A 52212-nucleotide genomic window follows, 5' to 3' on the forward strand; every position below is an offset into this window, starting at 1 on the left:
GAAGTCAAGTTATTTATGTGGGCCCTTTCTTCCTTCCTGAGATATGCTTGTAGAGCTATAAATTTTCCCCTTAAAACAGCTTTAGCTTCGTCCCACAGGTTCTGGTAGCTCGTGTCTTCATTCTCATTTGTTTCCAGGTACCTTTTGATTTCTTCCTTGATTTCCTTCCTTACCCACTCATTGTTCAATATCGAGCTATTTAATTTCCAGGTGTTTGATTTGGTTTTCTGCATCTGTCCACGATTAAGTTTTATCTTCAGTGCATCATGGTCTGAAAAGATAGCTGGTACAATGTCTATCTTGTTGATTCTGTTGAGGTATGCTGTGTGGCCCAGCGCATGGTCTATTCTGGAAAATGTTCCATGTGCACTGGAAAAGAATGTGTATTCCTTTTTTTGGGGATATAAAGCCCTGTATAGATCTATTAGCCCTCTCTCTTCTATTTCTTCCTTCAAAGCCAGTATTTCCTTGGTGAGTTTTAATCTTCTTGATCTGTCCAGAGGAAACAGTGCGGTGTTGATGTCTCCAACTACTATTGTGTTGCTCGAGATGTCCTTCTTAAGGTCTCTTAGCAGCCGTTGTAGGTATTTAGCTGGTCCCTCATTGGGTGCGTAGACATTTAGTAGTGTGATTTCTCCCTGATGTACACATCCCGTGATTAATAAAAAGTGGCCTTCACTATCCCTTCTAATCTTTTTCAACCTGAAGTCTATGTTGTCCGATACTAGTAAAGCCACCCCAGCTTTCTTGAGGGAGTTGTTTGCTTGCAGGATTGTTTTCCATCCTTTGACTTTGAGTCTGTGTTTGTTCTGGCTATTGAGATGTGTTTCTTGCAGGCAGCAGAATGTTGGGTTCAGTCTTTGAATCCATTTTGCCAGTCTGTGTCTCTTAATTGGTGAATTCAGACCATTGACATTAAGGGAGATTATTGTTATGGGATTTTGTGCCATCTTTGTGCAAGGGTTTGTTGTGCTTGTAGGGGTTGTTCTTGTCTTACAATAGCCCCTTTAGTGCTTCTTTTAGGTTTGGTTTTGAGTCTATGAAGTTCCTGAGCTGTTGTTTATCCCCAAAGTAGTGTATGATTCCTTCTAGTTTGAATGAGAGTTTAGCCGGATAAAGTATTCTTGGTGAAGCGTTGATTTCATTGAGTTTTTTCACTATATCCCACCATTGCCTTCGGGCTTGGAGGGTTTCCTCTGATAGATCTGCTGTGAGTCTAAGCGGTGCTCCTTTGTATGCGATTTCCTTCTTGGACCTTGCTCCTTGCAGTATAGTATCTCTCTGGATGATGTCCATCATTGTAACTATGATATGTCTTGGGGTTTTTCTGTTAGGATCTCTTTTAGCTGGCACTCTTCGGGCGCCTTGAATCTGGATGCCCACATTGTCCAGCTGTGGGAAGTTTTCTGCAATGATTTGTTTGACTGTGTCTTTTTAATTGGGGTTGGTTCCCTGTCCTTCTGGTACTCCAATGATTCTAATGTTGTTCCTCTTGAAATCATCCCGTAGGACTCTGATTCTGGCTAGAGCTATTTTGAGGTCTCTTGCCATGGTTTGTTGTTGCCTGTAGGCCTCTTGCAGCTCATCTTCAAGCATACTGATTCTGTCTTCGGCTGCAGTCATCCTATTGTTGAGGGCAGCCAGAGAGTTTTTGATTTCATGTACCGAATCCTTCATTTCTTTTTGAAGGTTTTTTATTTCTGCTCTCATTTCTTCCCGTATTTTGTTGGCTATCTGTTGTATTGTTTCTGCCAGGTCTTCCTTGAAGTTGTCCATCTTTGCATTGAGTTCATTGAACTTGTTGAGGATTTCAACTCTGAATTCTTTATCAGAGAGGTCAAGTTTGTAGGAAACTCCCATTGAGGTTTCCGGACTCCTTTGATCGTCCTCTGCTTGCAATGGGGATTTTCGCTGTTTCTTCATGTTGTTGTGGTGGTATGAAAAAGGGCCCTTGAAGATGAGTATCCCTGTTTCCTTTTGTTGCGGAAAAGGATTGTGGATAGTGGTTGCCCTTTTACTTGCCGCTTGTAGAACCTCGTCTCCCACTGAGATGTTTCCTTCAATCCTTATGTGAAGTCTTGTGTTTTATTGTCCTACTGCTTGTGAATAGCTAGGATGTTAGTCTTGGATAGGATGTTGAGGAAACTATCTGCCACCGCGTTAGCGGTGCCGGCTGGTAATGAGGCCACGCCCAGTTTTCTTAGGCCACGCCCCTGACGATTAGGCCACTCCTCTTTCCCACAACCGGACAGCGGTCAACGGGCTGGGGTGGCGTGCTGGCCACTCGGCCGGCAGTCCGGAGAGGAGGGAAGCCCGGGGTGCTCAGGGCCGCGGAGCAGGCTGGGTCCGCCTGGTAACTTCTTTAAATCCCATTAATACTGTAGGAGCGCAAGGCGAATGAGCTAATCTAATTGGTTATTTTCAATATAGCTCACCTGAAAAAGCAATCCAGGCAAATAAAAATATCCAGACAATGGGACGACTCAGGGTGGCAGATAAAAGGAAGCCCCTAGGTGGAGCGATAGCACGCGGGTAGGGAGTTTGCCTTGCATGCGGCTGACCCGGGTTTGATTCCCAGAATCCCATATGGTGCCCCGAGCACCTCCAGGAGTAATTCCTCAGTGCAGAGCCAGGAGTAACCCTTGAGCATCGCCAGGTGTGACCCAAAAAGGAAACAAAAAAATGAAGCCCCTGGGAAGCTCCTTGCCCCCTCACTTAAACCCAGAGGCGGCAGGACTGCAGGGATCTCACCCAGGTGCATGTAGCCATGGCTGGAGATGAGAAAGGCCAAAATGGCAGGGAATCACTGGGATGCTGTCCTGGAGGTCCAGAGACGGGACACAGAGCCGGTGTGTGGGTGACAAGGCTGGCTGCAGATCGGGGACATATGCACGGGGGACAGAGAGGCACAGGGGAAAGAGCAGATCATCGTACACTGAGGGCGAGCGGATGGACAAGCGACAGCAAGTGATGCTGTAATGGAGATCCAGACCCACCTACTTGTACTGAACAATAAGTCTTAACTTCCTACGCATCTGCGTTTTACATGCAAATCTTTGATATCATCCTCAAGAACCCATGAGCTCAGGAATAAATTCATATTTGCGCTAACATCATCTTGGTATTATTCATGAAAAATCTCATTGTAGGGGCCCTTTCCTCTATCTGCCTGCAACAAAAACAACCATTATTTTTAAGTGAATAATCCGTTCAGTTCTTTTTTTTTTAATTTCTTTTTTTTCTTTTTGGGTCACACCCAGCGATGCACAGGGGTCACTCCTGGCTCTGAACTCAAGAATTACCCCTGGGGGTGCTCAGGGGACCATATGGGATGCTGGGTATCGAACCCGGGTCTGCCACGTGCAAGGCAAACACCCTACCCGCTGTGCTATTGCTCCAGCCCCCGTTTGGTTCTTGATATTTATTATATACTTTTCCCGTTGTATTGTTAGCACAAAAATGAATTTATTTCTGAGCTCTGAGTTCTTGAGAATTGCAACCAAAATTTGCATACAGAGCCAAAGAGATCATATAGTGAATAGGGTGTTTGTTTTGCATGCAGCAGACCCAGGTTCGATCCCTCACACCCTAATAGTCCCCGGCACCATCAGGAGTGATGCCTGAGCACAGAGCCAGGAGCACTGCCAGGTATGCCTCCAAAAACAGAAAAAAAGATTTTCGTACAAAAATAGATATCCAGAGAGGTAGCAGGACAGCAGCATCCTGTATGATCCCCGAGCACTGGCAGGAGTGATTCTTGAGTGCAGAGCCGGAGTAACCCCTGAGCACTGCCTGGTGTGGCCCCAAACAGACAAAAAAAATCAATGCAGATGCTTCAGAAACTCTAGCCTGTTATACAGTTCAGGAGATGGGTCAGGTCCCTCCCCAGTGTCCAGGCCTGGCCTCTCGCCCATGTGCAGAGTCAGGCCTCCTGGTCCAGATGCCCACAGCCCGGTCCTGTCCTCCCCAGTCCGGGAGCAGAAGAGGGTCTGGGCTTGGCGCTCCACTTTTCTCTGTCCAGTGACTGAGTTCCTGGAGGGGCCTTGCTGATGTACAAAAACTGCTGCTGGGTTTCTCTAGGACTCTCTCCCTGTCTCTCCACCTTGCCTCAGTCGCCAGCCCCAGGACCACATGCACGTGGTAAGCACCTTCGCTGTTCTGCCGTCTGTCAGGATGCAGGTGAATGGGAAAGAAGTTGCCTGGCTGGGGCTTCCTTTTATCTCCTGCTATTTCCTACCCCCAGCGGTCCCATCACCTATTTTGACTGGGAAGGCAATTTTTGGAGGGGGAGGTGGTGTTTGTACATTTTTGGGGCCACACCCCAAAACCCGGTGATGCTCAGGAGTTACTCTTGGCTCTGTACACAAGAACTACTACTGATGGTGCTTGGGTACCATACAGGATACCAGGGATAGAACCTAGGCTGGCCATGTACAAGGCAAATGCACTATCCATTGTATTATCACTCTGGCTTCAAGGAAGGCAAAATTTTGAATGCCCAACTAAATCAGCTAGTTTGTCTGGTGCCCCTCCCTTCCACTCTCCCGGTAACAGTGCCAGAGTTAATGAACACACCAGCAATGCATCAGAGCTGTAGATGTTATTTCCCTTGGAGATTCCTTCTAGAAATATTGGTGGGTTGACTTTAGGTGGCCCCATCAGTGTGTTTTTTAGATTCTACCTAACCATCAGTCATTATCCCAAGTCACAAGAGCATTTTATTAATTTTTTTTCTGATTCTGGAAAAAACATCCTTTTTTTTTGTTTTTTGGGTCACACCTGATAGTGCACAGGGGTTACTCCTGGCTCTGCACTCAGGAACCACCCCTGGCGGTGCTCAGGGGACCATATGGGATGTTGGGAATCAAACTTGGGTTGGCCGTGTGCAAGGCAAACGCCCTACCCGCTGTGCTATTGCTCCAGTCCTGAAAAAAACAATCTTGAAACTGGGGAAAATAAAGGCCCAGAACATGTTTCAATGGCTTGACCACATGTTTAGCATGTAAGAGGCCCAGGTTTGACCCCCAGTCCCACATGGTTCCCTGAGCAGCCTCAGTTGAATGTGTCCTCTGAGCTACTGTGACCTGAAAAACAAAATAAGAAAACTTTGGGGATGATCTGCCCCAGTCCTACGTGGTTATTCGTCATAGTCATCAATATCAGTCACAGTAATGACTTGACTCTTGGTCAAAGATGACTGACACAAGCTTGCTGCCTAGCCATGGAAAACAACCCCAGAGACACCTGGAGAATTCCTCACTGAATGTTCCGGAGCCAAACAGAGTGTGGTCAGCCCGCCTCTGGACGTCTGATAGGACTGTGGCACTACCATCATTCTTGGTCTTGGAATCTGACCCTACCCTTTCTTCTCTGTTCTTTTGTTGTGGAAACCCCTTCCTGTGAGCATGCAGATGAGATGGTTGTTCTGAGGACATGAATCCATCAGGAGTAATGAGCAACATCAGGTGTGATCCAATAACAACAACAACAACAACAACAACACTAAAAATAAACCACTTAAGCTAGTTTGTCCACCAGCATGGGCTGGAGAGCAAACTTCAAAGAGAGGCAATTGGGGGCCAGGGGTGTGACTCTGGTTTTATGCCCAGCGGAGAGACAGTGGCCATCACAGCTCATTTATAGTCTATTAGTTTTCCAGGAAACACATACATAGTCATGAGAGAGAACATGAGCATGTGCAATGGAGGAACAGACAAGCACATCTCATGTCAACAGAAAATGACAGAGAAGCATCACTGTGTTCTTGGTGTGTTTCTCAGCAGAGGCACAGGGGCGAGGAGGCTGAAGGTCAAAGAGGATTCCTCTTCACAGCGTTTCACGGCACTACTGACTAGTTGTTGACGGAGGCCAGACTGCAAAGCCCAGTCTAGGGTCTCATCAGGCAAAAGACCCTGCAACTGCCAATAAATGCAGCGGGCAGCTTCTCCCAGTGAGAGGCTGTTACTTCCAAACGGCAAGCCTCAGCCCGGCCAGTCCCAGCTTTTCCTAGCTGCAGAGAGTCCTTCTAAACTTGAGTTGGAGATGATGGGGGAAGACAAAGGGGTGAGTTGCAAACTGCCACCCCTGGCCCCTGAATTCGGTGTGTGTGGGGGAAATATTGAAGAGACTAGAGAAGGGGAAAGCGTAGGAAATCTCCCAGAGTGGACAGGGGCCTCTTAAGCAGGATTCCCTGGGCACCCTCATGTTAGCAAGACCTGGCCCCTGAGACTCTGGGTAACTAAAACTTTTCAGTTACGGCTCAGTTCATGGCGGCCGAGGAGGCTTCAGGGAGAGAGCTCCTTTGAGGGTCACCATGGAGGCTGCTCCCCATGGGAGAGGCTGGGAGCCAGCTAGCGGCACAGCGACAGTGGGAGTCACCATCCCCAAAAGGAGCATCTGCATGGCCAAAAGAAGGGTTGTGTGTTTGGGGGCCACATCTGGCTCTGCTCTGTCCAGGGCTCACTTTTGCCAGTGTGGAGAACTATACTGGTGCCAGGAATTGAACCTGAGTTGGCAGCGTGCGGGGCAAATACCCTGTATGCTGTACAATGGCACGTGAAGCGGCTATTTTTTTTTTTGTAATTAACCTCTTTGCATTATCCTTTGTGTTACTTGAAATTTTAGTCACAGCTTTTTATTTATAAAATTAAACAAAATTAAAGTTAATGATCTCGGGCCAGAGAGATAGGACATCGGGTATGGTGCTTGTCATGCATGAGGCCGGCCCTGTTTTGCTCTCCAGTACCTCATATGGACCCTTGAGGAGCACTAGGAGTGACTCCTGAGCACATAGCCAGGAGCAAGCCCTAAGCACTGCCAGGTGTATCCTCAGGCCCCCTAAAAGGTTAATGAATTTTAGTAAACTTTTATTGCTTGCTTGCTTGCTTGCTTGCTTGCTTGCTTCCTTCCTTCCTTCCTTCCTTCCTTCCTTCCTTCCTTCCTTCCTTCCTCTTTCTCTTGTTCTTTTCTTTCCTTTTTTTGTGGGAAAGGCTGGACCGTATTTTAAAATATTAATATATGTAACATTTGGGGGCGTGGTAAGGTAGATGTGGCCCCCCAAATGTGTGTACACACATATACACATATAAGAGCTTTCTCATTTTGTGTAGTACATACACATATAACAATATTCTGATGCTAAAATTTGAGCTGTCTGAACCCCATGCTAGATAAACTAGAAATAACTCATTTATTGACTCAAACATATTGAGAATTTGCACCAGAGAGTGCTAAGGTCTGAGTCGACAATGTTGTCTAGGAAAGACTCAAGCTTCCCAATTTTCCCTGAGAAAGCCCTGCAGGAGACTAAGCCCTGCAGAGGACAAGATGCCAGCCAAAGAGGCGCTGAAGTTTATTCGTAAAAAATAATACAAAACAAATTATTTCGGTTCTGCTTTGGGGCAGGGTTTGGGGCTTGGGACGGAAACATCCAAAATATTTTGGTGGGAAGATGTAATGGTGGTGGGATTGCTGTTTGAGTATTAAACGTAACCAACTATTACTAACTGTAGCACTGGCTCTCCGAGGGGGGCGGAGGAATCGAACCTCAGTCGGCCGCGTGCAAGGCAAACGTCCTACCCGCTGTGCTATCTCTCCAGCCCTATCATTAACTACTTCCAAAAATAAAATTAACTTAAAAATTCAAAAAACTTCAAATGGTAGCAGTTTGGAGTGAATAAAGTAAATGCATCATTCGAATTTAAAAACAAACGAACAAGCCCAACACAAAGAGGGCGCTGAAGGGAGCCCCTGGGAGGGGCTGGCAGGGAGTGGGGGAGAGGGGGAGTGGGCAGCGGGAAGAGCGGGCGTTCCTCCTCCGAGCCTCGCGGAGGCGCTGCGGCGCCCAGCACGGCGGCGGCCCCGAGCGGCGCGCTCGCCTCCTCCCGGCGGAAGTGCCCGGGCGCGGGCGGAAGCGCGGAGGGCGGGCCGGGCTGCGTGGGCCGCGCCTGGGGCACCGCGCCGCGTCGGGCAGCTCCCGCGGGGCGGGGGGCGCGCGGCGGGCGGGGGCGCCGCCATGGACGACAAGGCCTTCGCCAAGGAGCTGGACCAGTGGGTGGAGCAGCTGCACGAGTGCAAGCAGCTGGGCGAGGGCCAGGTGCGGACGCTGTGCGAGAAGGTGAGGCCCGCCCCGCGCCCCCGCCCCCCGCCGCCCCCTGCCCCGCCCCGCCCCGCCGCGGCCCGGCGCCAACCGACGCGGACCGGGTCTGGGGCGCCCGGGACGGGAGTTGGGGGGAGACTTGGTCCGCCTCAGAGTCGGGGTCGCGGCCGGGCGGGCGTCCCCGGGAAGCGGAGGGAACTCGGGGGGCGAGTGCAGTGCGGCCTGCGGGGGCCCGGCCGGCTTCCCTACCCTCGGCGGGTCCCCCTGGGCGGACACGGGCCCGCGGGCGCCGGCCCCCGCCCGTCTCAGCCCCGCCCCCCGGCCCCGCTTCACCCCGCGCCCCCGGGCCCGGCGCCCGGGCCCCTTGCCCTCATCATCCTGTGTCCCCGGCCCCGCCCCCCCGCACCCCCTGTCCCCGCGCCCGCTTCGCCCCGCTCCCTCGTCCCCCCATCCCCGCCCCCCGCGCCCCCTCCCCCATCGCCGCCCCCCCCCCCCCCCCGCGCCGGGCGCCCCGCTCCCGCCCTCTCTCTGGCAGTAGGAGAAGCTCCTCCTAGGGCGCGCGTCCCAGAGCTGAGCCGAGGCAGGCCCTCCGCGGGAGCACGGGACTGGCCTCGGTTGAAGCCTTGGGCCAAGTTGACGGCCGACCTCGTTCGCCGCCGTTTGGGGCCGCATCTGGTGGTACCCAGCGCTCCTCCCTGGCCTGCCGGGCAGGGATCACTTCCGGCAGGGCCCAGGACACCGTTGGGGATGCCCGGTGAACTGCAAGGAGCCTGTGCCCTGCCCCACGGTACTGGGGTCCGGCCTCACAAAGTCAGTGGAATTGAGTTTTCCCTTTCACTAGTGGTTTTCAAGTGGACCCTCCCAAGAACACCGTACTCGTTACTTAATCTCAGTTGGGTCTTAGTATGAGGGAATTTTTGGTATTTGTGAAGAGATTGTTTTTCTTTCAGCTGCTAAATGAATCGGGCTACTAATCCTTGGGACCTCCTAGACAGAGTAAAGCTGGCTCTTTGTTTTTAAGTTCCATTATCTCTCCCCCCCCCCCCAGAAAAAAAAAGCTGTATTCTTATCCACCTTTTTCTTTGAGTACTTGAATTTTTTTTTCTTTTAGGGTCACACCCAGCGATGCTCAGGGGTCACTCCTGGCCGTGCTCAGGGATGCTGGGAATCGAACCCGGGTCGGCCACGTGCAAGGCAAACGCCGTACCCGCTGTGCTGTCACTCCAGCCCCTGAGTACTTGAATTTATCCAGTGACCGTGAATTTTTAGGTTGTCACTTGGGGCCGCTCCTAGCCCTGCTCAGGGGGCCGTAGGTGGTACAGGGCTGGAACGGGGTCGACTTCAGGCAAGGCGGCTGCCTTACCTGATGTACTATCTCTGTGGCCCTAAACATGGATTTTTAGGTGAACATTTATTTCACTGACTTAACCCCTTGGTGGACAAAGCAGTGGAGTGTCTGCGAGTGTCCCCCTTCCCACTCTTGAGAGCAGGGCCAAGTGTTGCTGCCTCCTGGTGATGAGGCCCTGTCTTCGGCCCTTCCTCCGTTAGCCGCCTTTTCTTCATACTCCACTGTTTGCACTGAACCCTGGCGCTCAGCCTGTCTGCCAACCCTGGCTCCATTTTTGCTCCTCTGATTCCTTACCTACGTACAGGACAGAGGAAATTTGCCATCTCCTGGTGTGATTCCAAACAAGAAATAAGCACTTAGTTTAAATTAGGAAAATCTAAACTCAAAAGTAGCTGCTGGATCTTATTTGAAGTCTACCATGGCGTGTTTTTTTTGAAAGAAGATGCAGAACGAATATGTGGCTCTAATTTCTCTCTTGTCAGCGTACATCGGTGATAGTATGGTGACTTTAACCCTGACAACTGCAGTTTTCATTATTTTTGTGGTCTCTGCTCTATGAAGAACTGAGTACTGGGATCATTTGCGATTTGGTAAAGAAACTCTTTCCTCATTGGGTCAACCTAATACCAACTGCTGCCCCCATAGAAGCTGGACTAGTCAGCCCCTGAGCACCCATTCTGGGCATCCCCAAGTTCAGCCCCTGCTGGGGTTAGCTGGGGTGGCATCCAAGCAGTGACGTTTCAAACTTTGGGGCTGCCAGCACATCTGCACTGTGAGCGACCTTAAGGTTCTCTAGAGGTGACCCCTATTCCAACTGGAGAGGCCAGTGGCAGACCAGAGGAACATGGGGAAAACAAAGCTCATTATGTAAACCTGATTATATAAAGAGTGTGTGTGTGTGTGTGTGTGTGTGTGTGTGTGTGTGTGAGAGAGACTAGATTCTAAGTGGCCGTTTTGGTTTGGTTTGGTTTTTTTGAGCCACACTTGGCTGTGCTCAGGGATTTCTGCTGATGATGTCAGGAAGACCATATGGGGTGCCAGGATTGAACCTGGGTCAGCCTCATTTGAAGCAAATAAAAACCCTGTCCACTATACTGTCTCTCCCTCCCCAGCCCTCTAGGTTTTGGTTTTTCAGTTTTGTTTTGTTTTTAAACATGACTTATTGGATTCCAGGAAACAAAGGTAAATTATGTGGCTAGATTTTCCCCAGAATTAAACTCCTTTTCTCAGATGGCCTAAAAACTGAGCAAGTCAGCTAAAATTGAAACCGAAGTTATAATGGTTTGTAAAGGCACTGAGGTAGTTTGAGGCAGTGGCAGAAAAATATAGAATGCATATGATGCTGATAAGAGAATAACCACTAAAAAGATGGGTGTGAGGTCTGGGGGGATAGTACCACCCTGCCGTGTCTACCCCCCAGATCCCAAAACAAGTTCAGAGTATGTAGATCAGTTGGACTGGGGTCGGGTTAATTTCTGTCTAGAAAAAAAGTCATTTTCATAAAATAACAAGGCATATCTGCTGAGAAGTCTGTCTCTTGACATTTACTTAAATTTGCAGCCCAGCCTCTGCAACTGGTTGTGTGGAAAGAGATCTGCCCTCAAGTCATTCTGGCCTCGCAGTCAGCCGCTCTGCGACTCTGAAAGATTGTGTGCCTCGAGAGCCGGTCTGTCACTGTTCAGGACATTCTGTAACTGGAACGATATTTAACTCTTGGTAGAGTCTCAACAAGAGTAAAAAATTTGTTTTTTGGCCTGAAAAGTTTTATTTTATACTAAAGCACTTCAGTGAGGACTCCTTGTAGTATCACTGTATCACTGTCATCCCGCTGATCATCGATTTGCTTGAGCGGGCACCAGTAACGTCTCCATCCGTCCTAGCCCTGAGATTTTAGCAGCCTCTCTTTACTTGTTCTTCCCAGCGGTGCAACATTGGAGGCTCTTTCAGGATCAGGGGAATGAGACCCATAATTGTTACTATATTTGGCATATCAAATATGCCACCAAGAGCTTGCCAGGCTCTGCTGTGCGGACAGGATGCTCTTTGCTCTCAGTACCTTACCAGGTTCTCTGAGAGGGAGAACTAGGTTATAAGAGGTCGAGCACTTCCGGGAGAGTTGTTTTAGTCTCTGGATGTTGGCTGTTGAAGGGATTACACAGCGCCAGGGGCAGTTTGTGGGTGTGGCTGCCAAGCTACTGGAAAATGGGGGGGTCTGGGTGGAGGAGGCCCTGTCCCGATCCGAGCAGGCTTGACGATGTCAGCCCCTGGTCCCGCATACCTGGCTTCCTCTGCCGGTTCCTTCATGCATGAGGCTTGTCTGAGAACGTGGAGAGGGGCCTTGAGCATGGCTCTGGCTGGGTTCCGGAGGTCTTTGTCTGCTAGGGTTCTGCTCCAGGGGTAGAAACTCAACCCACCCCGCTCTGAGGGGTCCCCGGTGAAGACAGCCAGGCGCGGGGGCAAGAGACTCTCTGTCCCTCTCCTCCAGGAGCTTGGTTTTATAGTCTCTGGATCTTGATGTGATTGCACGGCTGGGGGAGGGTGCAGGCAGTTTGTGGGTGTGGCTACCAAGCTCCTGGAAAATGGGTCTGGGTGGAGAGGCCCAGTCCCAGTCTGACTCTTTGTAGTACAAAGGTAAATCTAGCCCGTTTGTATGTGAGCAGATCTTTATTCTAATGAAGAAAATTGAGACTTTTTTTAGAATACATACATACATGGATATATTTCTTCAATTTTGTTTTCTTTTTGGGTCACACCCTGAGATGCACAAGGGTTACTCTTGGCTTTGCTTTCAGGAATTACTCTTCGAGCATATGGGATGCTGGGAATTGGACCTGGGTCAGCCGTGTGCAAGGCAAACACCCTACCCTCTGTACTGTTGCCCCAGCCCTTTCTTCATCTTAACCTCAGCCTTGAAGTAGTAGAAATAGCTTTACAATATTATTTCTTTCTTTAAAAAAATTTTTTTTAGGTACTATGATTTATAATATTGTTAATGCCGTGGTTTCATGCACACAGTGTGCAAACACCACACCATCCATCAGTTCACCCCACTCCCACCCAGGCCCCTGCCATGGTCAGTTCAGCTCTGTGGGCAGTTACATCATTAGTAGGAAACAGCATGTTAAATTCTTGAATGCCTAAAACCATCTTAATGAAAATGAGAACCTGGTTAAAATGAATAATTGATTCGTGTGAATTATGAAAGATCTTTTGGATTTTCCTTTTTGTGGTTTTGAGCCACACTCTGCAGTGCTCTGGACTTACTCCTGGCTCTGTCCTTAGCCCTGGGCAGTCATGTGTGAGCACACACCTTACAGTAGAGTAGCTGTGCCATCTCTCCAACCCCTCTTGTGGATTTTCTTTGGTGGAATATCACAAAAAGCTAAGCCTGGGGCTGGAGCGATAGCACAGTGGGTAGGGCGTTTGCCTTGCACGCGGCCGACCCGGGTTCGATTCCCAGCATCCCATATGATTCCCCCAGCACCACCAGGAGTAATTCCTGAGTGTTGAGCCAGGAGTAACCCCTGTGCATCGCTGAGTGTGACCCGAAAAGCAAGAAAAATAAAAAAAAATAAGCCTGGAGCCACAGTGATAGCTGGACGGCCTGAGCGCATATTTCACATTCAGGAGGCCCAGGTGCAGCTCCTATGCAACTGGGTGTGGCCCAGAACCTCTGATTACCATAAAGTATGAAGATAGAACCCTATTCTGATAACCAGAGTACTATTAGTAGTCCTGAAGTCGCTCTGTCCTTAGTTAACAAACAAAACCTAAACCAGACCAGCATAGGCTAGCTAATAATAGAAAAACTTTTAAGACCAGGTCATCATTTATCAACTGAGTATATGTATATTGTTTTAAATAATACTTGTCACTGGTCCCGAGAGATAGTACAGGGATGAAGGCACTTGCCTTGCACATGGTAGGCCCTGGCTTGATCCTCAGCACTGATTTGGGCTCCCTGAGCATGGAAAGAATTGATCTCTGAACACAGAGTAGGCCCTGAGCACTGCTGGGTGTACCCTCCCCCCCACACACACCCAAAAATTTTATCAATAGGAAAAAAATGAAGATATTTACATTATAAATTTTTCTTCATGTGAACTAGTTTTACTTACAGCATATGCCTTTTGTTCTGGCTTGAAGATCTTGCAGAATGTTTTCTTTCAGTCTTTCTTCAGGACAAATGCTATGAAAAGCTGGGTAAATAAAATTCTTCTTTGGTAAAATAAAGTAAAAATAGCAAAAATTAAAGTTAAAGTTGATGCTGAGGGCTTGGGAGGAGCCTCACACGGTGGAGTGTTTACTGAGCACGTTCAAGGCCCCGAGTTCAGTCCTGGCCCCATAGCAACTAAATGGCCAAATAATCACTATTGTAGACACTGTCACTGTCATCCTGTTGCTCATCAATTTGCTCGAGGGGACACATCTCCATTGTGAGACTTGTTTGTTACTGTTTTTGGCATGTTGAATACACCACAGGTAGCTTGCCAGGCTCTGCCGTGCGGGCGAGATACTCTCGGTAGCTTTCTGGGCTCTCCGAGAGGAGCGGAGGAATTGAACCCGTGTCGGCCGCATGCAAGGCACACGCCCAACCGCTGTGCTATCACTCCAGCTCATTGTAGACACATAAACCACATCTATTTTCTGAATTTTGTGGGTTGTTTATTTTGTTTTCAGGCCATTCCTGGCAGTGCTCAGGTCGGCTTCATGTAAGGCAAATGCCGTAGCCACTGTGCTGTTGCCCCTTGAGTTTTGTTTTTCTAAGGAAAATGGAATTATAATCACAAATATAGTCTAACATGTATGATATCGGAGTCATCTGCTCTAGCACTGAACTGTACTCCTGGCTCTAAAGGGTTTTGTTTGTGTGGGGCCCCACCTGCCTCTGCTCAGAGCTTACTCCTGGCTCCGCACTTAGGAATCACTCCTGATGGGGCTCGGGGAACCGTAGGTGCTGCTGGGAAAGAAGCTGTGCGCAAGACAAGCGCCATGGCCATCGTGTATCACTCCAACCTCTACTTTAGAATGTTGAACCTTTCTGTTTACATGTAGGGGATAAAGCCAAGGACTTCATATACATAAAAATGGGTTCTACCGCTGAGCTATATCCCCAGCCTTGGTTAGTTTTTCTTTTCTTATAATTCTCTTTCATGTGAATCTAGTGAAATATAAACCTAATCTTGGTCCTTTAAAATCACTTGCTTAGGTCCAGAGATGTGACCTTAAAGGTGTAAGTCCCTGAGTTTGTTCCTGGTGCCACTACTTGGTCCCCTAAGTACTGCCAAGTGTGGTCCTAAAACCAGGAAAATATTGGTAACTTTCACAGACCTTTGGTTCTCTGAATAGTAGCATCTGATGGTCAGGGAAAAAAAGGCACCGTACCAAAGGTGACAAAAGAGAGCCAAGAAGAAAGTGTTCTCTAAGAAAGATTGGTGTGGTGTGAAAGCACCAGCTATGTCTTCCTTGAGAAACGCGGGGGGGGGAGGGGCAGGAATAATAGCACCCCAGGTAGGACCACCCACCTTGCACGCAGCTGACCCAGGCTCAATCCCTGGGTTCCCGTATGGCCGCCCAAAACCCTGCCAAGCAGTGATCCCTGGGTGTAACCCAGAACCCAGAAAGAAAGAAAAGGAGGGGGTGGGGGGGGGCAGAGAGAGAGAGTACAGAGGTAAGATTCTTGCCTCGTGTACCTGAGCCTTGGTGGTTGTGACCTGGTTCAGATCCCCAGCACCGTTGCCCGATGTGACCCCAGACTCCCTGACAAGGCGCTAGAGAGATTGATGCGAAGCAGCTTAGGCACTTGCTTTGTCTACGGCTGGCCCTTGTTTTGTCCCTGGTACCACGTATGATTTTCTGGTATTGCATGTGATCCCTGAGCACAGCTGAATGTGGTCCTAGAACCCAACAGACAACTCCCTGCCCTACCCCACTTCCCATCAAGAAATATTAGAGGGAAAACGGGCAAAAGATGGTTCAGTGTTCTGGTGCAGACTGGCCTGTGGGAACCTCGGGGCCAGCCCCTGGCAGCACATGTTCCTTAAGTGTGTTCACACACACTGCCAGGTGTGACCCAAAGCCCTACGGAGAGACAGATGTCCTAGTCACATGCACTAAACTCTAGGAGTGGCCAGGAAGATGGTTCAGGAGGCCAAGTGCACGCTTCACATGGAGGGGACCCATGTTCAGCCCTGTACTGCATGGTTCCTTGCCAGATTTGGCCCTCAAAAAACGATGTGTTTTTTAAATGAACTTGCAGAATGGTGAAGATGCATTTAGAAAATTCATGCTGATTACTTGCTGTGTTCAGGGCAGAAGCTGCCGACAAGTTACTGACTTCAGTCTCCCAGGATGTGCTCCACGGTCAGAAAAACAAGAGTAGGGCCGGCGCCATAGCACAGTGGGGAGGGCATTGCCTTGCATGGTGCCAACCCAGGTTCGATCCCCAGCATCCCATATGGTCCCTTGAGCCTTGCCAGGAGAGATCACTGCGCACAGAGCCAGGAGTAAGCCCTGAGCACTGAGGGGTATGCCCCCAAAACTAATAATAACAACAGACCATGAGTAAAGCACTTGTTGAAGTCAAGGCTGCCGTTATTATTTGCTTCAGTTTTTCTGTGTTGGTTTTCCTAATAACTGCGGCAGTCCGATTGGGAAGAGGCCTTCCATTCAGCACTCCTAAGCCCACTGCATTTGTGGGACATAGAAATCATGACCCTGTGTCACTGTAGCACTGTCATCCCGTTGCTCATCGATTTGCTCGAGTGGGCACCAGTAACGTCTCCATCGTGAGACTTGTATTGTTTTTGGCATATCGAATACGCCACAGGGAGCTTGCCAGGCTCTGTCGTCAGGCTAGATGCTCTCGGTAGCTTGCCGGGCTCTCCGAGAGGGATGAAGGACTCGAATCCAGGTTGGCCATGTGCAAGGCAAATGCCCTACCTGATGTGCTATCACTCCAGTCCCATGACCCAGTAGGCACAGAAAATTGATTCAAGGAGAGTGGTTGTGATTGCTTTTATGAGATTTGTGGCAAAGACTTGCCCACCTCTTCACCCGCACCAGGGAGCCTCTTAGCAAGCCCTTAGCTTGCACATGACCAAGGCCAACTCGGGTTTGATCCCTGGCATTCTGTACAGGATTCTCTGAGAACAGCGCCAGGAGCATTGCTGGGTGTGAGCACTCTTCTCCCCCCCCCCAAAAAAAAAAAACAATAGAAAAGGGAGCTCCTGAAGAAGCCCACGTTTGAAGCAGAGAAGCTGGGGAGCTTCTTTGGAAGACAGTCCTGGAAAGGCCCCAGGCCAAGAGAGAGCCTGATGGTGACCCCACTGGTGCCTGACTCTGAAAGGTGACTTGCTGGCTCCATCCCTTGTATGTTTGGCCTTCCCTTCGCTGTCCACTTGGCTGGCTGCTGCCCAGCGCTGGGCGACTGGAGCCACACACGTTCACCCTCTGGCCCTGGCTCTCTGGGGTGTCCTGACTTGAGTGTCAGTGCTTGTACACATCTGGCTGTGTGCTAGAGCTGCCAGAACCACCGTCAGCACGTTTGGGTGGCCTCATGCTTGCACCACCGTCACTTTTGTCACAGAGCCTCCCCTGAGTCCATGGGGTCCTCTGCTTGCCCTGGGTTGGTGACCAGAGGTCACTGGCAGTTCCTGTTAGAGCTTTTCAGCTCTTGAATTTCTCTCGAGTCCTGTTAACTCGGGGTGGGTTGAGATCTGTGCGTTTCAGATTGTTTCCAGAGAGTAATGATCCAAGCTCAGACTTGGATTGCTGTGTAGAGCTCAGGGCATTTGTTGTTCCTTGGCGTCTGTGCTTTGAAGTACTTGTCATCAGCAGAGTTAAGTGACCATCTTTCATCTTGATGCAACCTGAGATTACTGGCACTGGGATGTAGTTCAACAAAAAGCACATTTCCACTAAAGATAGATCAAGTAATATTTTATTTAAAAGCCATTTTGCCGGGCCAGAGCAATACTACAGCGGGTAGGGTGTTTTCTTTGCGTTTAGCCAACCTGGGTTCAATCCATGGCATCCCATATGGTCCCCTGAGCACTGCCAGGAGTAATTCCTGAGTGCAGAGACAGGGTAACCCCTGAGCATTGCTGGGTGTGAATAAAAAAGTAGGGGAAGGGGAATTTTTTTTTTAAGTCATTTTGCTTTGGGGCTGGAGCTGTGGTACAGTAGATAGGGTGTTTGCCTTGCATGTGGCCAAGCTGGGTTTAATTCCCGAAACCCCATATGGTCCCTCAAGCATTCAGAAGTGATCCCTGAGAACAGAGCCAGGAGTAAGCCTTGAGCACCGCTGGGTGTGGCCTAAAAAAATTATTTGTTTTGAGAGAGGGATGGGGAGGGGAGAATTGACTTCATTATTGAGTTGGATTTTTACTTAAGTGCAAAGTGCAGTGAGGCTGCGGTTTGAGTTTGCTCTTCCTTTGTGGTGACTGACTCTCACTTGTGGCTGTAGTGCTCTTGCATGCTTGGATCACACTGGAGGTCATAAATTGCAGTGCCGCCAGGATTCCAGTCCATGTGGAACAGCATTTGGGGACCACGCTTGTGGCCTCATGACTGCAGGCAGGTTCTCTCTACCCACCCCAACTCTTTTTTTTTTTTTTAACTTTTTATTGAATCACCATGTGGAAGGTTACAAAGTTCTCAGGTTTATGTCTCAGTTATACAATATTCAAACACCCATCCCTTCACCAGTGCCCATATTCCACCACCAAAAACCCCAGTATACCCCCCGCCCCCACCCCCCCATCCCCGACTGTATAACTGATGAATTTCACTTCATTTTCTCTTTACCTTGATTACGTTCCATATTTCAACACAAAACTCACTATTGTTGTTAGAGTTTCCATCCAAGAAAGACAGCCCTACTACCAGGGAAGCATTTGATAATTAGTTTTCCATGGCTGAGAATGAAGAGATATGTAGCCCCACTGCTCCAAGTACATAACTCTTTTTTTTTCCTTTTTCCTTTTCCTTTTTTTTTTCTCCCCCTCATCCCCCTTCCCGCGGCTCATAGAATGGTGTACGCCACGCCGCGTTTCTCCCTGAAAATGGGAAACAACCTGGAAAGAGGGATATTTCATCTTCTCGGCCGGCGTGGGGCTTTAGCTTAGTTCACAGTCCAGAGAAGTGGCTGCTACATTAATAACCTTCAGTATTTCAACAAAAACTCACTGTTATTATTTGGAGTTTCCCCCCAAGTCAGACCTGTTAAAAAGGAACTGTTTCACATTGCTGACAATTATAGATGTTTAGTCGCACAGATGCAGCAGCGTCTGCGCGGTTTTGGATTTCTGTATAAAGTCCAGGGAAAATTCTGCCAGAAATTGCATAGCTCTCAGTCCCAGTGCATTGCTGTAAGAAGTCTCTGGAATCAAAGTCTTTAGGCGCAGAGGGTCCGTTTCACTCTCAGCAGCTCCGAATTTATCTGGGCCGAGGGCGTGCCAGTTACACCCACTTCCCATAATTCCCTAGGAGCCCCAAGTGTAAAAATCTAATACCTCTGGGTTAGGAGTCTTAGAAGATGGCGCCTGCCATGTGGAAGCTGCCGCCACCGCCATTTTCCGTGCAGGAAGACAGGGTGGGGAGGAAAGATCCACCCCTGGGCAGCACAGAGTTGCAGCCCAGTTCGCAGTCCCAGTGCATTGCTATTAGAAGCTGCGCTGGATGCCCAAATGTGTTAGGTCTCTGGAATCAAAGTCTTTAGGCGCAGAGGGTCTGCTTCACTCTCAGCAGCTCCGAATTTATCTGATCCACCCCAACTCTTAATTATTTTGTTTGGAAGGGAGGGTTGGGCCCAGAGCAGCGGTGCTCAGAGGCTACTCCCGGTGGTGCTTTGGGGGCCACTTGCAAGTGCAGAGATTGAACTGAGGTTAGCGACATGCAGGGCAAAAGCCTTACCCTTCTACTTGCTCTCCAACTCTTTCATTTTGGGGGGTGAAGGAGGAGTACACCCAGTAGTTCTCAGGACCATATGTTTGTGGTGCCAGGGTTGGCTGTATGCAAGTGGTCAAATACCTTAACCACTGTCTCTCCCTCCCCCTTTCTCTTTCTCTCACCCACTCTCTCCCCCTCCCCTATCATTTTTTCATTTACTTGGAAGGAGTGGCCATACCTGGCAGTGCCCAGGGGACCATATGGGATGCCAAGGGTTGAATCCGAATTGGCTTAGTGCAAGACAAACACCCTACCCGCTGTACTATATCACTCCAGTCCCACCCTTCATTGTTTTAGAAAGGACAATAGTGACAAAGTTTCTTTTACTTTAGGTTTTTTCCTTTAGTTTTTGAAATCTACTTCTGGAAGATATTCTGTTGAAATTTATATCCTGTATAAGGAATATTCAGAATTGGTTCTGCGCAGACTTGTTCTGGCTTTAGAAACAAACGAGGCTCTTTTTCCTGTGGGAAATGAGAAAGCACAGAACAATGGTTGCCGACTGCCACTGCATCTTTAACATCATTTATTCGAGAATCTGCAGTTGCGCTTTGATACACCAGGCCTTGTTCCAGGTGCTGGGGCTAAGGAGCAGGAGAGAGGATGATAAGTTGATAGAACAGGCTGTTGGGAACCACTTCCCTGCCCTCAGAAAAGGCCTTCCAAGTGTTCAGAGTTGACAGGTGGGGTCAGAAGTCAGAGGGCGCAGTTCCCAAGGCTACCCTCGCCTCTGGGCCCCTGGTAAGTGCAGCGGGCTCTCAGAACTCACTGTCCTGCAGTACGGCTTGTTTCAGGAAAGGATCACAGATGGGCGGAATCGACTAAGAGAAGAGAGGGGAACAGTAGTTCAGGAAGAGTTGCTAGGACCTTAGAAATCTCCACTTCCTCGGGTCCAAACTGGTAGTGGGTTGCCCTGTCACACACCCCGTTATTGACTGTTAATGTAGTTAGAGTCCCAGGGAGAGACTCACTTGGGCCTGTGGGTCGCAGCTAGCAGCTAGGGGAAGGACTGCTCTCTTCTTTGGTGTGGTTAATTTCTTACTACATATTATCTTTCTAATTCAGAACAGATCTTATGAAAAGAACTTCAGTGTACAGTAAACAAATGAGAAATAACCCTGTAGTGAAGAATAAAGAAAATATGGGTAGGAAAACCATGCAAATGACATAAAGGAAAAAGAAAAGCAGTGTAGGAGTGCCTGATGGAAGTGGTGTGCCTCAGGAGCACTGTGGTGGGAGACCTGGGGAGAAACAGGGACAAGCCAATGTTATGCAACAGGATGTGAGGGTATTTTCCCAATTTATTTGTTGTATTCATTATTTGTTTGTTTTGATTTTATTTAAGTGTCTTCTTAGCTAGCTCCTGAAGCAGGAACTAGCCCTTTGGGGAGAGTGGAGGGGTACGGCCCTCCCAGCAGTGCTCGGGGTTCACTCCCAGTCCTGCTCTCAGGGACCACTTTTGGTGGGCTTGGGGGACCATGTGTGAGCCTGGCCGTGTGCAGGGTAAGTGGCCTACCCAGCATTCCATATGGTCCCCTGAGCACTGCCAGGAGTAATTCCTGAGTGTATGAGTCAGGAGTAACCCCTGTGCATCGCTGGGTGTGACCCAAAAAAAGTGGAAAAAAAAATAATCACTTGGGAATCAAAACTAAAATTCAGGTTTCTCATGGGCCAGAGTGATTGTGCAGAGATAGGACATTGGCCTCACAGGTGTCTGGCCCAGGCTTGCTTCCCAGGCCCTCCCACTGCTCACAGCCTGAGCACAGGTGGGCATGCACATTCACGAGAAAGTGCAGGTTTCTTAACTTTGAGAAGTGGATTATCGTGTTTTGGGCAGATAGGCGTTTCTGTGTTCATTCATTATGGCGCCGCTCCCCCGCACTCTCCCACAAGGCTCCATGAGGAGGGGGAGGGCAGGCTGCATGGTACTGGGGATCAAGCCCAGAGCTGGGACGGGCAGGGTATGTGGTTTACTCTTGTGGGATACCGAGCCATGTCTTAGAATCTGCATTGAAAATATTTTTGTTCCTTGAATAGTTGTGCTGGGAAGATGGCCCAGAGGCCCTGACAGAGCACGTGCTTTTCCTGTGGGAGCCCAGGGTGCAGCCCCAGCCTTTGGTTACTGGAGCTCCTAGTTACGAGGAACCCCTGAGTACTGCTCAGCCCCCTGAATAAATGCTATCTAGAGATAACCACTTCAAAAAGAATTTGTTGTTGTTGTTGTTCCTTTGGATCTCCCAGATGGTGCTCAGGGGAGGCAGGGTCATTCTTGGTGCTGCTCAGCCCTGCTCAGCCCACTGGGCTGGCAGTTGCTGCCAGGGTCTGAGGGTGTCTTGCTGCTCAGAGCCTGCAGGGCTGCTGAGCTCACAGGCTGCGCCCAGTGAGTCTCGGGTGCCCAGGCGCTGTTGGCGGAGAACCTGGGCCTGCCTGAGCCCTCCCTTTCTATTCCTCTCTGGGCAGCACCCGCGTTGCTGGGGGTGGGGGCTGGGGTGTGTTGGGCTCAGCATGCAGAGCATGCACCCCACCCTCTGAGCTGTCTCCCTGGCCACGGACAGCGATTTTAAAGAGCACCATTGGCATTCCGACTGTCTTTTCAGATTGCATATGGAGAAGTGCTGCTCTCTGGAATATACTGAGATTCTGATACTGGACAGTTTTGTGGTTTGAAAGCTTCTGACTTTCGTTTTGTGTTTTCAGTGTCGTGAAGTGTCTCTGAGAGTTTCACTGATGATTTTTTGCCATCATTGCTTCCTTTGAGATATCTTTTTTTCATTTATGTCAACTCAGTATTTCCTGGTCATGGTAGGTTTTCTCCAAATAGTATCATTAGCATTCCCAGCCTGCGATGTCTATATACTCCTGATTTGAATTTCTTTTCTAGCATTATCACTTCATTTCTTCAGCTGTAATTTTATCCTTGTTGAAAAAAATCTCTCTTTTGAGTATTACTTTCCCATGCTTTTTGGACCATGCCCAGCACGCCCAGGATCTGCTCCGGGTCTGTGCCGAGGGTTGCTCCCCTTGGGGACAGGGTGGTATAGGGGCCTGAATCTGGATCTCTGACCTGCAGAGCACATGCCAGCTGTTGGCACTTGTGCCACTCTTCCCAACTCTGGTGTCCGTCTCAGAAAAATATCCCAGGAGTCTCTTATTGAAAAGTTAGTAGGTAGAGCAGCTAGCTTTGTATTTGCTGTCTAGGGGTGAACATGTCCTGTAAACCAATCATTTGAAACAATCTACCAAGAGGAGGCTGACAGGAGAGAACAGTGGGTGCTGACCTTGCACACGGCTGACCCAAGCTCCAGCTCTGGCACGCCACATGGTTCCCTGAGTCCTGCCAGGAGAGATCCTTGAGTGCAGAGCCAGGTAGGACTCAAAAACAAGTATTAAGGATCTAAGGTGGGGAGAGGTTCAGGGGGCTGAAGGGCATCCTCTTCAGGTGGGAACCCTGATCCTGGCACTGTAAGGCCCCAGAGTGCTGCACAGTTGTGACACAAAACAGAAACCATAGGAAAATCATACAAGAGTCTTAGAAAAGTAGAAAAAAGGCATATGCTTTCCACTGTAGCACCTGCCTTTCCCGTTCACTAGGCTCCTACCTCAGAATTAATCTTCTAGTTCTTGCTCTACACACACCAAAAAAAAAAATCTTGGTTAAGGGAGGAGACAGGATATGTTAATCTGCTGAGACAGCTGGTGGCTGAGAGCAGCAGGCTGAGCACGTGCTTGCGTGCAGGAATCTCAGAATCCCATGTGGTCCCCTGAGCACCTCTGGACGTATTCTCCCCCCCAGAAAAAAAAATAAAAATAAAATAAGTAAAATGGGCTCATAGGCTTCAGTGTCCCCCCCACACACCTTTTGTTTTTTGCTGAGTAATATAAGGTGGCCTGTGCAAATAGCTCATTTAAAAAAATTTTTTGTTTTATTTTGGGGCCACACCTGTCAGTGTTCAGGGGTTACTGTGAGTAATTCTTCACTCAGTAATGACTCCTGGCAGTGCTCAGGGGACCCTAAGGGTTGCTGGGGATCAAACCCAGATTGGCCACATACAAGGCAAGTGCCTTCGCCACACTGTACTGTTGCTTCAGCCCCACCTCATTCTTTTTTTTTTCTTTTTTTCTTTTTAATTGAATCACCATGTGGAAAATTACAATGCTTTCAGGCTTAAGTCTCAGTTATACAATGCTGAAACAACCATCCCTTCACCAGTGTACATATTCCACCACCAAAAAAACCCCAGTATACCTCCCATCCCCCCACCCACACACCCTCGCCTTTGTAACTGATAATTTTCACTTTCCTTTCTCTTTACTTTGGTCACATTCAATATTTCAACAAAAAACTCACTGTTTTTGTTAGGAGTTTCCCACTAGAGTCAGACCTGCTGTGAAGAGATACGAGGTCGCATGGTTTTGGATTTCTGTATTTTAGCAACTAAGTCCAGGGAAATTTCTTCCAGAAATTGGATCATTGCAAGCTTGCATCTCTCATTAGTGGTCCTCATAATATGGCGGTCGGCTTAGTTCTCAGTCTGGAGACACTTCTGCAAGGAGCTGCCAGTACCAAAAGTAGTTTAGCTGGCCTCTGGAATCATGCTCATGCACCTGCGGTGACGCCCCACACGTCTCACCTCCTTCTTTCTAAATTTAAAATTTTAGTCTTCCACTTGATCTGAAAGATTGCTTATTTCTTTGTTTTTATAAAAACAATTTAATGTCATTTATGGAAATATCTTTTTCTTTTGTTTGGGGGCCACACTGAGTGGTGCTCAGGGGTCACTCCTGATGGGGCTAAGGGGACCTTACAGGGTGCTGGAGCTCAAACCTGGGTTGACCAGGTGCCAGGCAAGCTCCCTGCCTGCTGTACTATCTCTCAGGTCCAGGAGAATCTTTTATCTATAGGACAGGCACCCTGCTTATAATTAACTTGCCCTATTTTTTTCTATTTTATTTTTATTTCTTCTCATCTGTTTGAGACATCTATGTTTATGTCTTCTTTAGATTAATTTTTTTTAAGTACAAGAAAATCTGCAGTGCTCTATTATCAGTTTTCCATGTATAAATAGGAAATGAAAATAGATTGTTACACTCACTAAAATCATATGTGGGTACCTTTGTAGTATAGCGTTGGCTGGGACTGGGTAGTAGAACAGATACAGTGCATTCCTTGGTGGGTCCCAGCACCTAGATTGTCTCCCAGACCCTGCCAGGAGTGATTGGGAACACAGTGCCTGGAGTAAGCCCTGAGCACTGCTGATGGTAGATCTAAAATCAAGTAATAATAATAATGATAATAGATAGCTCTGGCATGGACACCAATACAGAAATAGAGGATTTTACCAATTCAGAGGGGACAGTTTATTTGAGAGCATTTGCATAGTCCACATTTCTAAAACCTGGTAGCAAGGAAAATAAAATACCTTGGTAGTTCTGTAATGTTGGAATGTCATCCCAGCTTTATTGTCTGAGTTCTCTTCCTGAGAGTTTTGAGTTTACATCAGCAAGAACAAAGAAAGAAAGGAAACGGGCCTGAGTGCCCAGGGGTCCCAGCGGTCTCAGAGTGTCTCAGCTGAGCGAGTCTCCCCATGGGAACCAGAGCCTTGGTTCAGGCTGCACTGGCTGTGTCTGGACAGAGGCCAGATTTCTTGTCAGGGCTGACTCGCCAGGCTTACTCAGAGTCTGACTCAGGCTGAACGTACACTTTTCTTCTGGCAATCTGGAATTGAGGGGTGTGCTAGAAGAAGGGGTCCTACATGTGACCACTCCCAGTTCTGTCCCAGGTGCTGAGTCTACTGCGATTGCTCTAGACTGGTGCCCAGAGGTTCTTCCGGCCCCCGTTGGCCCCCTGCTGTGCGTTTTGCTGCCTCTCCCGGCAATGCCCCTCAGAAGCTGGTGCTTGATTTTCCCAGGACTCTGTCTCTGGTGCCTTTTCCCTTGTAGGATTCTACAATGTGTCCTTTTGCTGTAATAAATCGTAGCCATAAGTACAACCCAAGGCTGAGTTCCATGGCCCTTTGTGAGTTACTAACATCAGAGCTGGGAAAAGTCACTTCCCTTGACATAAAGGGTTTTACCTTGACCACTTCAGGCCTCGGGGAGCTTCAGTACTCTGCTGGTGCACACTTCTTTTTCTTCACTGAAGACAAGTCAGTGATCTTTCAGTGATTCACTTGGTGAGCCAGGAATCTAACTACAGGGTGGTGACTTCTAAGTCAAGGCGTTAGAAACATCACCGGGAGATAAAAATGGTGAGTGATGTCGCCCACATTGGCCTGATGGTGTGATCTCCTCCTGTGTAAAGCGTCCAGACACTGTTCTGCGTGTCTTAACCCAAGTATGGAGTCATTTATTCTTTAAACATCAGTTGCGGGTAGATGTGAGCTGGTGATAGAGCATTGGCCTTGCCTGTGTAAGACCCCAGGTTCAGTTTCTGAGGTCTCTTCACCCCCCAAGCACAGAGCCAAGGGTTACTTCCCAGACAAAGAGCAGTTGGATCAGCTCTTACTTGCAATGTGGGACCCCTAGTGGTGCTTGTGGTTCCATGTAGGGCAGGGGTGGGCCCAGGCCTCCCACACTCAAAGCCTGCCCTTGGCCTGCTGAGCTAGTTCCCCGTGGCTCTTTATTTCTGTGTTTAAAGAAAGGGAACTGCGGGGGAGGGGCTTGGCCACAATGACCACACTCCAGGAGTGGCCACCAGGCCACCAACCACTCCTGGAGGTGTCAGGACATCACAGGTGATGCCCCTGATCAAGCCAGTTTTGACCCGATTCAGTGGTTAAGGGACATATTTGCATGCAGCAGACCCTGATTCCGTCCCTGGCACCACACGGTTGCCTGAGCACTGCCTGGTGTGGCCCCAGTACAGACCCTCCAGCAGAGACAGAAGTAAATCAGGTTCCTTCTTGGAGTTGTAGTTGTCAGCCAAATGGTTTTATTTTTTTTTTAATAAAAGAGAAAATATGGATGGGTGGATTATGGATTAATTCCTCTTTTTTTTTCCCCCTAAATAAAAGCTGGGAAGATGTCTTAGGGAGTAGGTTTGATTTTTTAAAAAAATATTGTGTGTATTTCTGAGCCATTTGCTGAACGTTACAGGATAATAAATTCTTTTCAGTTCTAGTTGGGGTTATGTCTTACAGCCACATCCTGTGGTTTGCTGTGGAATAGAGAGCCTGTGTCTCAGCTGGCCAGAGAAATGAAACATGATTGTTTGCGTGAGACTTCTGGCAATGCTTTGTAAAAGAGAAAGCTAACATGTGGCCTTTGGCCTCTTCTGCCAGTTAGCTGACTGGGAACCAGATACCTATCTAGAGGTGAATTAGCATTTTGTGATTGAGTTGGCAATTCTGTTTACTAAGAGTGGCAGCCTACGTAGACGGCAAGAGTCCACTGCCCTGCTGACCTGTGACAAAAGTCACCAACCCAAACCTTCCCTTCGCCTCCCCTCTCTTCTCTTATTTTCTGGGAGACTTCACATAACTTTGTTTATCCTAACTAATTATAGGCAAAATAAATATATGAGGTGTGTTTTCATAATTCAGGATGTCTCCCAGGCTAAGTGAAACAGAGTATTTGATATGACCGGGCAGAACAGTTTTGCAGAAATTAAAGAGGGGGTCTGGAGAAATACAGCAGGTAAGGCGCTTACCTTGCATGCACCCAACCCAGGTTCGATCCCCATCATCATGTACGGTATCCTGAGCACCACCACGAATGAGCCCTGAGCACACAGCCAGGTGTGGCCCAAAACATAACCCAAACAAAGGAATTAAAGTGAGATCCTAGCATGTTGAAATCATATCTTAGTTCATGGAGAAGTCTACCTGGTAGGGCTCTTTTTTGGTGGGGGGGAGTGTGGGGACACATCTGGTGGTGCTCAGGGATGACTCCTTCTGGGGCTCGAGGGACCATAGATAGGGCCTGGGATGGAACCAGGTCAGCTCGTGCACGACAGACGCCTTCTGCTGTACTACCGTCACTCCAGGAGTTCTTGCCTTGGAAGTAACGCACCTGAGTTCAGTCCCGGCACCCCGCATGATCCCCTGTCACCTCCAGGAGTGATCCCTGCACACGGAGCCGGGGAGAATCCCTGAGTGCTGCCAGACGTGTTCCCCCACATACCTTAAATGTGGCCAAAAAAACATGCCTTAGAAATGTGGACTTTGCTTTTTTATTGCAAAGACCATGCTGCCAGCTGGAATCTTGCAGGGCCTTGCTGACCTGCAGATCCCGAGCTCTGCCACTCAAACTTCACCCCGGCACCCTTGGAAACACTTTAGAACATTGGAGAGAAAACCCCTCTACTGGAATGAAACTTATTTTTTAAGTGACTCTGTGATAGAGTCACATGGAAATTAAGAAAGCCTGAGCTCGGGGCAGCCAGTTACCATAGATAAATCAGGACATAGTCTGACTTTGTGGTTCCCTGAGTGTATGTAAAGATTTTCGTTGTGACTGTTGCACATATTCTAGCGTTAGCATCTGATGCCTTGTAGAACACTCAGTCACTGAAACCAGTCGAAGAGAGTAGGGAACATTTCCTTGTAGAACTGTGAACACTGACCTGCTTATCCCTTTGGTCTTTCGTGTTCTGTGACGAGGACAACCACACAGGTGCATTGAGAGAGGGACTTCCAAACTTTTAGTTTTATGACCCGTAACTTAAGTATTGCAAGGAACTTTTTTTTATTGCTGTGGGGGCCAGCAGCAGTTTGGTGGCTGGGGTGAGAATGGGCGGGGTTGGGGGTTTACACCTGTAAGGCATCGCCTCTACTTACCTCAGTTCCTTCCAGGAACTTCTGTGTGAATTATAATGCTGGCATCTACTATATTGGCAATTAAAATTGAACTTTCAGAGTTCTCTTCCTTAAAAACAGTCATAGTAAACCCTTTAGCTCTGAAAAAGCCACTGGTCATACTTGGGGATCTGCGACATTAATGTATCTCTGTGTTAAGTGACATTAATGTATTTCTGTGTTAAGTGACATTAATGTTTCTCTGTGTTAAGTGACATTAATGTATCTCTGTGTTAAGTGATAGATGCAAAAGTTTTGGGGGATGTGCCCCCAAAACAGTGCTCAGGAGAACTAGGGGCTCCACCAGTAGTTCTCAGCCTGGCTGATGCTTCACTGGAAGGGCTTAAGGATGCAACATTGCTTTTCTGATGTCGTGCTAGGGATACCTTTGTGAGGGGCCTTCAGGGCTGCGCCCAGTGATACTGGGGGGACATGCTCCAGGAATCAAGCCCCGGACCAGGCACTTGCTAAGCATGTGCCCTAACTGCTGTACTGTCTCCCAGCCCTCGATGGAGTTCCAGGTCTCGGGTGGGGCTGTGGCCCAGTGGCAGAGACTACTCTCGCAGGCGTGAGACCCAGGCCCGCTCATCAGCATCACAGTAGACACAGACTTACGGACCATCTGAAAGTCGTGCCTAGACTTGGAATTCAGAAGGTAGCTCAGAGGGTCTGATCTCTGGATCCAGATGCTCCTCGCCACCCACACCCCACAGAACCCCACTGGGTGGCCCTGGTGGTGGAAGCTCTGCCCTGCTTAACGTTGAGGTCCACACTCTCCGTCAGACACTGCCAGGAGGGACCCTGGGGCTCTGCACATATCTGAGAGGCAAAAAAAGATACTACCTAGACCTAGATTTCTATATTAAAATACAGAAAAAATTCTTTGTTTCCTTTGTAAATAAGTAGATATAAATTAGTTACAAGCTTTCAGTATAAACAGCTAAATTCAGTATAAATTTATATTTCAGTATAAATACCTAAATTCGGAGCTTTATATTCTCAAATGTTTTACTCAACAGATAATTTCTTGGACTTTTCAAGATAGGCCCTAATAAATTTTTTTGTTGCCATGTTACTTAAGTTACAATTCAACAGTTTTGTTTCATTTGGGGGCCACACCAGGTAGTGCTTAGGCCTAAACTCCTGGCTCTGCGCCTGAGTATCTCCTGGCAGTGCTCAAGGGACTAGATGCAGTTCATGCAACGCAAGCACTCCACCTGCTGTACTATCTCTCAGCCCCTAAACAAAAATTTTTTGATTTTGTTTAGGACCTTAGACCCAAGAGGTAGACATTTGCCTTGCCTGCAGCTGACCTGGCTCTCATCCCTGGAACCCTAGTTCCTGGCCACTTACAAGGTGTGGCCCAAACCCCAAAAAAAGAAAAAGAAAAAACCCAAAAGCCATAAATCCATTAAAGGATACCATTCCATATCCACCAACAGCATAGTTAAAGTCTGTTGACAGGGTGATACGGCAACAGAAAATCAGACTTTGCATCAAGAAACTTAAAATTTGTGCTTTTCAAAGTTTTCTAGATTATGGAGTCCCGGAAGAGGTAGAGAATTGTCCTTCCTCAGAGTTCCCCACCCACTCCATGGCCCTCTGCAGCCCCTCCTGGAGCTTCGGCACACGCCTACGCCAGCGCCCCTTCGCTCACTCCCATCTGAGTCTGTGTATGTTCCCGCTGTGCCAGTTCTTACCTCCAGGGGTTTCTCTTGCTAATCCCTTGAGGATCTGGAAATGTAGTAGCTTTTTAGAATTTTATACATAACATTGTGTCAAAAATAATATTCTTTCCTGAAGTTGATGGAAGGTACATATTTCTTTTTCACTTGTATAGGTTTTCAGAGGCATTTAAAATGTTCTTTCTCATCTGGACTATTTTCTCTTAAATTAGTAAATAGAAGAGATGGAATGAACTTGGTCTATTTGTTATGTATATATTTGTATGCATAACATATATCTTTTTATATTTATAACATTAGCATATATTGGGGGGTTGGTCCACACAGCAGTTCTTTTTTTTTTTTTTTTTTTTTTTAGGAATAGACAGCTCTATTATTTTATTTTATTTTATTATTTTTATTTTATTGAATCACTGTGAGATAGTGACAAGCTTTCATGTTTGAGTTACAATTTCACAATGATCAAACACCCATCCCTTCACCAGTGCATGACATCTCTATTCTTTTTTTTTTTTTTAATGTTTCATTTTTTTATTTTTATTTATTTATTTATTTATTTATTTATTTTTATTGAATCACCAAGTGGAGGGTTACAAAGTTCTCAGGATTATGTCAGTTATACAATATTCAAACCCCCTTCCCTTCACCAGTGCCCATCTTCCATCACCAACCCCCCCAATATATCTGCCGCCCCCTCCCACCTCCCTAGTCCCCACCCTTGTACGTAATAAGTTTCACTTCATTTACGCTTATCTCGATTACATTCCATGTTTCAACACACAACTCACTACCGTTGCTGGGGTTTCCCCCCAAAAAGAAAAAGACAGTCCTATTGCCAATGAGGCATTTGATAGTTCTCCATTGCTAAGAATATAGAGATATTAAGTCCTGCTGTTTGTTACATAACTTTTCTTTTTCCCCCTTGCCCCGCGCCACCGAGTTCACGCCTGTTTAGTAATCGCCACGCTGTCTGACAAAGGGAAAAAAACCGAAGAGGATGGTTATTTCCCGTCATCAGCCGGCGTGGGGCTCTGGCTTAGTTGATAGTCTAGTAGAGTGTCTGCAAGCAGTTTCTGGAACCAAAGGTCTTGCGCTGATATCGGCTCCGGCTCGAGATACCACCAGCGTCCCGCTGGTCCATGTACCTAATTTTTCCCCTTATTTCCCATTCCCACGCCACCAGGTCTGTTTGCTTAATGGACATCACACTATGTTTGACACCACACCACATTTCTTCCCGAGAAAGAAGGATATTTCTTCTCAGCCGGCGTGGGGATATAGCTTAGTTCAGTCTAGAGAGATGGCTACCATTTTGATTGCCTTCAATATTTCAACAAAATACTTACTATTCTTGTTAGGATCACCCACAAAAGTCCGATCCATTAAGAAGGAACCATTACATATTGCTGATACTAAGATGACATTAGGTCGCGTGGCCGCTACCGCGGCCGCGCGGTTTTGGGTTTCTGTCTAAAGTCTAGGGAAAAAGTTGAAGGAGAGAGAGGGAGATTTCCGCACGGGGGACCTGGCGGAAACTCTCAAGTCACATACTGCAGGTTGCTGGTGGGCTGCTGGTGTCCCAAGCAGCTCCTTCCTCTTCGTCAGTCATTCTGGGGGTGCGGGCGCGGAGAAATGGGAAAGCCCACGTGGCTGCACTCTCTTTAAGTGTCCGATGTGGGTGGAGACCGGTACTTCCCCGCCCTCGATCCCCCGCCAGCCGCGCCGCACGTTTGGGTGCGTCTCTCCATTTTGTGCTCAGAGAAGTGGGGTAGATGCTGTGCTGTGCCCAGGAAAAGCCGTGGGAAAGAGAGAGAGATTAAAGAAAAAAAAGAGAAACGCCGGTCCCCCACTCGGGGGACCTGGCGGAAACTCTCAAGTCACATACTGCAGGTTGCCACACAGCAGTTCTTAAGTCCCACTCTTGGCTCTGTGCTCAGGGATCACTCACTCCCGGTAGTGCTCAGGGGAACATATGTGGTATCTGGAATCAGGCTGGGGTCGGTCACTTGTGAGGCAAGCACCTGGACCCCTGCATCTCTCTCCAGCCCCATTCACATCAATTATTATTCTACAGTCGAAGGTCTCCTAATGGTATCTGTGGACTTACTAAATATGACACTTGGAATAGGGACATTGAAGGCTGAGTTAGGAATCGGTACAAGAATGTGTTTAGTTTAGGGTTGGGGGGCACACCCAGCAAAGCAGGGCAAGTTCCCTACCCACTGTACTAGCTCTCTGCCCCCCCCCCCAATGTATTTCCTTGTAAAAATTTGAATTTATTTGTGACTGCTTTGTTGGCCTGTTTTAATGTGTAAATAAGATTTGTTTTTGGGGCTGGAGCTATAGAACAGTAGGTAGGACGTTTGCCTTCCATACAGCTCGCCCGGGTTCAATCTCTAGCATCCTGTATTGCCAGGAGTAAACCCTGTGCAATGCCGGGTGTGACCCAAAAGCAAAAAAAAAGATTTGTTTAAGAATATCTTTATTGGAGTGTAATTTCTATGTCAAATAATTCACTGATTTACAGTCTTCCAAGCCTGTTACTTAATCCATTGTATATATGTTCATCTGCTGTCACCACAGTGTTTAGAACAGTTTCGTTTCCCCAGCACAAGAATCTGTACCCCTCTGGCCTAGCTTTTTGCTCAGCGTATCTGCCTGTTGACACACATGTAATGAAAGAATGCACTAAGTGACCTACCTCATGACTGCTGCCTTTTAAGTGTTTCTGAAAATTGTCACATATTAGTATTTTTTTCTTGTTGCTGAATAATATTCCATTGAGTGTGTATGCCCAATTTATTGAGTCATTCTTTAGTTAATGAGCATTTTTCTGGCTACTGTAAATAGTGTTGCCATGAATATGTATAAAATAGATTTTCGGGGCTGGAGCAATAGCACAGAGGGTAGGATGTTTGCCTTGCACGCAGATGACCTGGGTTCGATTCCCAGCATCCCATATGGTCCCCTGAGCACCTCCAGGTTTGATTCCTGAGTGCAGAGCCAGGAGTAACCCCTGAGCATCGCCGGGTGTGACCCAAAAAAAGAAAAAAAGAAAAAATAATAATAAAATAGACTTTATTTGCTTCAAGTAAATTTATAAAAGTGGGATTGCTAGATTTTATGGTAATTCTTTGTTTAACTTTGCTGTTTGTTCTGGATGCCAGGGATCCAGCCCTAGGCCTCATGCATAAGAGGTGTGCGGCCCACGGCTGAGCCCCTCCCCAGTTTCCAGCTTCTTGGGGAAAGCTCCGAGGCTGCTTCTATCTCAGCTAACCTTTGCCTGCTAGCAGTGTGTGGCATTTAGACTTCTCCACATCCTCACAGTTACTCGCTAATTATATATGTATACGAAGCTTTTCAGCTGAAGTATAAAATGGCATCTCTCTTTAAAAAAAAAAAAAAAAACTTAAATTTAACCCATGTTTCAGGTGTTTTCCTGACCCATTTTTTTCTTTTATGTTTTGAGTGGTGGTGGCACACCAGCTGTGCTCAGGGGTCAGTCCTAGCAGGGTGTAGGGACAGTTTCGAGCGAGAGACGGGTTAGTCCCAGCAGGGCATGGGGACTATTCCATGCAGAAGGCTGGGTCGGGTCTCGCCCAGCCCATGGAGTGCGCTCTGGGTCCACGGCCTCTCAGAATCATGTCTCTCAGGTTGTGTTGGTGTCTTTTTCCTAACAGGCTAAAGAAATTCTAACGAAAGAATCAAATGTGCAGGAAGTGCGCTGTCCTGTCACTGTGTGTGGGGATGTGCACGGCCAGTTCCACGATCTCATGGAACTCTTCAGGATCGGCGGGAAATCACCAGACACCAACTATCTCTTCATGGGAGACTATGTGGACAGAGGCTACTATTCCGTGGAGACTGTGACCCTCCTTGTGGCACTGAAGGTATGTTTAATGAAATTCTGCTTTCTTTCACTAGCGCTAACCTTGTTAAGTCATGACTAGGTTTGTGTGGCCCTGTCAGCTGGCTCTGGGCATAGGTACTGGACACATATACAATCCACTTTGCAACTGTATCTAGTCTGCTTTTGTAATGTTCTGGTTATTTTATTTTATGTATATTATCTGATACTTTTTCATACTTAGTGTCAGAAGCATTATTAAGTAGTATTCCTTAAGGTGTGTCATGTTTTATTGTGGACCAGCAACTATTAATACACTTGAAACCTTGCCCAGATTGTGCAGGAGCTGTTTCTCTTGGCAGAAATAACTTTCCAGTGGGAAATGAAAGTTGAAGAAGGAAAAACATGTACAGATGTTTGTCAGAGGTCCGAATTTCAGACTTTTAGTATCCATTCAGAATTTAGGAGTAACAGTATTTTTGAAAGATGTAGAAATTTAGACTTGAGACATTTACAGGTTTATTTTAATAACATAGGCATTAGGTAATATGAATTCCAGTAAAGGTGGTGCAAATAGCAAAGAAGAATGATTGTAGAACTTTTCATAGTTTTTAATTTTTTTTCCCCTTTTTGTGTCACACCTGGTGATGCACAGGGGTTACTCCTGGCTCTGCACTCAGGAAGTACTCCTGGCAGTGCATGAGGAGACCATATGAGATGCCAGGGATCGAACCTGGGTCAGTCACATGCATAGCAAATTAATGCACAAATTATGTGCACTAATAGCACCCACTGTGCTATCACTCTAGCCCCCAGACTTTTCAAAGTTTTTATACAAGAAGACCTGGTTATGAAAGAGATTTGGAGGCAGGGGACCACACCTGGCAAAGTTTGGTGTGTACTCCTACCTCTGTGCTCAAGAATCATTCCTGGCAGAGCTGGGAGTGTAGGGGATTGAACCAGGGTTGGCCATATACAATAGGCAAGCGCCTTACCCCATCCATATACTTTATCTCTGTGGCCCCATGAATGAAAATGAAATTTTTTTTTGACTGTTAAAAAAAGATTAGCATTTAACTTAAAGTCAGGGGGAAAAAAGAGATATTTAAGGATATGGGTCAGAGGTTCATATGCTTAACATGAAACTAGCAAAAATATGTTTTCTACCATGGGTTTCTGCCCTTTTTTCCAGGTGCGTTACCCAGAACGCATTACAATATTGAGAGGAAACCATGAAAGTCGACAGATTACCCAAGTATATGGTTTTTATGATGAATGTTTACGAAAATATGGAAATGCCAATGTTTGGAAATATTTTACAGATCTATTTGATTATCTTCCGCTTACAGCACTAGTGGATGGACAGGTATGTTCCTGGTATGCATAAGGGGAGAGTAGAAGGCTTTCTCTCAGGAAGTCTGACCATGTTTCTTTGAAATGTATGTTTCATTCCCTTATTTTCATCTCCTTAGCTTTATGTTGTGCCTCCTTTCCCTAATGTTTCCAGAACAGGAAGTTGGACAAAGATAATCTGCACATTCGGACCAGCCAGTGTGTGTGTTTTCAGATAAGCATGTCACTCTTTTGGCCAAAGAATATGCCAGTATTTTTTACTATAAGTAAATGTGTAAGAACCTGATTTGTGTAATAGTAAAGCTCAGATTGTTTTGTGTAGGGACCACACCAAGCAGTGCTTGGGGACTTCTCCAGCGCGATGCTGAAGTGCGACTCCCCATGGCGTGCAGAGACCATTTAGTGAAAGCATCAATCCCAAGCTCCCGCGTGCAGAGCATTTTCTCTGTGTGTGGCTTGGTTTGGGGCCATACCAGCAGTGCTCAGGCCTTACTCCTGGCTTTGCACTCAGGAATTACTCTTGGTGATGCTCTGGGAACCATAGGGGATGCTGGCGATCAAACCCAATGCTGTCCACATGCAGGGCAAGCACCCTAACCGCTATACTGTCTCTCCAGCCCCGTTAAAATTACAGTCTCTGCTGGTTGCCATTAATAACTTTCCTATTTTTATGCTAATTGCAGTATTAGTACTATGTATTATACATTCTTCATTTTCATGATGCAAAAGTTTTTTCCCACCTATAAAGCAAGTAATCCAAGGATTGAAGAGATAGTACAGTGAGTGAGACCCTTTCCTTGCATGTGGCTCACCCGGTTCCATCCCCAGCATCCCATATGGCCCCCTAAACCTGTCAGAAAGGACTCCTCAGCGCTGAGTCCGGAGTAAGCCCTGATATCAATGGGGTATCCCCCCAACCCCCTCAAAATGTATCACAACTCAAACATTCAAAAGAATAAGAATAAATTTCCTATTTCATTTTGAATTTTAAAATAAAACTACTCACTACTCTACATTTCGGGGGGGGGCACACCTGGTAGTGCTCAGTGGTTACTCCTGACTCTACTCAGGAATCGCTCCTGTCCGACTCAGGACCATATGGGATGCCGGGGATTGAACCCGGGCCAGCCAACAAGCCCCTTACCTGCTTTACAGTTCTTAAATTATATAATCCCAGCATTTTCAGAGCTAAAATAGATTTTCTTCAACAGCTGGTAGAAAAAAATGAGTCATGGCCCTCTCCCCTCTGCAGGGTTGGTGCCAGGTGTGGCACTGAAAGGAGTGCCGTGCGTCTGAGCCAGGTCCCAGCCCAGAGATGATCTCTTTCTTCCCTCCTGTCAGGGAGCGCTGGGCACACACCTGGCAGTGCCTAGGAGACTGTATGATGCTGGGGTCAAAGCAGGATGGCCACACATAGAGGTGCGCCTTAGCCCCTGTCTGTCTTCATCCCGTGGTTACTGAGATATACGGGAAGTCCTGATTTGGAGTGCCTCAGTAGCTGCTGTAAGAATCCTATTTTGCCTAGATGTTAGTAAAGAAAGCAGATACCATTGACTGAGAGGGTGTTGGGGCCATGAGGTCTTGGCCTTGCACACAGCCTGACCCATCCTGGTACTCATATGGCCCCCAGCCCCGCTGCAGTGATTCCCGAGCGCAGAGCCAAGTCCCGAGCAGGGCCAGGTGTGGCCCCAAAGCAACAGCAACAGATGTGTAATAGAACTACATAAAGGGTGTTAAAATTTAATTCAGGGGCCCAGGTAGTGCAGGAGGTAAGATAATACTTCATATGGTCTTCTAAGCACATATGGCCCAAACCCCTACCCAAATTTAGAACTTTTTAATTTAGCAAGCACTAAAATCATAATGTTCTTTTTTTTTTTGCTTTTTGGGTCACACCTGGCAATGCACAGGAGTTACTCCTGGCTCTGCACTCAGGAATTACCCCTGGCGGTGCTCAGGGGACCATATGGGATGCTGGGAATCGAACCCGGGTCAGCCGCGTGCAAGGCAAACGCCCTACCCTCTGTGCTATTGCTCCAGCCCCAAAATCATAATTTCTTAATATCATTTACTGACAAAATAATTTTAGGATAACTTATTAGTATAGCTGATGAAGCTAGTTTTTCAAATGGGTGTGTTAGAGCTTTTATTTTATTGCGTTATTTCTCCTGCTGCCCAATGTCTTGCCCTCACTAAAGAGCTTTTTTGTGTGTGTGGTGTGGTGCAGCGTGCCAGGGATTGAACCAGGACCTTTCAAATGCCAGGAAGTAGAGTGGGGAGGCATTAGCCAGTAGCAGGACGTTTCCTTGCATGCAGCCAACCACAGTTTGATCCCTGGCGCCACCTGTCGTTCTCTCAGCATGATGAGTGACCCTGGAGTACTGACAGCTGTAAGCCAGATCATAGAAGACACTCAGGTAGTCCTCCCACATAGCTCTCCTTCCTGTTACTCTCGGTCATATCCTGTTACGTGACCATCTTCTGGTTTAAGTAGTAAGGACCAATTTTGATCTAGAAATTACATAGAAAAGGTGAAAAACCTAATTGATTTGGAAATTGTGCCGTCTTCTTCTAACACTCCAAATAAAAGGTAAGAACACAACCTAACAGAAACAACAGTGGCGGTGTGGTGTTGGTCCAGCCTGTGCCTTCCAGATGCATAATCACCCTGCATTTGTTTTGTAGCAGAGTATAAAAGAAATAATGGGATGTAAATAATAGTAAATAAAGATGAAACAATAAACTTAAAGACTAAGATGAAAACAGAAATTAACTGAAAAACTCAGTATGGAAAAAATCATTTTGAAAAATCTGCTGATAGGGACTGGAACACTAGCACAGTGGTTAGGGCTTTTTGCCTTGCATGTGGCCTTCTGGCATTCGATCCCAGCATCCTATATGGTCCCATGAGCATCACTAGGTGTGACCCAGAAAGCCAGAAAAAAGAAAAACTTACTGGTAAATGTATTGGGCCAGGGCCGGAGCGATAGTACAGTGGGTAGGGCGTTTGCTTTGCACACGGCTGACCTAGGTTCAATCCCTGGCATCCCATATGGTCTCCCCAGCACCGCCAGGAATAATTCCTGAGCACAGAGCCAGGAGTAACCCCTGAGCATCGTTGGGTGTAACCCAAAAAGCAAAAAAAAAATGTATTTGGCCAAGCTAATCTAGAAAAGCAAAGGTGGGTCAGTAAACTAGGTAGTTCCAGTAGATGGATGTTCCCAGGCTTTCAGGAAGCATAATTTCTGTGCTCTAGAAAAATCTAGAGCACTTAGGAATCACTGTGCTTCAGAATTTACACTGCTAGCTTCACCTCAATACCAAACCAAGCATGACAGGGACAGAAAAACACTACCAGGTCAAAAACATGGGAAAAACTCTTTATGTTATTCATTATTGAAAACAGGTGAAGGAGGGGCAGGTAGAAGCTGAGTACATGCCTTGCATGCTGGAAACTCAATTGCCACCTCTGGCACCCCCGAGAGTGGCCCGCAAAGGTGGCTGAAGTAGAGTAGCATTCATGGAAAGAAGCTGGGCGGGGGCACAGACACTGTGTGACCCAAAGGTCAGAGGAGCCAGGGTGCTGCAGAGTGGCAGAACACTTGGTCTGGTACCGTGAGGCCCTGCCCTGGCCCAGCCCCCACTGGAGCCAGGGACAGTAGCGCTGTGTGTGTGTGTGTGTAGGGAAAAGTATATAGTAGAAAATGTAGATGAAAACTGAAGGAAAAGGGAAGAAATATATTTAAATGTTGATTCTCTGATGTTTTTTCTTACGTTGTATTTTATAAATTTTCCGCATCTCATTGAACTTTTATTTTTGAGAAACAGAGCTCTTGATGTAGCCATTTTTACCTCCCATTATCTTTCGGCAGTTAATCAGCCATGCACATTTTAATTTTGTGAACAGATATTCTGCCTCCATGGTGGCCTCTCTCCATCCATCGATACACTGGATCATATCAGAGCCCTGGATCGATTACAGGAAGTTCCACATGAGGTAATCTTAGAGTTCAAAGTGAAAGAAAATGGTGGAGGGTCTTTGGCTCTTTGAAGGGAATGGAAGTGTAGTTACTTTGTACATCAAAATCAGAGTTAACAATGTTGTATTTATCTGTTTTTAAGAAAATACTGCAAGAAAGTCAAGACAATAGATTAAGGAAGAAAACAGGAGAGCTTTTTGCCTCTGCTATTCACTAGCTATTCTCCTTTTTCAAAGTCCTATTTATACATGTTCCAACATAGAAGTATGTTGGAACATAGCTCCAATACTTCTAGAGAGTATGTGTAGTTTCTTCTCTTGTATGACTGGCGGGTATTAGCTGCTTTGGGCTGTGGCAGAGTGTTTTTTAGAGATGATAGCTATGTACACAGCAGACACTTCATACATAAATGTTTAAATGAAATATGGAGAGCTTTAAAAGAAGACGCAGAAATGTATTATTTCTCTAGATTATTGTGAAGATCATTCTAAAAATATATAGAGAATCCCTTAAGCCAAATAGTTAGATGTGCCATTAGGGTTAACTTTGGAACTAGAAGTTAATAGTAAAATGAAAATAAAACACATCACCACGTTGTAGTAAATCTCAATTTGCTAAATGGCTGCTAATAATCGATAACATTTTCTGACATGTATTAAATTTTCTTGGCCAGGGCCCAATGTGTGATCTGTTATGGTCAGATCCAGATGACCGTGGAGGGTGGGGCATTTCACCCCGTGGTGCTGGTTACACGTTTGGACAAGATATTTCTGAAACATTTAACCATGCCAATGGTCTCACACTGGTTTCTCGTGCTCATCAACTTGTGATGGAGGTATGTCCTTTTCCTGTAGGGTTCGTCTTCCCTTTTGTTTGTTTGTTTGTTTGTTTGAATAGGGAATTTCTAGGCAAGAGAAAGTGATACAGTAGAGGGTGCTTGCCTTGTTCATGACTGACCTGGGTCCAATCCCCAGCACCCCATGTGGTTCCCTGAGCACCACTGGTGTGGCCCAAAAACAAAACTTAAAATCAGGCAGTTTTAAGTGCCCAGAGCCACTTCCAGTATAACTCAGCCTGGTGTGGCTCAGTACAGGATAGACTTCGGGGTGGTGGGCACTGGGCAGGTACCAGGGCCATACGTGGAATCAGACATTGGTTAGTGGGGGTCTTTAGGTGGGCCACAAGAAGTACTGGGGTCAGGCTCACGGTCTCCAACGTTCTCAGCATGTGCTCTGCCACCCGGACTGTCTCCCTGTCCTGCGTGACCTTTATTTCAAATTAATGTGTCTGGAATAATGTCTCATAACTTAAGAGTACCAGAAGCCATACTCCCCCTTGCCCCAATGAAAAATATTTGGGCTAGTTTTGCAGATAAACAAGTGCTAATTAACCAAAGCAAAATTAAAATTCTTGAAATTGAGACTTAAAAGATAGTCACAGAAAAGATCCCTTGTATCCTACATTTATAACCTCATATATAAATATTTTGATTTTTTTTTTTATAAATATTTTGATTTGGGCTCTTGGAGCCTCCAATTGATATTTGGGGGAATGCAGGGACCACACCCTACAATTCTCAGCCAGATGGGTTAAATGCTGGGGATTTCTGGGGCCATTCCAGGGCTGTTGCTGGTGAAGCTCGGGGCCATGTGGGACCAGGGGTAGGTGCACCGTATGTGCCGTGGCCCTTGTTCTGTCCACTGACCTCTGGTAGAGCTGTTTCATCATTCTGCTATTCCCGTCCTGTCCCCTTTGCCCGCAGAGTACTTTGTTTTGAATGTCAGTTGCAAACCTAATGTTTCTTTACCCCCAAATTTCCATGCACTGTTTTTTTGTGGTTGGGGAGGTGGTGGGCAGTAACTGACAGTGCTCAGGGAGTGCTCTCAGTAATGCCTGGAGAACCATGGGATGCCAGCCACCAGACCCTGAGGATCCCGCCCACAGAGCATGATCTGCAGTTCTTGGAGCCATCGCCCCGGCCCAAATCTACAGCTATACAGTGCTGTTACCCAGCCTTGATTATTTCACAAAACTTAATGGTGACTGTGCAGATGTATATTATGTCCTGCTGCTTTCAAGGCTCCTTGTTTGTAGAATGAAATCCTCAAATTATATTTCTTTTGTTTTGCACAATCTCAAAACTTTTTACAGTACCAGCAATTTTATTTTGTAAGAACATCTTTTTATAATGCTTGCCTGAAATTTTCTTACATTTATAAATTTAGCATATATGTTTGGGGCCAACATGTCCCAAAATGACATTATATCCTCAGACAGTCTTATCAGAGCTATGAACTCTATCCCACTGTTTATGACCAAATTTCTCTGCCACAATGTGACATGACAAATTTTTATATACAAATAATGTATCACTGTATCCCTGTTGTCCTGTTGCTCATCGATTTGCTCGAGCGGGCACCAGTAATGTCTCCATTCATCCCTATCGCGTTCAGGGTCAGGAGAATGAGGCCCGTTGTTGTTACTGTTTTTGGCATATCGAATATGCCACCGAGAGCTTGCCAGGCTCTGCCGTGTGAGATTCTGCATTGCTCTCTTCCAGAGCTTTGTTTTATAGTCTCTGGATCTTGGCCGTTGATAGGATTACACGGCGCCAGGGGCAGTTTGTGGATGTCGCTGCCTAGCTACTGGAAAACTGGGGGTCTGGGCGGAAGAGGCCCAGTCCTGATCCAAACAGCCTTGGAGATCTCAGTCCAGGGTCCTGCACACCTGGGTTCCTCTGCTGGTTCCTTCATGCATGAGGCTCGTCTGAGCGTGTGGAGAGGGGCCTTGAGCATGGCTGTGGCTGGGTACCGGAGGTTTTCGGCTGCCGGGGCTCTGCTCAGGGCGGGGAGGGAAATCAACCCATCCCCCTCAGAGGGGCCCCCTTGGTGAAGACAGCCTGGCGTGGGAGCAGGAGATTAAATAATGTAAATGAAATAATTCTTCTGAAGTTACAGTTAGTAGCTTCAAGATATTAAAGGAAGTTTTCACAAGCCCGTTAAAGTAGGAATAAGGGTTTTGTTACAAAAGAAGGTCAAGAACTGGAGTGATAGCACAACTCCTGATCTAGGGTCTGCCCCAGGCCCCACAGACAGCCCCAAGTCCTGCCTGGAGTGACCGCTGAGCGTTGAGCCAGGGGTGGGCCCTGAGCACTGCCACATGTGGTCCACGAAACAAAAGAAAAACATAAAGGAACCATGCTTTCAAGTGAATTTGGTCAGTAATTTTAAGAAATGTAATAAAAGAATTCAGTCGTGGACCGGAGCGATGGGACAGCAGGTAGAGTGCTTGCCTTGCCATGGCCGATCTGGCTTCCATCCTTGGCATCCCACATGGTCTCCGGAGCACGCCAGGAGTGATCCCTGAGTGCAGAGCCAGGAGTAACCTCTGAGCATCACTAGGTGTGACCCAAAACCAAAAAACAACAGCAAAACATTCAGTTGTCTAACAGACTGGGGCAAACTGGAAAATAATAATAGACCCATTACTTTGGGGTGGTTCTAAAGTATAGCATCACAGATTAAAAGGGTTGGAACATGGTATGCTGTTACTAGATAATGATCAAAATAGAGCATTATAATAAAATGAATCAGAATAGGCTCTAACAAAAAAAAAGTTTACAATTAGAAATAACAAAAGGAGGTCCTTGCTAAGAAAACATACTGGTCCAATTTTCTAGGGAGAATTCTGAATGTGTACTTAATAATCCAAATACATAAAGCAGAGTTTATGCAGAAAGCTTGAGATCTTTGCCGTCATGTTGGGAGGAATTTTCCCTCCCTTCTGTCAAGTCTCCACCTCGGAGTCAGGAGAGGCGGGGCCTGTGCCCAGGTGGCAGTGGGGCATCCTGTGCATGGGTATCGCATCAGAGACAGAGGCCTCGCGATGGAGCCGAGAGACGGTGTCCAGGGACAGTGTAATGCTTAAGCTTCCTTTCAAAAACCTGTGCCTGCCAGCATTGTCATTCTGGAGTGGGAGATACTGATTTGTTATTCCCTGAATGTTGCAGGGCTACAATTGGTGCCATGATCGGAACGTGGTCACCATCTTCAGCGCACCCAATTACTGTTACCGCTGTGGGAACCAGGCTGCTATCATGGAATTAGACGATACTTTGAAGTACTCCTTGTAAGTAACAGTGTCACAGTTGTGGGTGTAGTTGTAGTCACTGTGAAGTGGTCTCTGTTGTGTTTGCTGGTGCCCAGAAGGGACCCCCCAGGCCTCCATTAGCACACGTGCTCACCCTCCTTGGAGCCCGGCAGGCTGGAGGGAGCAGATCCGCCTGGACTATGCAGCCTGGTCTGTGTGCCGTGGGACATCCTGTGCAAGCCCTCTTCCCAACAGAGTCACATAACTAGAGAAATCTTCTCCTGGTATCTAGCAGAGAAACACTCAAGAGCATCTGAGCTTCAGGAGGTCCCTTACAGGATCTGAGCCACAGGCTTCCCATACTCTAGTTCCTCTACAGCAGGACTGCACAGTTCTGTTCTCTGTCCCTGCCCCAGCTTAAGGATGTGGTTGCACCAGAGGTGGGGCAGTACCAGCACATCTTTCTTATCAGTCCTGGATCGCAGCTCCGCTCTGTTGTGTTTCCTTGATTGGGTTTTGGACTACAGCCAACAGTGCTCAGGGCTTAGTCCGGGCCCTTCACACGGGGAATCGGCCTGGGTTACCTGCATGGCAGGTGCTCTCCCGGCCATATTCTCACCCTGGCCCGCAGCTCTGTTCCTCAGGGTGCGGGTGGGTGGGCTAAGACTCCGCCTGATCTCCTTGGACAGCCTGCAGGGTTCTACTCGTTGCCCCAGCAGCGTGCTGCTAACCGCCCGGGCAGAGGGCGGCACTGAGTGGGCAGGAGGGGGCGGGCAGTCTCCAGGCACACTCCAACCCACGAACAAGTCCCGGGAGGAGCTTCATCTTCTCACCTGGGGGGCTTCACCCAGCAGTGCTCAGGGCCTCCTTCCCTGGTTCTGTCCTAGGAGACACTCCAGGCTTTGCTCTGGGGCCATACAGTGTCAGGGACTGGACCCAGGGCTCCTGTGTGAGCCCACGGAGGTCACTCTCCAGCCCCTGTGTATATATCTGATTTTCCTTGTCTGTTTGGTTTTGGGGCCACACTCAGTCATGCTCAGGGTTTGCTCCTGTTCTACACTCAGGAATCACTCCTGGACATGCTCCAGGGGCCATGCAGGATTCTGGGGACGAACCTGCTGTGCAAGGCAGATGCCCCCCCCACCCCCCCGCTGTGCTGTCTCTCAGCCCTGTCTATTTGAAAGTCACCTAGACAGTGGATCTTTGGAACAACCCCCTTTTCACATACTCCCCCTTTCCCTTCGTTGTTGCCACAGTGTCTGGAGTTTGCACGCTTTCTTGGCAGAGGTGCTCACGGGCTTGGTTGGTTGCACTGCTCACAGCACACTTGCTTGTTATCCCAGAGGCTGCATTTGCAGTGCTCATTACACTGAGTGATATGGGGCAGTGCCAGGGGTCGTTTGTAGTCTCACGCTGTGAGGCTGGCAGTGTGCCACTGAGCCACACCCTGAGGCTAAGAAACTAAATCTTAAATGTGCTCATGTAATGAGAGGAAAATTTACAATTTAAAAATGAATGTTGACTTAGTATAGTTATTATGATCATTCATCGGACGTGCATCTGTTGAATTATAACGTACACCCCAAACTGTTAAGTTGATGACTACTCCATTTAGGAGCCAGCTCACTAGCCTGACTACGAAGAAAAAATGAACTTCTACTTGGTAATATATTATTCTGCACATCCACAAAGCTAGGCATACTCTAACTTAATAGTCAATGAAATTCTTAGCTAGGTATGTCACAGAATGTCTTGAAGGTAGGTAGTAAGAGAGGTGAAGTGAGTCAGACTAAAGAAAGAACTCCATCAGAAAACCCCTGACATCTAGAGGCATTCAGCAGCACACCTACTGAATGTGCTTAAGGGACCAAAAATTAAAACAACCAAAAGGGTTTTGTTTGCGCACTCAGCACTCAGAACATACCCCTGGTCCTATGCTCAGGGGCCACCCTGGCAGGGCTTGGGGAACCATATGTGGTGGTGGGAATGGAGCCCGGGCCAGCCACGTATGTGCAAGCCAAACACCCTACGCACTGAGATGGCACAGTGGCTGAGCACGTGCTGTACATTCAGGAGGGCTGGGTCTGACCTACACACAAGGAATCACCCCCAGCACCGAGCCAGGAGTAGGCCCTGAGTATCTGCCGGCCATTTCAGAAAACAGATGCCAGAAAGGAATAAAACACAGCCACTGGCACTAGGAAAACGCTACAGTTGCATTTTCTTAACAGCTTTAAGACAAGTTGCTTAAAATAATATGGCTCTATTTGTGTAGAGTTGAACTTAGAAGAAATGTATATAGAAACATAGTATGTCTGATAGTAACAGCACAGATGAGGTGGGTGGGTGATAATGTTATACTGGAGTTGGGGAATGACACCAGATGGAAATTTGAATTCAAAGGAAGAATTTAAAGAAAATAAAGTGAGACAACTACCGTAAAAATAGTTCGTAAATACTCTTCCTTCACTTCTTCCAGAAACATACTGTAAAAATACTGTACAACGTCCGTAGCAATCAAAAATGGAAAGGAAGGGCCAGAGAGATAGTACAGCAGACAGGGCATTTGCCTTGCACACAGCTGCCTCGGGTTCGATCCCCAGCATCCCAAATAGTCCCCTGAGCACTGCCAGGAGTAATTACTGAGTGCAGAGCCAGGAGTAAGCCCTGAGCTTTGCTGGATGTGACCCAAAAAGCCAAAAAAAAAAGGAAAGGAGCTATGTGAATGGAGTACGTTTCAGTTATACACTAGAGTTAAATGAGTATAAATCTAAATTAAAATTTTATCATGCATTTTTAAGCTGTAAAAGCAAACACTAAAAGGAATTTAAAAGGAGCACTATAATGGACCCTTTTAATAAAGAAAGCCAGAAAAATTTTAGACACTTTCAATCATATCGAAATAGTAAATATGAAAGGCTTAAGCAATGCATCCAAAAGGCAGAAATTATCAGGTTGGTGGGGAGAGAAAGGTGCTGTTTGTGCCTTTTCTGGGGAAGGGAGAAGGTTGGACCATACCATGCAGCGCCCAGGGACTGCTCCTGGTTCTCTTTGTGGGTCACATCTAGCAGGTGGGGAAGTGGCGGCTAGGATCAGCCTCACGGATGGCAAGCTCTTTAATCCCTACACTGTTTCTCTAGCTTATGTTGTTAATTTGATTTTTATGAACTGACTTTTTTCATCCATGAAAACCATTTAAATTCAAAACACAAACTGGCTAAAAGTAAAATGGTGAGGGAAAGATAAGCCCATACAAACAGCAACCTGTCAGACATAATTTCAAAAGAAAAGTCATTGCTGGACATACGTTCGAAATAATTTTTTTTTTAAGTTTTTAGTTGTTGACAAGTTGCAAAAGCTGAAGAGATAGTACATACAGCAGGTAAGGCACTTGCCTTGTAGGAACCTGACCAGGGTTTGACCCCTGACATCCCAGTATGGTCTCCTGAGTGCACAGCCAGGAGTAAGCCCTAAGCACAACCAGGTGTGGCACCCCCCAAAAAAAAAATTGTTGGTAAATTGGGTTTTTTAAATGGTCAAATCTAGGGGTTCACAGATACAAGACAAGTTCCCAACCCCACTGGAATGCTCTGCACCCCAGGCCCTCAGTAAGTTTTTAATATTTGTAAAGTCTAGATGTTAGGAAGATGCCCCAAGATTTCAAACATGTGCACTTAACAATGAAGACAACTGTAACAAGAATGAACAGTATTGAAGAAACAGACACTGGAACAATAATTGTTGGAGATTTTTTTTTTAACTTTTTATTAAATCACCATGTGGAAAGTTACAAAGTTCTCAGGTTTATATGTCAGTTATACAATATTCAAACACCCATCCCTTCACCAGTGCCCATATTCCACCACCAAAAACCCCAGTATACCCCCCGCCCCCACCCCCTACCCCCTACTGTATAACTAATGAATTTCACTTCATTTTTTCGTTACCTTGATTACATTCCATAATTCAACACAAAACTCACTATAGTTATTGGAGTTTCCACCCAAGAGAGACAGACCTACTACATTTGATAATTAGTTTTTCATTGCTGGAAATGAAGAGATATGTAGCCCCACTGCTACAAGTACATAACTCTTTTTTTTCCCCCCTTTTTCCTTTTCCCTTTTTTTTTTTTCTTTTCCCCCTCATCCCCCTTCCCGCGCCTCATAGTATGGTGTACGCCACGCCGCATCGGCCAGCATGGGGCTTTTGCTTAGTTCACAGTCCAGAGAGGTGGCTGCTACATTAATAACCTTCAATATTTCAACAAAAACTTACTGTTATTATTTGGAGTTTCCCCCCCCCCAAGTCAGACCTGTTCAAAAGGAACCATTTCACATTGCTGACAATTAATAAATGTTAAGTTTTAACATTTTGGATTTCTGTATAAAGTCCAGGGAAAATTCTGCCAGAAATTACATAGCCCAGCTCACAGTCCCAGTGCATTGCTGTAAGAAGTCTTGGATTCAAAGTCTTTAGGCGCAGAGGGTCCGCTTCACGCTCAGCGGCTCCGGATTTATCTGGGCCGAGGGCGTGTTGGAGATTTTAATGTGTTTTCAGTAACAGCACAGTAAGGAAACACTTGGAAACACTGTATGCCTTACCTGTGTGGCCTGTAACACGGCCTCAGCCCCAGAGCACTGCTTTCGCAAATGGGCATGGGACATTCTCCAGTATGGCCCATGTGCTGGGACAATATGCCAAGTGCCATAAATACTAGAAAATTAAAACCAAGCAGAGTATTCTGTAAATTCAGTGGAATGAAAGCAAAAAATCAAAGAAGACAAATTAGAAAACTAATAAATATGTGGAAGTGAATACATTCTTCAGTAACCTGTGGCCAAAAAGAGAAATCGCAAGAAAAAGATTTAAAAAATATATATTGGGGCTGGAGCAATAGCACAGCTGGTAGGGCATTTGCCTTGCACGCGGCCGACCCGGGTTCGAATCCCAGCATCCCATATGGTCCCCTGAGCATCGCCAGGAGTAATTCCTGAGTGTAGAACCAGGAATAACCCCTGTGCATCGCAGGGTGTGACCCAAAAAGGGGGGGAAAAATATATATATATATATATATATATATTTAAGTTAATGAAAGCAGAAACCTAGAACTTCTGGGATGCAGTGAGAGCAGTATGCAGACAAGGAGATTTATGATCTATTATGAGCTGTGCATTTTACAGATTATAAAAGCTTATAATCTGTGAATATAAATAGTCGTAATAAAATTACCTAAATAATAACCTAATAAAATAAAAGAGAGAGGAAGGGTTGGAAGAGAATGCGGCAGGCGCATGCTCGGTCTGTCCCCAGCACCACAGGGCAGCATCTTCCCAGGGCACAGGACAGTAGCTCTTGAGCACCACTGGGTAAGGCCTCTGCCAGAAAAAACGGTGATGGGGCCAGAGAGATAGGACAGCGGGTAGAGTGCTGACCTTGTCACAGCCGACCTAGGTTCTGTCCCGGGCATCCCAGGTGGTCTCCCAAGTCTGCCAGAAGTGACCCTGAGCACAGAGCCAGGAGTAAGGCCTGAAAATAACTTTGCACTTTAAGGACCTAGAAGCGAAAAGCAGAATAAATTCACTGCAAGGATATGAAGGAAATCAAGCCTACAGTGGAAATGAAATGTTAGGAAGGTGGTTCTTTCAAATAATCAACAAAATGAGAAAAGCCCTGTGGGTGACTTAAAAATAAAGAGTAAGGAAACATTACCAGATCATCCTATCCCCTTTTACAGGTGTGGCTTGAGGGTTGGGATAATACCACCAGGAGTCACTCTTGATGGCAGTGCCCCGAGGATCGAAGCAGGGTCAGCTGCATGCAGGCAAGGCCTACCTTAAGCCCCTTGGTGTGTGTTTGCTCCGGTGCCTTTTGGAATAGGAGAAACTGAGCTGGCAGCGCTAGTACAGTGGGTCGGGTGTTTGCCTTGTGTGGGGCCAACCTGGGTTCAATCCCCAGCAGCCCCTGAGCATCACCCGATGTGACCCAAAAAGATAAAAGAAGAAAAGAAAAAAGAAAAACTGGTAAGCTGGGTCGTGACCCCAGGAAGATCTCCAAGCACCTCCAGGTCTGGCCCAGAACTTACGGGGCAAAAGGAAAGAAATTAGGGTCCCGAGATGGCTTGGTGACTTAGAGCACTCAGTGTCGACAGGAGCTGGCAAGTTAGGGCCCCTTGCTGCTGTCTGCCGAGTGCAGCCCCTGTATGACCACAAGTTGGGGAACTTGGGTGAAATGGACATATTCCTAGAAAGTCACTGAAATTTATGCAGATAAAAATAGAACACCTTGGGTGCAGAGGGAGTTGAGCAGGGAAGGTGCTTGCCTTGCACCCTTCAGAAGTAAACTCGGAGCACCAGTGGGTGTACCCCAAAAAAGAAGAAAAAGAAAATCTGAATATACCTGTAACAAGTAAAATTGAAGTAATTTTTAAACTCTGCAAAGAAAAACTCAGGCCCAGTGGTTCCACTGGTGGATTGGCAGTGTTCAGAAAGGAATGAATATCCTTACAGAACACCTTCAGAAATAAGAAAAAAAACACCTCCAGCTCATTGAGGCCTATATTAATTACCCCGACATCAAAATAAAAGGCACTGCAAGAAAACATAGCCAGGTTTTCTGCATTTGCTACAAGTGTGCAGTAAGATACTAGGAACTGAATCTAACAGTATTTCAAAAGGGTTGTACACCATCACCAGCCCCGGAATACAGAGCAGGTCAAGAGCATGGGAGAGTAACGAACCCTGTAAAACCAGAATAGACCAGCTGGGGGGCTTTCAGCTGGTGCAGGGCAGGGCTCCAGAGACCCTTAGGGGCCGGCAAAGCACGTGCACCAGCTGCTGGTGGCCTCCCAGCCCCATTGTGGATACACATCCGTAGAGTGGGAGACTTAACCACTGTCCTCTAAGATCTAGAGCAGAGCAAGCACCTGGTTCTCCAGGGAGACCTTGTTGGTGACTGGTTTGGGCCACGCCAGCATCTTGTCCTCCCAGTTCAGGCCGTGGGCTTCGTGGGCTGCCGGGACCCACAGCACATGCATCAGTCCCTGAGCTCACACCCTCAGGACTCCCATGTAACTGGTAATATCACGGACCTTTTGTGCCAGGGCACAGAAGGGGGTGTGGGTCTGTTGAAACACTCTCCATAGTTCTGTGAACTTTTCCTGTGTATAAGAACATCTGCAGTGACTTGCCCAGGATTGATGCTGGGAAACCAGGGCATTCTGATGTCTGTCTCTGTGATTGTGTGAGACCTTTGACTCTTTGCCTTTTGCTCATCTCTAGCCTTCAGTTTGACCCAGCACCTCGCCGAGGAGAGCCTCATGTTACCAGGCGTACCCCCGACTACTTCCTGTAAACTCCTCTGGGGAAAATCTGCCTTTGTGGAAGCATACCTGGCTTTTTAAGATACATGTATTTAAAAGGAAAAAAAAGCATCAGTAACGAGTTTCTCTAACAAGTTGGGATCTGTGTCAGCATCAAACCACATCATGGACCAAAATGTGCCATACTAATGATGAGCGTCTAGCACATCCTGAGACTGAAATTAGCCCCCTGTGTTCTAGATCAGTCTGTTTTAACAGTTTGCCTGCTGTATTTGTAGTAACCATTTTCCTCTGGACTGCTCCAGCAAAAAAGGTAACTAACTCCTTCATCTCCTCTTGCACTCACTTGGAAATTTTAGTTGATAGTGTTTAACTGGCATGGATTGATAGAGTTGGAATTTTATTTTTAAGGAAAAGTCGCGAGCTAACTTCCATTTAATCCATTTCCCTTTATTTTATTGAAATGTATAATTAACTGCAGAAAATATTCTTCTTGGGAGTATATTGTCATAACACTTAAAGAGATTTTCCTTCATTCTAAACTAAATTACTGTTTTATTTTGATCTGCCTTATTTTGATCTGCCTATTTCTGTATATTTGTCATGACAGTGCTTGTATCCTATTTGGTGTACTGAGCAAATAAACCTTCCATTTTAAACAAAAACATCGACTTACTCTGTGGTGTGTTTTAAATGAAAGTTTGAATATTTTGAAACAATAAGAAAATCTGTTGTCCCCTAATAAATTGTATTGAGGTGATTTACATGTAATGTTCTTTGTATAGGGTTTGTTTTTAGGAGAGGCAAAAAGTGGGTTTTTTGGTTGTTGTTTTTTTGAGCCACACCTGGCAATGCTCAGGGGTTACTTCTGGCTCTGCACTCAGGAATCACTCCTGGTGGTGAAAAGGGGACCATGAGGGATGCCAGGGATCGAACCCAGGTCAGCCACATGCAAGGTAAGTGCTCTGTCCTCTGTCCTCTCACTCAGGCTCAAGAAAAAAACAATTTCTAAATATTTCATTTCATTGGTGTCTGCTACTTCCATACTTTTGGGGGGACCATACCCAGTGGTGCTTGGGGCCTCTCCTGCCAGCCGGGGACCATGCAGTCCTGGGGATGGACCCCAGTGCTCTTGCTTCCACTGCCCACGGGTCTTCTAAAACTGCTCCCCAGGGCCTGAGTGATAGCAGAGAGGGGAAGGCTCTTGCTTTACCTGGGGCCCTTCTGGATTTGATGCCTGGTACCATTCAAGGTCACCTGAGCACAGCCAGGAGTCGGCCCTGAGCCAGTTGTGTGATCCCAAAGTCTGAAAGAACCAGGTTTCCAAATTATTGCACCTCCTTTGTGGGAGGTTGGAGGGGGCAGTCATTTGGGACTGGGACAGTAGCTCCAAGAGCACATGCTTTGCGGCTGGGCTGGGGATTATCTGCGCTCCTGCGCCTCCTGTCTGCTTTCCGGGTGCTGCGCGGGTGCATGTTTTCTCTGCCTTCCCAGCTCTGGCAGATGTGTTCGACGTCTGTCTGGCGTGTGTCTGGTGGAGTTTGGACTTACGCTCTGCCCCTCGGCAGTATACAAGCCGTGTCCTCAGAGAAGTGGAGGGACTTTGCTTTTGCAGATAGAGTAGGTGTGCTGCCATTGTACCACTCAGTCTGTAGCCTCCGGGGAGATGAGGTGAATTCTGAAAGCCGGGGAGGGAGAAGGCTTCATGGACTTGACTGGAGTGCAGAACTTGTAAGTGGAAGGTC

At 47.1% G+C, this 52212-nt stretch overlaps 1 protein-coding gene across 2 annotated transcripts; it reads left to right on the forward strand.

Annotated features, from left to right (window-relative positions):
• The first annotated feature begins 7918 nt into the window (after positions 1–7918).
• PPP2CB (protein phosphatase 2 catalytic subunit beta) lies at positions 7919–51231 on the forward strand. 2 transcript variants are annotated; one of them, XM_055143530.1, is made up of 7 exons: positions 7919–8116; positions 33558–33767; positions 34917–35090; positions 38985–39074; positions 39731–39892; positions 43067–43185; positions 50427–51231. In XM_055143530.1, the coding sequence occupies exons 1-7, from the start codon at positions 8015–8017 to the stop codon at positions 50497–50499; spliced, it is 930 nt and encodes a 309-aa protein (XP_054999505.1). In that variant the 5' UTR covers positions 7919–8014; the 3' UTR covers positions 50500–51231. The 2 variants fall into 2 exon arrangements, with proteins under 2 accessions (XP_054999505.1, XP_054999508.1); XM_055143533.1 differs by lacking the exon at positions 7919–8116 and adding an exon at positions 25628–25645.
• Positions 51232–52212: the final 981 nt, after the last annotated feature.

The sequence above is a fragment of the Sorex araneus genome, chromosome 1, assembly GCF_027595985.1.
Source record: "Sorex araneus isolate mSorAra2 chromosome 1, mSorAra2.pri, whole genome shotgun sequence".
In the NCBI taxonomy this organism is placed as follows: Eukaryota; Metazoa; Chordata; class Mammalia; order Eulipotyphla; family Soricidae; genus Sorex; species Sorex araneus.

Excerpts from the sequence above, each read along its gene's own strand:
- PPP2CB (XM_055143530.1), top strand. The coding sequence starts at position 8,015 with ATGGACGACAAGGCCTTCGCCAAGGAGCTGGACCAGTGGGTGGAGCAG. Across the intron at positions 33,768-34,916 it reads CCCTCCTTGTGGCACTGAAG|GTGCGTTACCCAGAACGCAT; the intron begins GTATGTTTAATG and ends CCTTTTTTCCAG. Across the intron at positions 39,075-39,730 it reads TACAGGAAGTTCCACATGAG|GGCCCAATGTGTGATCTGTT; the intron begins GTAATCTTAGAG and ends TTTCTTGGCCAG.